Below are 72,089 nucleotides of genomic sequence, written 5' to 3'. Positions count from 1 at the left end.
CATACATACATACATAATATTTTATTTTATTTTATTTTATTTTATTTTATTTTATTTTATTTTATTTTATTTTATTTTATTTTATTTTATTTTATTTTATTTTATTTTATTTCTTAGAAGTATTACAGGAGCTTTAGGAGTTGATGAGGTTGTCCCAGGCATGAAATCCTGTAGACCAACATAATGTAAAAAATGGCTAATTATCAGCCCAAATTTTCTCAATTTTAGGAAGAAAAGCATAAAAGTGGGCATTTGTTCCTCTCCCCTGTAGTTTAAATCATAGAGATGAATTTTAAAAAGCAGCTAAAAATCTCTTATTGTCCTATTGGAGTTATTCTATTCTTGTAATTTGTAATAAAGGAGAAATAAAAATAGAAAATCTCAAGCCGGTGCAAAGTTATTGTCCCTTGAAATTCAGAGATATGATTTAGCTTATTTGTTTACAAATGTACAAGTGGTTAATTAAGACTTATCTCCATTTTAATAACAGCTGTGGTAATGCAGTCTGTATTTATGATTATGTGTGAATGTTCAGCAATCTTAAAAACACAGAATAATTAGGATAGTAGCTTTTGGGCTAGGTTACTGATTTGAAATAGATTGAATATGTTTTGGAAATAATTACCTTCAAAATCTTTGCCTTGATATATACCTGTGCAGTTTTAGAAGCCGGCTGTTAAAATCAAACTACTTGTAAATAGAATTTTTCACATTTTTTTAGAAGATTACCTGTCAGGTTAAATTACTATAATGATTTTTTTTTTTTTTGGAAAATACTGGTTTGATCCTCCTTTTTATTTAGAATGGAATAAATTGAGTRAAACTATTTAATTTAAAATATATAGCGTAACAATATTTCATTTGAAATGTTGAATTTTGGTTTAGAACATTCACATTTTGGATCCAGAAATGCAAAATAAACTATTACATTTTGGATCAGAAATTTGGGTTGAAAATCTCTCTTCCTTCTTAACACATACCTTTTGCAGCTAACTGGGGATGAATAATCTGTTAGTATACTGTAAATGCCCTAATGGAACCACCCATCAAAGAAAAATTCCCAGCTGTCATTGTAGAGGATTTGAGACCTCTTCGTCTTTTGGCAGTGATATTCTCCATGCATTTTCCAAAATAACAAAGAAAAGCAGGAGAGAAGTCTGAACATGTAAAGTTCCTTCATCATATCAGATGGTTGTATCTGTAGCACCTCCCAGGCATTACCACTTGGATACTCAAAGACTCAAGATAGCAAGGATGCTGGGGCAGATTGAGCAAACTGTTAGAGAAAAAGGAGGTTTCCTATCATGCTAGAAAAAGCTGGGCTAAGGCTTGGTGGCAAAGACTTGCCCTTTTCCAGAAGGGGAAGTGTCCCTCTTCTCCTGCTGTCTGTGTGGTCACAATCCCTTGTCCGATCCTTTGTCCTTGTCGGTCCTTTCTGTGACCTCATTCAGCTCACTAAATAACTGTATTAATGTATAATTATTCATGTTATATTATAAGTACATACTAATATATAATTATATAATTAATTATTTATAATTTATATATAGTATTATAATGATATTATAAATAATGTTAATAATGRTATTAATAATGGTTAGCTTCCCCCTCCATCCCACAGCATCTTTTCTATTGGGTTAGTGCCATTATCTGTTCCAATATCCAAGTGACTCAAAGACTGTCAGAGGTAGTTCAAGATGAGAGCAGGAGGGTGAGTGTTGGGATGTGGGAAAAGAGGAAAAGTTAGGATAACCTCACTGTACCTTGATGTCAGCATTGTGTCATGGAGCTGCTCTTTTGAACAGCTGTCCTCAAGTCTTTTTTTCAGACTCTTCTGCTACAGTGTGCAAAACATTTCTCTGTATGGTCCTTTGCAGTGTTGTTAAGAGTAACACCACTCAAAAATACCATCAGGATATGTCATGTGTAGTGGTAAAGCACTAAAATGTCAGAAGGATGACATTAAGATTTTACAAGAATTGAAGAGAGTATTGAAGTTAAAATGTAATTCTCACTCTCTAGGTACACCAGCAATCATCTGACAACACCTGGGATTTCAGCAGCTTGTGTTGGTCTTACACTGGAGGAAACCCAGGGGAGATGGGGTTTCTTGAATTATGAGAAGGGGAAGCTGCGCTTCAGGAACTCTTCAGAATCCTTCTAGATGACTGAGAAGGCATCACCTTTACAGTGAAGGTGGTAGAATGGGATAAGGTCACTGAAGTCCACAAGTTAAACCAGACGGAAAGGCAGATGAAGGCAGATGAAGCTAAAGGAGTGGGTTGGACACTGTGCTGTCTGCTCTGTGGATGCATATTCAGCTCTGTGGTCTTCGCTGTGGTCTTCGCTACTTGCCACTGATAATGGGCAAGTAGACAAACATGGTGACAGTCTCCACAGCTGGGGAGGCAGGATGCAGCAGAACTTGTCTGATTTGACAGAAATGGTCTGTCTTCATCAGCTTGCATAAAAGCTGTAGAGTCTTTTCTTCAGTAGAATTTTGCTTCTTCAATTCAAGGCAGTTATTCAATATACTGCCACAAAGCTCTKCTCCCCAAACAGAATATATATAAATTGCTTCAGACCTTACCTCAGATACAACCAGAAACTGGCAAAGAATCAACACACAGTGGTTTAAGAGGTCATACCGCAACTAAAGATGGCTTTAAAGCAATCTATTTACATTTTGTCGCGATGGTCTATGAACCAGCACTTGGTTAATTACTGAWTCTCATTGGAGGGCTATTGACTTTTAAAACTGCCTTGGCTGATTGACCATATGTTTAGACATAAATAGGTTAATACTAAACAGGTTTAAGTGGTAGGTAAGCATGTGGAAATATCTTATGTGGATATTTTAAAATTGATTTACCTTCTATTTGCATTTGAAGTCAATTTTAGAACATCAGTATAGGGAGTAGAACTGGTTCAGCTAAAAAGGTTTAAACATACTTAGTTAAATGAGTGCAGGTTCAAGTTTAAACTAGATCTTAGATGAAAAGCACAGCAGCAGTGTATGATACTTACAGTAAAAATATTAYAGCACTTGTTTTATTATTCATCTTTAGCACAAATGTAGTTTTACAGTGATAAAGGCAACAAATAACCCTTTCTCCCATATAGTTCTCCTACTATAATAAAGAAGAAAGCAGATTTAGTGTTTCACTAGCAATAAGTCAAATGTTGCTGAAGACATAAGTCAGTGCCATTTGACACAATTGATAGTTTCCACTTGAATAAAATTCATAAATGTTACCAACATGAGTTCTGAATGGATTTTTAATCTCTGGAGTCAYTGGCAGGGCAGTCTGAGGAAAACTAGGGTTATTTTGATAGACTCATATTTGGCTGATGAATAAGAAGGACCTTTTTGAATTCCATGCCTGATAGTTTAGCCTGATATTATCCATCTATCTTTGTCTGTTTTTCCTATACATTCCTATTTTATTCAATTGTGATTTTTTTAAAGGTTGAGTGTATGTGTGAATATCCACACAATATTGTAGCTCTCTTCTTTTGGAGATAGAGATTGTAATTGGTTATTGATGGCCTATTTGTATGCTAATGTTGCTCAATAAAAAAAGCTAAAACATAATTAAGGTTCTTGCTTCACCAAAAAACAAGAAAAAGGGGGAAAAAGGAAAGCTTGGAAAGGTCAATGGATTTCTTATAATAAATTACTAAATAATGGAAGACACAGGAGCTACATCCTAGAATGTAATGCTTTCACTATTTATTAGCTATTATTTATTACAAATGCTGACTATACTCACTTTTTGGTAAGTATTTTCTATATACAATATATTTAGACATTATGACCCTGTGGTTTGTGGTATAATGTACTGCAGCCTGCCAGATTTCAGATGTAGTGGCTTTCAAGAGAGCAGCATCTCTGTTTATTCTCCTATATTTCATTAACCCACAATTCAGTAAAACTAGAGGCGAAATTGGCCAGCTCTTCATTCAGAGACACAAGTCAGAAAACCTCGAGTCAGATCTCACAAACACTTATTCACAGTGCAGTAAGCTCTAGCCCTGGGGGCAACATATGCAACACATTTTACTGCTGAAGTGAATAAGCGCTGGCATAAGAGGCTCTATACATACTTAAAAAGCAAGGGAAACCTAAAGCTCAGACCTTAGCTAATGCCAGTGTTGCAACTGGATCTGCTAGGYTTAGGATGATGCTGTTGGATGCAGCAACCACAAGCACCTGAGCTAGATATCCTGTGGAACGGGCTAGTGCAGCGCTGAGTTGGATGGGTAAGTGCACAGTGTCCTGTTCTTCTGGCCCAGCTGGGAGGCAAGTGAATTTAGGTGCCTTACCTGAGATCCCTCAAAACTTGGATGGAGCAGATATGATGTACCTCTGGCTATCTCAGCTCTGCCAGGAGGGCAATAACAGTAACTTGTTTAAATGCCACATGTATATTCCATTAAGGCATATGRACAGATGGCCAGATGCTGTCTGGATTTTAACGCCAAAATGACACCAAACTTCTAGTTAGAATTAAAAATGAAATGAAAATTGTAATTAGAATAGTGTGACTTTTACATATATCTTTTAAACCATGGTCTTGTAAATAAAGAGATAATGCTAGGATGACAGCAGCTGTGGCTTCCTATTATCATAAAACACCTTTTTAAAATTATCACGCACAAATTAGCTATTGTTTTTTTCCCCAGCACATTTTTTTTTCTGTACTGTCTTTTTACAATTGTAGAACATAGGAGACAGAGTCTCTCAAACTTTGCAACTTTGCCTCTTTGGGTGTATTAGAAAATACAGTTCTTACACTTACTGTTCTTTATGTAGCTCATCTAAAGCAGCTGAATATTCATGGAGTAGCTGTACGGTTTAAAAGCAAATAAAATACTGTTCCAGGAAGAATATTTCATTCCTTAAAAAAACTAAGGATAACAATAAAAAAGCATAAACATATATTCTTTTAGTCCCAAACYAGCAAATATAAGCTCTCTTTATTCAGAATAACAGCAAAGTAAAAGTTTCTTTTAAATATATTTTTTCTTTTATACCATAACTCAGTCACAGAAAACATATTTTGCTGTCCTTCAGGATGATTGCTAGATGATGACTACATGTGGAAATTGAATTTATATACCAAATTCTGCATTAATGTTAATCAAAATATATCTTTTGTAGTTGATGGAGCTATTTAGTACGCTCAGATAGGGATTTTGTCTTCACCATAGTATGCAACCTTTAGTTTGGGGAAAGTGATGATGTTCATCTGTTACTGAACATAATTATGCTCATTTAGTTGAACTTCATATTTCTTTTTCCAGTCACTCCTTAATGAAGGATGAWTGATGAGGTTTAGGATTTTAGCTTAGGCACACAGAACAACTTATGTTGAACTAAGGAATACTTGCATGAAATAATTGACTATGTTTATATCTATCTGCAATTTATCTGCAACAACAACATTGAAAGGTGACATTTATCTTATGAGGTTCTCATTCATTTCTGTACTCTGATCTCATCGTTCATGCAGCTCAAGTGCATGATACATGCAAATGAATATTTATTATAGATGATGAAGTGTCCTTTTGGCAGTCTAATATACTTCGCTATAAAAATAAACAGAGTTGATACCAGGCTGCCTGATTTGAGTGCTGGCATAGATAGTACCTCTTGCTCTTATCTGGTGCTTTTCATCAGTCAATTTCAATGCATTTACTGAAAGGGGCAGTATCATTATCCTTTCTTGGTAATTCCACTCTGTTTATTGGACTGTGAAGGACTTGAAATCCCTGGAACCTCAAGTACTTCTCACAGGGTCCAGAACATTTTAGTCAAAACTAYGTTTTAAATCATTGGTAACACTGTAGTCTTGTATAGGCTGCAGAAGGTCTATATTTTGATATTCTCAGAGGAAAATACAAGTTTCAAGTGAGATTGTATCCAGTTCTTGAATAAATAATGTAATCTCAATAGTCTAAATTAAAGCTCTCTTAAGAACATTCATGTAATCTACTCTTTTATTAGAAGTCGTCTTTGGGATGTTAGTGGAAAGAATTTCCTAAGTTTAGTTTTTACTTTAATTCTAATCTCATGCATGAAGATGAAGTCTCCCAAAATYATACCACACCACATGAGTATATTGAACGACAAAATATTAGCTAGAAAAACAGAACGAAAAATGCAGCTGCACTTCACCCTTAATAAAACAGTAATTTAATTTAAATACGTGTGATTATAGCTAAGCAGCTAAAAAAAAATAATGCTAACTGATATATGTGATTTATCCTTTATCTTTGTTATTTACTAGGGGCAGTATCTTCTTTGGGACACTTACTACATGAATAATATACTGCAAAAATATAACCCATCAATGGGAAAATTCATATTCAGAAAGTCTGGGAATCAGCTTGACTATTTAGTTGTCTATAGAGAGGTTCCTGGCTTTGAAAGCCATTGATGCTAAGCCTGTTCATTCGCTTAAAATTACACAGAAGATGCATGGTGAATGATGTGCCATTTATTAATGTCATTTGTCATGAAGAGCCTTTTCTGATATCTGAAAATGGAATGTGTGAACATAGAAGTATGGAAAGTTAAATTCTGGGTGGGACTTAGAGCAGATGTTCTTGTTAACCAGGGATGGGTAGTGAGGTGGACATGGCACTGAGCTAAGGCCAGTTGCCTGGTGGAGCGAGCTCAGCAAAGTCAGATGAGGATTTTCTTGCAAGAGGGACACTGACTGCTGGTAAATTTACTATGGTYGTCATGCTTCATGGTGTAGGAGAAAATAACTGTAGTCAGAGCCATTGGATATGTTTCTGCTTTTAGACAAAGGAGTATGAGCAAGAGAGACTTCACCAAGACCACAATTAAAATCTGAACTATTGACTCCCTTCAAATCTCTGTGAATTTTCAGTACATGTTCAAAGTAGCCAAACTGCCTAATACTCAGGAAAAAAAGCATGATTAAATGATGGTATCCTCTGTCTCCCTTTGCCCAGAGGACAAAGTTAACCTTTCAGTATGTTCATGTCTGAGCTTTAATAAAAACATTTGGAAACATTTAATAAAAACATTTGGAAAGTTAATTCATTTGAAAAGATTTTATTCAATGACTACTAAGATGTGTGTGTTAGTGGTATGCATGAAATGTCACAGTGGACATGAATGTTTCTTGAGCTGCAGGATCTACGTAGACATCCATTTCTGAGCTCAGAATCTTCTCAGGCTAAAAATCTGATTCCCCTTCCATGCTTTATTTTCTTTTATGCTTTTAAATCTGCATACAAAATACTGCACTGTTGATCCAATTATTTTTGATATGAAATTAAATCCCAACATCTTCATAATTTCTGGCCAACTTAGCCCTTCCCAAAAAATTAAAATGAACGCAATGAAATCAAGAAGCTGCTAATTTAAGTTAGGTTATAGCCTTTATGTGCTAATTTACTTAGTAGGCTATTGTTTTCAGGAAGATTTACTTAGTAGGCTATTGTTTTCAGGAAGATTCACAGCTAAAGATGACAAAATTTAATCTTTCAATGAACTGGTGTATAGAGCATCTTAAAGCACGCATTTTCTTTTTTAAATTCTCTTGTACTCATAGTCAAGTGATTTGATGCCTCAAAGCACAGAAACATCTCTGGAATTTCAATCCRGCTTATTACCATTGCTAGCAAGTTCTGTTAAATTATCAGCTCTTTGGGAACAGATTTTTCTCACTGTACTTTACCAAGCACAATGAGGTCTTTGACCTGGAAAGGGAGATCTTTGGGAAACTATCACAATACAAATAATTATCAGTGATAACATAACGACATTCYGGAATGCAGAACGTGCTGCAAGGTCCCATTTGTACAAACAAGGGCCCTGTAAGAGAGGTTTGGAGAGACTTGTGCACTAAGGTGAATGGCATGATGGCTCAGCCGGCTCAGAGAGAAAAGTTGTCTCCTCTCTGTAACCTTTGTTTCTTCACATGGTCAGTTTTCTGAAGGCATGGAAACGGATAGATAAACATTGTTTTCTATTTTTCTTTTCTATATTTCTTTTTAATTCCTGTGCCTGTCAACTGAAAAGATGGAACTCCTTTTCAGACAGATTTCTGCAAGTTATATGAATGTATTTTCTTTAAGTTCCTATGTCTTCCTGCCAGTTTTGACATCATTAAAAAGCATGCCCTAAAGAACTTATATACATGCTCCTCACTTAAACTGTACGCCGAAATCCACTGCTGCAGGTCTCCTTCTTCCACAGAAGCAAACAGTGTTTTCAAAGATTGAGGTTTTAACTTAAACTCAACAAACTTTCTTCAATGGCAGTGGTAAAACTGAATCTAACAGAGGTACAAAGTTTTCTCTGCTGTTCATAGAAACATTATGCAATGACAACCCCTGCCATATGTGTTTCTCATGATTGCCAGAATTTTATCTTGCTCTTCTATATGATACTCTATTATGCTCTCTCTTTTATACATATCCATAAATATATACATAAGCCTAGCTGCCTTTGAAATTGGAGTGTTTTTTGGTCAGATTTGCTGAGGAGCAAATGGCAAATGACAAACCTATCAGAGGTGGGAAGTAGCTAAGAGAACCATGTCATGCTTGAACATTAATCTGTGATAGGGACAAAAATGCAAGAGCTTTAAGATGTAGTACTAATTCTAATTTTTGACACACATATCAACCCTACATAGGTGTATTTTGTGGAATGAGGTATTAGCATGGCTTCAGACACTTTTATTGTCTGCTGGCCCCTTCAATCTTGGAAACTTATGTGTTGCTACAAGAGCACTACAAATTCTCTCCATGTTCTCTCTTGCAACAGATGTGGGAACCTGCAGAAAATGTGATGTGTAGATGCAGATTTTTTTTTCACTTTCTATCCTCAGGAAGCAATAAAATGTAGAWGTGAAGAAATTAATCTTTTACACCTGTGCTGGGCTTTGCTTGTGCCTACATTGAACTAGCAGCAGGGCAAAGCCCATCTATGTCAATAATACTTTGTGTAGATTTAAGTGAAACTTCACAAGGAGTAAGCACTAACCACCATAAGTGTTAGGTACAGATTTATCCTGTTTGTTTTCAAGGTGTTGCATAGTAGAGAGACTCAAGAAGGGAAATAAAGGGAATTAAATGTGTGCATTRCCTGTTTCCTTCAAAGCTCAGAGAACGACAGTGAGTCGGGAGAGTTGATTCTTTTTTTCCACAGCTCTCCCAGTGATCACAGCTACTTTTTCAGTCTACTAGTCTACTTGTTTCATTGATCAGATTTCTGAGAGACAGATATATGCACATACAGGGCTGAGCAGATAYAGTCCTGAACATGGTGGGGCAGTGCTATTACAATGACAACATGATGGATATATGTAGCCTGCTCTGAACAGTACCTGGTACTCCTTACTCTGGAAGTTTCTGAGACAGAAATCTTGGGACRAAAGATTACTCTGGGGAGGTCTTTTTATATGATCTCCTTCTTCTTCACTTTTTTCCCTCTGCCTGTTCTTCGTCCCTCTGAGGAACAGCATCCAGGACTAGATGGACTTTTGTTCTKATATAGTATGTCTGATCATGTGTTCGTGTGTTTGGTTTTGTTGCTTCTCTCTAGTTTCAAATATACTAGAGAGAAGGAAGTGTTTTAAAGTCCAGTCACTCTTCATAAGTTACAGAATGAGACCAAGAGGAGGGTCAGAGGTTTAACAAATAGAGATTGGCTTAACACAGAAAATGAAGTCAGCAGTATTCTTTACAAGATTGACTTATTAGCWGCATAAACCTTATTATCTTTCAACTAAATGGCTTTATATTTAATTTACTATCTGATAAAGGGATAGCCTGAAAAGCAATGTTCTTTCCAAGTTATGCAGTATGCTGCTTACAATTCCTTGTTTTTATTTATACTGTTCAACATTCAAGCTGGTTGTCACAGCCAAGAATAGGAAGACAGTGTTCTTGCCTCAGCTTTACTGTAGTTTCAAATAAGGTAAGCAGTGGCAGGCATTCTTAACTACTGAGATGCCTGAGAAAAAAGGTCAAATAGGCAGGAGAGGGAGCCTAATAAATAGGCCCTCTCCTGACTTAGTGTGATTCTGATTATGTAATTGAAATATTTGAAGTGCAATAGAGCTCGGTCCATTCCAGAGAGAGGGAATTATTTTTCTGATGTTTCAGACCTTCTTTTGAGGTTAGTGTGGACTCTATATTCTGCTTTTCATAGAATAATGGAATCATAGAATGCTTAAGAATCATAGAATGCTTAGGGTTGGAAGGGACCTCAGAGGTCATCTAGTCCAACCACTCTGCTCACGCAGGGTCACCTAGAGCACGTGGCACAGGGCTGTGTCCAAGCGGGTTTTAAAGATCTCCAAAGAAGGAGACTCCACAAGAGAGGTCTGGGCAGCCTGTTCCAGGGCTCTGTCACCCTCACAGTCAAGAAATGTTTCCTTAAGTTCCTGTGGAACTTTTGGTGCCTCACCTTGTGGCCATTTCCTCTAGTCCTATCGCTGTCCACCACTGATAAGAGGCCGGCCTCCTCCTCCTCACTGCCTCCCCTGAGGTATTGATAGACACTGATCAGGTTCCCCCTCAGCCTTCTCTTCTCCAGGCTGAACAGGCCCAGCTCTCTCAGACTTTCCACATAGGGCCATTGATTATCCTCGTAGTCCTGCATTGGACAGGGACCAAGCTCCACACTGAAGTCCAAACTGCTATCTGAAACTAAACTGCTTTGAATCAAGTCTGCAGTCAGCTGTGGGACATGGGAAAACTGGGTTGCAACCACGGAGGACAAAAAGAGAGGCAGGGAAATGGCTGAAATCCTTGCCATGCTGCAGTGTAGATACCTGGAGTCATATCTGTCAAGGGAACAGCTGTGACACTGCCAGATCAGCTGATCAGCTGACCTGACCATTGCACATCTCAGCATGCCATTCTCCAGTATCATATAGCTGGTGTCAAGYTGGGAAGTGAGTTGACTTCTTCCTCAAATTTCTTGCTGCACACAACAAAGTATTTTGGATTTTGTAGGCAACTTTTTACAGATGTTCTTTAGCTGGCAAAATTAACAAAGAGYGTAGGCTAAGGAACACATCATGCATTAGCTTGTTCACTGATCATACTCCCCTGCCTAAGGTTCCCATCTGAAATGAACATGTTGTCTCATGCTCTATATCTTTTTCAGCTGGGAAACTCAGACAAGATCACGTGTTCTTCTATATGTTCGAGAATTCCTTCTACAGTGGCCTGCTACAAGATTGTCCACAGGCCTGCTACCTGCTCTCCACATCCTCCCACCTTAGCAAGAGTCTTCTGAAGCAAATGAGTACTCAAGTTCTAGACTTTTCTTCTGCAAAGGTTGACATCTTGGCTTAGAGAGGCTTTCATCATGGATGCTATGTTTTACTATGTGAATGCTGTGTGAATTTTTCATCAATTTTTCCCTGTAAGCAGCAAACTAAATCAGAGGAACAGACACTGGAGGTTTGTTATGTCTTGGATTTCCATGGCAGGATTCTTCAGAACTCATTGTGGAGACTAAACTTCCTGGAAAAGGAATGTCCTTTACATGTATATGTGGATGATAAGAGTAGGCATTTACATGACTTAAGTTCTTGTATTTTGTGTCTTTTGAATTGCTGGCTTTGTAATCTTGCTATCTGTAAGACCTGTATTATTTTATTTGCTTAAGAAAAGAGGACATAAGGAGAAAGAAAGGTGCTAATATCTCATGACCTAATTAGGCTGGAGTTGTGCTCTTTCTTTAGCTTAACAACTAGTAAGTCAGTGGGGAATTCCCAGGCCTAGTAATTTGTCAATCCTATATTTAGATTCTCAGTCATCTTTATGTATATGGCACACAACCAGTCTCACACCAGCTTTCACAGCAGTCTGAGTGGAACTGCTCTCTATTCTGTTCAGGTCTTTTATCCCTCAAACAAAAGAAGATCCAGAAAACACTAAACCTCTAATCATTTTGGGTCATTGTTGTTTCACTTCTTTTGACAGTGGCAGGCTGTGCACACTTCTATCATCTTCTTCCTTCAGCAAACTCTCTACAAAMTGAAATATATGAGCTTTTAAGATTATGATTAAGATGAAGAGTGAGAGAAGTCAGTTTTTACTCTTCTTAGTATTGAGCAAGACTTCTACATAGCCCTGAAGCAGAACATTAAGAATCTTGAAAACAACAGCTGTCTGTATGGTGAGGCAGCACTTTTGGAGAYCATGGTGAGACTCAAATTTGAGTGTTTCTTTGTAGGTGGGTCAGAAACTTTTCAAGTCTGCTTTCTCTGTGCTGCAAACCTGAAGCTGAATAAAAGCCAAATTTCATCTAGAAGCTGTGCACCATAGTACTAGTCTGGACTCTAACTGGCTTGTGTCTGTTTGCATAGAACATGAATTGAGCGGAAGTGATATGGTGCCACCCTCAATGTCTGTGTCTTTCTTCACGGTCTTCTGTGTCTGTTGCCCTCAATTGATTTAGCTTCCACTTCCTAGCATGGAGCCCAGCTAACATGAATTGAAGTATTCTAGCTGCAGGAATGCCCTGCCTCATAAACAGATAATCAGAATACTAGTCTCTTCTGCATTTCTGCTTAGTCTATAGTCCGTACTCTAGTGTCTTTTGTATGTAGATGCTCTAGAGTATTTGAGGATACAAGTTGTATCAGATTGTTTCCAAGCTCTCTTGAAGACATCTTTTTAAAAGAGGAATTTTACAATTAATTTTTCAAAAAAAGAAAGCACAATGACTTTTTTTTTTTTTTTTTTTTGTCTTCTGTTGATGTGCTTTCAGTTTGGAGAACCTGAGTCTGCAGGTGGAAAATGTGTTGCATTTGGCTTATGTTCTAGTTAAAAATAGATAAATCATTATATACCAGGTAGTGATTTGACTGGAAGACACTTTACCACACCTAAAAGAAAAGAAATGAGTGGTTATAAATATTCTCTTTAATCATGGAAAAGAGCCTTGAATTCAAATGTATGCAGACTCCCGGCAAAGACATGGACAGATTCTCCTTTCATCATCAACAGATTTGCGTTGTGTCTCTCTGTTGGCTTCCTTTAAGTTGCACCACTGGTTTATGCTAGAGTTATAGAGAGATCTTGCTCCCAGACAGCTGAGGAAATATCTTACTTTTCATCATTTTTTTCATCTTCTCTTATTTCTTATATGAACTSTTATCATTAATATTTAGATGAAAATGGCTAATAGGAAAATTGTGTGGTTTCTAAATTCAATGAGCAATTAAATAAGTTCTAATAATCTCAATAAATGTTTGAGATATTTAATAATGAGAAACAGACATATAGTTAGTTGATTGCTACCAGGCTCTCAGTAAATATTTTCGGTGGTTCATATGCTGCATGTTCCTCAAACACCTTCAAAGTGGGGCCTCTAGAGGTATGGTAGGGTAGGTATGGTAGCTGATTAGCACAATCAGCTAAATTGTGCATAAATAGAATGATGTTGAGGAGAAAGTGACTCATTTTCTCTGGAAATACCGTGAAATATATTTTACCATCCACAGTGGAAGGTTTAGAAGTTTTCCTGCAACTAATTAGAAACTTAATCAGACTTTGCCTTTATGATAATTTGTAATTGCATTGCAAGTGACAACATCATGGATTTCAGTGTTCTTTTTCAGCACTGACACTTTCAGAATGTGAATGTATATTGTACAGAGTCATCTTCTACTTCAATGTAAAACACAGCTCTAATTGACGAGGGAAGATGTTAGTTATTCAAACTATGTAAAAGCACAGAGTCAGAGGAGAAATTTTGATTAGTAGCATCTTTTTCTACAGCCCTACTCTTGGCTAACTATATAGTGATTTTAGGAGGCTGCTTCATTCGTTGTCTGAAAATTAGGTCCAAGTTTGGGCCCTTATATAGACTATATAGAGACTCTGTCTCTATTTGCTCTATGCAGAACAAATAATTAAATATTTGCCAGGCCAGGTGGAGCTGCTCAGAGGTTTACATTGTGTTTTTTTTTACAAAGAGTTCCTAGAACAAATGTGTAGCGAATGAGTTCCCTATCTTGTTCTGTGAGATAAGGGCTAAATTTGTCAAAATGTTTTTGTTGAAGTCTGCTAAAATACTCACTGGATGTTGGCTCTTATGTCTGTCCTCTGAAAAGTGACAGTAAAATAACTCTGACTAAAGAGCCCCCCATGCTGTGCTTTTCTGCAAGGCAGGACCATGCCCGTCCATCTTTACAGCCACTTATTATATTTGATGAGATACATCAGAGCTTCAGGTGGTACAGCTGCAGGAAGCAATAAACTAATTATACATTCTCCTACCTTGTGTTAAATAGATAAGAGGAGCTCATGTGAGCTACGTTGCGTGGCTTTTAAGTTTGCACTGGAGGAAGTGAGAGGGTGGGGAAAGGAGAGATTCTTTATCTGCTCTACACCTTCCTTGCCCTTATCTCCTTGCAAAAATGATAGATGGTGTTACTATGCCTGCAATCCCTGCTGACTGAACAGAAAACAGAATGAACACTGTTTCCAAAACATTTGCAGTGGAGTTGCATAATCTTTCTGCATTTGGTAGAGATGTTGCAGGCTCCACCTGCCCTATTGTTTGTGCAGCTGTAGTTCTTCCTGTAGTTCTGAGTATACCCACCTTGATKTTCTCTGTCTTAACATGTGGTTTTGACCATTAAGAAATATTTTTCCTATTTTCTTGAACTTGTGGATGCAGAGGCCTTCTGTGGGGCTGGACAGTTATTCTTCTGGCGACATCCATGGTTCATGAATTGTTTAGGGTTATGTGGGTGATTTGATAGGTCTCCTATCCACTAGGATCACTATTTGTTTAATTATCTTCTGGTCTTCTCTATCTTCTGCTACATCTTTCTTCTACACTTTTTAAACTTAAAATTACTCTAGCTCTTCAGTGCAGGAGCCAATTTTTGGTAGTTCTTTAAGTGGACTCTGGAACACTCTGGATAATGACGAGATCTTCATTCTGTGGCATGTGTGCAAATGGGTTCCTTATGTTTGGAAAATGCCTTCAAGATCATTGAGTCCAACTTTAAGCCCTTCRACACCATGCCTGCTAAAGCCATATCCTTAAGCACCTCGTCTACATGTTTCTYGAACACTGTCAGAGGTGGTTGCTCCACCACTTCATTGGGCAGCCTGTTYCAAATCTACTCTTTCCATGTAGAAATTCTTCCTAATATCTAACAACCTGAACCTCCTCATGTTCAACTTGAGACCATTTCCTCTTGTCCTATCTGTAGTTATTCTAGAGAAGAGATCGACTCCTACCTCATTACAACCTTATTTCAGGCACTTGTAGAGAGTGATAAGGTCACCCTTGGATCTCCTCCAGACTAAATAATCCCAGCTCCCACAGGCACTCCTCTTAAGGTCTGTGCTCTAGACCCTTCACCAGCTTTATTGTCCTTCTTTAGACACACTTCAGCACCTCAATGTTCTTCKTGTAATGAGGAGCCCAAAACTGAACACAGTATTTGAGATGTGGCCTCACCAGCGCTGAATATAGAGGACAATCACTTCCCTGGTCCTGCTGGCTACACTGTTCCTGATACAAGCCAGGATACTGTTGTCTTTCTTGGCCACCAAGGCGCACTGCTGGCTCATGTTCAGCCAGTTGTCAATCAAAACTCCCAGATGCTTTTCTGCTGCTCAGCTCTCCAATCACTCTTCCTTAAGCCTATAGTGCTACATGRGGTTGATAAGACTGAAGTGCAGGATCATGCACTTGGCTTTATTGAACCTCATAGTGTTGGTCTCAGTCCATTGATTCAGCCTGTCCAGATGYCTCTGCAGAGTCTTCCTACCCTCAAGTAGATCGACTATTTCTCCCAGTTTGGTGTTGTTTGCAAATTTGCTGAGGGTGCACTCAATTCTCTCAAGCAGATTGTTGATAAACATATTAAAGAAGACTGTCCCCAACACCGACCCCTGAGGAACACAGCTTGTGACTAGTTGTGAGCTGGATTTAACTCCAATTGCCACCACTCTTTGGGCCAGATCATACAGCCAGTTTGTCCCAAGCAAAGAGTACTTCTGTTTAAGCCATGAGCTTCCAGTTTCTCCAGGAGAAGGCAGTGGGAGACTGTGTCAAAGGCCCTACTGAAGTCTAAGCAGACCACATCCACASTCTTGCCCTCATCCACCAGGCGAATCACCCGATCATAGAAGGACATCAGCTTGGTGAGGCAAGACCTGCCTTTCATGAACCCATATTGGTGGGCTTGATCCCCTGGTTGTCGCACACATCTTGTGTGAAACACGGACACCCATAGCTAGATGATCAGTTTCAACCAAACAAAAAATGCTAAGCATATTCTGCCCTTGTTTGGACTGATTTAACTCCGATGATGTGGGTGAAAATGCACTGGTGGAAAGAATAACAGAATTAGACTTCATCAGAAATAAAGTCCCTGATACGATGCATTGGTCTTGCAGACAGCTTGGAGTTCTTTACAAACAGTGAGTCCTATGTCAGCATAGACCTTATGCTATGCTCATACCCCTGTCAGGAATCTGCTTTGTGGAGGAAGACTTTCACGCTTGCACAGAAATCCATTACAAACAGCAAGAAACCATTTAGGCAAGARGAGCAACATGGATCCAACTAAAGGATAGTCGCATATATAATAAAAACATTGTTAGTCATCAAAACACCTTTGTTTCTAAGTTGGAGAGAAGCTGCATTTACACATTATGCTGCCGCACTGCAAGATAACTTAAAGGATTTCTTATCCAGCTGATGGCACTGACATAGTTGGGAGGCAGTTGGAATTTATGTGCTTGGACATTCGTCAGAGCCACTAAATCACGCACACTTGTTTTTTTCTAAAAGTGCTTGGGATCTTTAAGGACCATGGGAGCAGGGCATCCCAACTACCTTCTGCCAGGAAAGGTGTAATTTCTGTTAGGTAGGATGGTGGTTATTACTCAAAGCTTGCTATAAGACAAGTGGAAAGTTGTTTGGGGACTTTTTTTTTTTTTTTTTTTTTTTTAATATATCCATGTTATTAGGAATTCAAGTAAGGCAGAAGGTGTTCTTCTGTTCCCCAGTCCCATGCACACTGCAACTGTGATTGAGGGTGTCATGGCTACACTTCTATTTCTTTCAGGAACTGGAATYTAATCAAATCTTTCTGCAACACCTTCTTATAAGAGTCCAATCAAATGGAAGAAAGAGAAGAAAAACCTCTGTCAACAATATCAAAATCCTTAGTGCTAATTAACTGATAAGAAAATTGGTGAGAACTCTCCTTAGCACCTTGCTKTAATTGTTTAGTGGTGTAGATCTGAGATTCTGCTGTATCACAGTAACAAGTGGAAAATGTCATCAAAAGAACAAAAGATWATTTTCTGTGCCAACTTGCAAATGTAGCAGGTTTTGTAAAGATCTGACTTCTTTTCAAAGCCTCCTCCATTGAGGCAGGAATGGGTGAAGTTGAGCTTTTAGTAGTAAGTACAATTATTTGCAGCATGTGTATACCCATGCATGTCTGCACTCCATCATCTGGGCTGCCAAGATCTTTTCCATGTAACGCCTCTTGTTCTCTCGCTATAATAATAGCCTTGTTGCACAGCTTTAGCTGGCACCTAGCTCATGGTTGTTAGGCAGGGCACTGCCTGAAATTAGATACAACAGTCTGACTTTCAAAGAGTGGATGCTGAGCCTGCAATTATGAATTCAAGTGTGCAAACCCACAGATGCAACAAGGGTTAGGGTGGTTACTTGGGGTGCTACTAAAGCACAGAGTGTGGCCAGACATGATGACTGATGTATGGAACAGGTAAACTTGTACCTCTAGCTCTTCATTTTTGGGCTTAGGCTGTGCTCAGACATGTTATTCCAGCTGTAGTTGAGCCAGGGTAAGAGATTATTCTCTGTGGCTGCTTGTCATGACTATCACTGCTTTGGGAACTTGCATCCTCCTGTGGCCTGAAAAAACTGCTTATGTAGTCCCTTCCTACTCTCAAAAGATCTAGTTTTGAACTAATAATTTAAACAAGGATTTTTGCCGGAGTTGAGTGATTCTGGAAGAGGTGAAATAAGCCTGGGTGTACCAGTAGATTGGTGAGATGCGTTATATAAATTTGCTGTCAAACAAGGGAAGCAGTCCTGCTTCTGCCATTCGCCTGGACATACAAACTTGTTTTTTCTCTTGTATCATCTAAGGAAATCATCAGATCTATCCATAAGCTTCTAAGTGAATAAGCTGAATTAGCTCTCCAAAGGAAGATGTCTGTATGTATGTACGCATAGAGAGCACCAGAGCTGGTGGAAGAAGAGACTTGACTATGAAGTTGGGGCAGAAGAGAAAGGCGAAATTATTTGGCAACACATAGTTATAAATGTGAACAGACAAGGAGATGCAGGGAGTTACTGGAAGCAAATATTGCTTAGTTATACTGCTAGATCAGGAGGCATGGGAACCGTGAGGAAGCAGAAAAAAAAAAGTTATGAGCAGTTCAGGGGACAGCTCTTTATTGGAAAAGTTTAGTAAGCTAGAAGGTCTCAAACGCACACTTTTAAGAATCTAGACAGCAGTTTGTGGCTTTACTTCCTGTGACACAAGGTCACACAAGSGACTTGCTCAGTGAAAGCTGCTCTGTTGCTCTGTTGGAGGAGGCCTGGTCAGATGAAGGAACCCAGGTACTGTTGATCATTAACTAGGTCCTCTCTTTGAGCTGAGGCAGAGTGGTTTGGCAGAAAACTGATACAGCAAATTGCAAGTATGATCCATGTGATGAGCATGGAAAGGAGTGACAACAAACTCTGAATCTAATCACAGCAGTTGAGTTTGGTGGGCTTTTTTTATTTTTTATTTTTTATTTTTTATTTTTATTTATTTATTTATTTATTTATTTATTTATTTATTTATTTATTTATTTACCATGCCCAGCTTTTTAGGGCTTCCCAGGCTCCTGTTGGGAAGCAGAGAGCTGCTCTGTGCAGCACACCTCGTAGGGCAGATTTTCTCACGTATACCGTCGAGGGGCAGATAAGCACATTTACTCTTCCAGCGCATGAGTGTGGGCAAATGATAGGACTAAGCTGATTTCCCTAGGTTTTCAACTGAGGCATGTCTTTAACTCAACCTGCTCCTACTTATACAGATAAATGCAAGCTCAGCAGCGATAAACAAAATTTCCCTCTCCTGTGTGCTTAAGCTGGCCCATTTTGCTACAAGTGATTAGGCCATTAACTTGCCAACTCCAAGCAGGAATTAAACTCTGTGGGCAAGGTTTGTTTGGTGGTGTTTTAACTTGCTGTGTTCCTCTGGGCAAGATCCATAAGCCTCTTGGTTGTAGCTGGTGACCTGTTCAAATAAGCTCTGACCCTGAGTGTTTCATTGATGAATGAGTTGTGTAATTTCACCTCTTCTTTGTATCAGTCTTTTCAGCCTTCATTTCCCATATAATTTTGCTCTTCATAGTAGTTGAGCRCTACAGTAGCTCCATAAGGAGTAATGGAGCTTATGCTTGACTGAAATGAATACCTCAGATTATATGTTAGAACTTCCTGTTTTATTAGAGACTATTCCCTCCTACTGTGTTGTTATTGGATAGATTACAACACTGATTTGCAGCTTCCCCAGGTAATAGGGCTTTCTGATGGAGAGACCTGGGCTGGAGAAGAGAGACACCTGAGAAACTTGATATCCCAAATACACCATCTCCCACACAGCGAGGGTGTGTTAGGGCCTGGAGAGCGAGACAATGATATGTGGTCCTATTTCACAGCCCAACATGTGTAACTGTGGCATCATTTCAAGCCTGTTATGCTGGGGTTCTGCTGATCCCTGCCTGAGATCATAACCCATGATCCAGTCTAGTGGGAATGTGTCTTGACCATTGCAAATCCAGTGGCTATACCCAGGCAGTCTGGAGAGAAACGTGTTGATTCCAGCCTGTGGAAAGAGGGAGGAGGCAAAAGCTCAGCAGCAGAGCAATGGATATCCCGAGTTTTCTGCTTTCTCATTTTTCTGGCTTTTCTCTCCCTTGCAAATTGCTGCTGAGCCAGATTTTCTAAAAAGGTCCTGACACTCCTCTCTCAGCTGCTCTCGCCTCCTTCTTCTCCCTCCCTTTTCACCTGGCATGGGGCTCTGCCCCTCCGTGGGAAACCTGCACAGACAACTGCCTGGCAGATAGCCCCTACAAAACCAGATGGATAGAGAAACAGCCCTTGCCTCTGTGAGCTGCATGTATTGGTGTCAGTGGTTATTTGCAACCCCTCTGCAATTAGGATATGTTAATAAGATACACAARCTTGTTGCTTTTTTGTGTATGTGCATAAAAAGATTGCCTTTTTTCTTGGGTTTATGTTGAGAGTTTCATAAAGTAAAGCAGAGGGGAGTCTACTCTGATCTCACACTTGGCTTTTGCTACCTTCTCTCCAGAAAGACCCAACAGATTGCCTGCAGAGGCTTTACAAGGGCTTGAGGGTCTGTGAAAATGCCTTCTGCTCTAGGAAACAGGAAGCAGGGAGGGGTGACCCAGGAGCTCCCAGCTTCTGATCTGAATTCTGCAGGTGATCCCCAGAGTGATGTTTCTCCTAGGAAGGTCTGCAGGTGGCTGCTGCTAACTTGGCTGGTGCCTGTGACCATCGCTTGGCTGGCCGGAGGCCATAGGACAGCTCTCCTCTCCGCACAAGCAAAGGCTGCCTCCATTCTGTATGTCACTGGAGGTGGGAAGGCAACCTCCAGCAGAGCAGTGTGGTCTTCAGTTGGTACAGGAAAAACCAAAGTCTCGCCATGGCACCCCATTTTGTTTCCTTGCTGTTTCTCTGCAGTGTTGAGGCCATAGCTGGTGGGACCCTTGCAAACCAGTTTTATTTCTTGTCCTGAATAAATTCACTAGGGAACCACTAGATWATGAAGTCTACACAGTCTCCATGGYGTATATGGGTAGGTGAGGAAGAGACCACTGTGTTTCTTCATGTTGTGGTCAGTGCCATTCAGGGCACTTTAATGAGGGATACAGAGTTGGGAGTAAAATGAGGGAAAAGGACTCCTTGCACTCCTGTGCAAGTGGAGTGTAAAACAGCCCCCTGTATCTAGATACTCGGGAATGGAAAAGAAAATGGCCTCACCCATAATTTATGACTCACTGTACAGCCACAGAAGCGTTGCCACTTGCAAATAAGACCCTTAGCGGGTTATTAACCTGTGTCTCAAGAGGCTCACGTTAACACATCCATCCTCCTGTTAATTAATTAGCTGAAATATGCATGCCTTCCTCCAATGTGGGCTTGCAAAGGGTAACATGAATTTTGATTATACTTAATCCCATGTGAAATACAACAGACGTTYGCACTATGTAAATACTGACGGGCAGTGTGTGATCCAACGGAATCTGATCACAAGAGCTGGTGTCTGGCAATCTGCAAAAATATTTTGACACTGAACTGATGTGGTGTTAAAAATAAAGGATTTTTTTTTTCCAACAAGAGTTTTGTTTCCAGAAAGAATGGAAGTAGCTTTAATACTAGCGCTAGTCGTGAAGTCGTTTTACCAACGCACTATCAATATGCTTTTCGACCCTTTGTTGTAAAATAGATAAACATTTATTTGCACTCACAAGACAGCCATCTACAAAGCTGACTATAAAGCTTTGGCGATGAATAGCTGACTTCGAATGTCCTGCTACACACCTTTCCCAAACAGTTGATATGCGGCAGGTGAAGGCGAAAAGCTTATCAGTCCAACCCAGTGTTATTTCCCGTCATAACTTTACACAACAAAGGAAGTTTCTGTCTTTGACGAGCTTTGGCGTTGCGACATGTATTGAGGCTCCTTCGGAGAAACCGCTTTAATCCTTGGGAAGCTGAAATCACAGTGATGGGGACAAGAATAACGCTGCTGCTAACTGCAGCTTTATCAGCTCCCGACTGGTGATATCAAACAGGTTGGGTATGACATGGGAAGGAGTTCTGGATCATGGAGGGATGCTCACACAGTCTTCTGCTTCAGCAGAGGGAAAATAGGGACTGGGCCATGTTTCCACTGCTACATCTCAGTATGTCCAGAGTCTATAAATCAGGAAACAAAATACAAGACTCCCGCCCAGCAGAATTAAAACAGCTGAGGAGACAATCCTGCCCTCAGCCTGTTCACACATCAACAGCCAGCCAAGAGCAGCCCCTGGGAGCTCAGGCAGGACAGTTCTTTGTCAGGTCTGCTAGTTACTTCATCGGCAGTGAAAGAGCAGAAATGAGAAAAGACGAGAAAACAGATCCTTGGACTAACCCTTAAATGTGAAGTGTGATCCAAAATAAAAGCACTTTGAGTTTATGAGCATAGGCATAAATTTAAACGAATATAGCTCTTAAAATATTGAGGGATAGGACTGGGGTGAGTCACTTTTGTTGGGTAATAGGCAAAATGTAGAAGAATTTTTTATAGACTGAGCAGTTTATAAGAAATTAGTGGGTTGAGAGTATATATGCATGTATTTATACATATGCACACACATTTTCAAGCACTGCCACACCTTTAAGAGAAAACTGCCTTATGCAAGGATGGAAGGAAGGGTGATCTGCAAAGAGGTTTTACTCTTACAAATGAAGTTAGTGAGAGCGTGTGCACCAAATGGAGGTTTGTCTACATTCCCAAATTGTTCTAATTTAACTAAATTGGTTTCTAAATTAATTTAGTTAAATCAGTGCAACCCCTTTAGTAGCTATCATTGATTCAGTTTAATTGAGTTTGTTCCCAAATTAAGCTAAATCAGCATAAAGTGCTCATCAGCCATTTTSAGTATTCCCATTAAGGGGTGGCAATTGCTACATAAATGCTAGGCCTGGCTGGGCTAGGAGGAAATAACCTGATCTCCACAAGATCCTGCTGTGCTTGGGACTGACAGGGATGGGACATGGGAACATTGCTCTGTGACCTCCCTGGAGGTGACACAGGGTAAGGCCACCTTGAGAAAGATGGCATCAATCCCTTGGCATGCTTTTGTCTCTAAACAATGCTTATTTGGGAGACTTGTGTCAAATGAAATGACAAATCACAGATTTCACTTGTGAGTTTCTTTCATGATGATTATGCATGACAAAAGATTTTATTGCAAGCCATCAGCAATGATTTCAATCAGACCAACAGGCAAACTTCAAATACTCATAAAACATTTTTGTTTTCCCAAGGAAAAAGAACTGAAAAATCCCTTCTTTCTTTTTTGATTTAGAAAGTCAACCTCTTAAAATTATGGGCTGACAATATCTCCTTTATGTTGAAGGACATAYAACGYATTGCTTAAAAAAATAGATGCAAAGTGCAGACAGAACTGGCTTTTTACTGTGTTATTTCCTCTAGAAGTTTTTCTTGGATGTTGCTTTAGTATATATTAATAATGGAACAATATTTCTTTACAGGGTGTATAATTGAATTAAACATATTAACGAGACAGTCACTTTAAAATAAACATATTTTTCACATCCACTGTCAGAAAAGAAAATGTTTTGCTTTGCAGATGAATCTGATACAAATTACCCGAAAGTTGACTGTTAACCAGGATAACATAAAAGCTACTGTAAATGGTACTGGAAAACTAAGAAGAAAATCCTTCCGTGTTCACTTAGAAATATTGATTCATTATGTTGACTTTTAGACAGATTACTATAATTCAGCAGATAGGGTAAGCCGATGAGTCTATAATAGGTTACATTTCAAACAAGTATTCCCATTTCTATCTTTTTTTTTTTTTTTTTTGTTAAGTAAAATAGGATTTCTGCCTGACAAGTCAGACTGGAAGCTAAGCAAGGGATCAGTGAAGAGGAACTCAGTTCTGCTTTTGCTCAAGGGCAGGAAAGTCTTCAAGATTKTGAGGACCTCGAGAGATCCTGAAGGCAGGACAGCAGCAGAGCTGCCTCTTCAAGGGCCCCCTAAAAGCTTTTGCTCCAGGCACATGTTGTGGACAACAGAAGATCCTTGTTTAGTAATGAATAAAGGACCAGCAGTTTTTGCGTCTCCGCGGCCAGATTTTTAAGCCATAATTGGATCTTGTAACACTGCCAAGGTAAAGGCAGGGGGCCACGATAGGGAAGCCTGACATTGCAAGTGAACTGAAACTAAATATAGTTCTCATGAAGTTTAAAAAAAACACACATCAAAGCCCAGGGCACCCAGCCCTTTCCTAGCATCTTGCAATGGAACAGAATGAGAAAATGACTATGATAACGTGTGTATTTTACTGCAGAGTTGCAGGCAGGTGAATAAAATAACCTGTGAGCTGCTTTGCCTGCTTGCAATTAGAGTCTGTTGTATTCCCAATGATTCGAGGACGGGATCCAAAATCTGAAGACTGTGACTGCCCACAAGTGATGTGATGCTCGTCAGGAAGCTTGTGTGTGTGTGCACGCTCAGAAATCAGAGCTGGTGCTCTGCTCTGAGCTGATATCAGTGTGCTGATACCAACAGTGCAGGAACAGATCTGCTCCATGCAGACTGTTTTCATTGCTGGGTGCTGCTTTCCTTCCCCAATGGCTGTGCTGCCTGATGCACCACAGGAGCCCCATCAAGGGCTGGAGTGTAAGCCCTGAGACCACGTGGATCTCATACGGCTGCAGATGGCTTGTTTGGGTGTGGAGGGTATTTGGTAATCACAGGAAACAAGAACATCCAGCAGATTCCAGCAATATTTGCAAAAGGCAGAGTGCCATTTTTCACTTCTTTTTTTTTTKTTSTTGTTGTTTTTCCCCACAAAAAGCATGCTATAACAATCTGAGATTCCAGATAGAAATTAYTGATGGGGCAGTTGTCTGAGTAAAGCTTGTGTTTTTTTACTGTAGGTTAAGGGGCTTCACTGAATAAGCGTAGGATACTCTTTCCAGTCCTACATGCTACACAAGTTGGATGTTGATTTTGATCCTTTAATGCCATGTTTCTTCAGAACAGGGAATTTTGTGCGCACCATAATTGAGGCAGAAGCTACCTAGCACTTTGGAGACTGGACTGAGGCTCGGATATGCCTTCCCTTGCTCACATTTCTCACTTTGACATTCACCGCGAAAGTGGAAAGAAAAGGAAAATGGAAATGAACATCCTAGATATTTTCCAGCGTGGGAAAGCAAAATCATTAAAAGTGGGAAGCTTTCAGTGTTTTGCATTCAAATTGCACCTTTTATCCTAAAAGATCAAGCACTTCACACACAACTACAGTCAACATCCCACTCAGTGCAACCGTCTCTGGGGTGGAGCACAGCCATGGAAAATTAAAGCATCTAAAGACACAGGGGCAAAAATGCTTACAGGAAAAGTGAACATTCATAAACATCTTTAAAAAGAATTATATCTAGAAAGTTTCTAGGGGCCAACCTGTGTAGATAATCTTAATCTGTTGAAGTGTGAAACAGAAGTGAATTTAACCCAGTGGGAACTGGTGTACGTTTGTTGCTATTAAGGCTTAGAAACACTTCCAAGAGATTTTACATCTACGGCATGCAAAATGTCTGTCTGGCCAGAAGGAATTGCACGCTTGATTTCTGAAGGGAAACACTAAGGAAAATAGAGTTTTCATGAAGAGAGCATCTGTTGGCTTTCATTCTTCCCTTTCATGGGAAAAAATGTGTTACGAAAAAATGAAGTTTTCCTCATATGGTCAATGAGGAGCTACTGTCCTTTAGCACAGTTCTTTCTAATGAACAAAGGGATTTCATGCTGCCATTAAATCATCTGGTGTTTAACCCAAGATAAAGCCTGTATGTGGGGTGAGTCCAAGAGATTATATAGCCATTTTATCTGTTTGTTGCAATATAGGATTCTCAGCTTTTCATTAACCTGTGTGCCAAACCTAAGCCCTTTTCTTTGTTTTTGTAATCATTTGTCCCACTTGTAACTCTTTGGAGAGCAATACATTCTTAAATCGCTTTATGTCATATGAAATACACTTATTTTTTGGATCATTTATATCTACTAAGCATTTATTCTTTTGAATCCTAAAAGAAAATAATATGTCACTGCAGACCTATAAGTCTTAATGGTGGTCTAGTAGGGCAAACTATAGTACTCAAACAGTGGAATAAGGATGTAATCTATCTAGGTGGTTCAAGGAAGGAGAAGGAAAGCAATGGGTGCTTGTGTTCAGGAAGGAGCAGGAGAAARACTATTTGAAAATTTCTGGTGAAGATAATACAAAAAAAATATGGAGTTTGAATCTGCTGTTCAACAGCTGGTTGGGAGAGGCTTTTCTGAGCAACTGGAGGGCACATCTGCAGGACAACTCCTTCTGGTACCAAGAAACAGTAGCTGCTTTGATACCTCTACAGAGAGTGAATACAGTCAGATATAGATGGGCCTTTACGTTCTTGAATACAATGAAAGCAATGGTGTTTCAGAAATTGGGAGGAAATGAGTAGTGGAAYAGCGCTTTAAATTTGTTTCTGACTCACAGAGAAGAACAGCTTGAGAATGTAAAGGTTGGATGGTAATTTGGGTGAAAGTGAGCATGAAATGATAAAGTTCCTTATTCCAAGGGAAAAAGTGAGACTAGCAGAATATGGATAATGATTCCAAAAAAATAGACTTCAGTAAACTTGGGAAACTGGTAAGTAAGGTCTCTGAGGAAAATAATCTCAGGGATAAAGGAATGCAGGAAAGCTGGCAGTTACTTACTAAGCCTATTTTAAAGGCAAATTCCTCTGATGCAGAAGACAGATTGGAAACAGAGTGAAAGACTTGTATAATTACCTCAGGAGCTCTTCGAAGACCTGAAAATGAAAAAGGTTTGACAAATGGAGAATGCAGAGACCCCAAGTGGAGTTTCCATTCAATTTCTTCGCCTGCCACAAAGTGAAACTGCAAAGGGAGAAAGCCAGAGACCAGCTTGGAATAGTCTCTTTTAAATGCTGAAGCAGATGGGGCTATCATGGGATATTGTATAATGTATGGGAGATTATATTGTGTGGGCAGAGTGGGTGGAAGTACCAACGACACCAAAGCACGGACTCCAGACAATGTCCAGAGGCTGCAATGAGTATCTTGAAAGACTGACAGACCACTGGAGTTCTTGTAAGTCTAGCAAGACTGAAAACTCTGTTTTATTCTGTGTCCAATATACCACAGATTTTGTCCTTCAGGGAGACAGTACACTAAAACAGTATATTTCTCATCARTTTTGCAGATTACATGAAACTGGGAGGAATGGCTGATACAGTAATTGTGCTGATATTCAGAGGGACATCAACARGATGTAGCCTTATGAAGTTCAGCAAGGAGAAATGCAAAGTCCTGACCCTGGGCAGGAGTAACCCCATACACCAGTGTAGGCTAGGGGCTGATATGCTGAGTGTAGATTTGCAGAGAAGCCCGTAGGGGTGCTGGTAAACAAGTTGATCATGATCCAGCAACGTGTCCTTGTGCCAATATACCAATGTGTCCTTGAGACCATTCTATCTTGGGTTGCAAAAGGCAAAACATTACCATCAGGTTGAGGGACGTGATCTTTCCCCTCTACTCTGTGCTGATGAGACACATCTGGAGTGCTGTCTCCAGTGCTGGGCTCCCAGTACAAGCAAAGCATGTACTGGGCTGAGTTCAGTGAAGGATGACAAAGATTATTAATGGACTGGAGCTGGGTAAGTAACAGCTGGGACTGTTCAGCCTGGAGAAGAGAACTCTCAGGAGGGGATCTTATCAATGTGTATAAATATTTGAGGTGAGGATATAAAGAAGACAAAGCCAGTCTCTTCTAAGAAGTGCCCAGTGAAAGGATGAGAGGCAACAGACACAAACAGAAATATAGAAAGTTTTGCTTCAACACACAAAAATACTTCTTTACTGTGAGATGAGTTGGAAAGCTGGAGTAAGTTTCCCAGAATTATTGTAGCCTCTCCATCCTTGGAGAAGTTCAAAACCCAACTAGTCATGGTGCCAGGCAACCCACTGTAGTTGATCCTGCTTGAGCATGGGGTTTGGTCCAGATTATCTTCAGAGGTCCCTTTCAACTTCATCTATTCTCTGATTTTGTGAAGGGTATCTTAAATGAATATTGAAAACAGAAAGGCAGTTTCTTCTGTGTTCTGGAGTTATGAGAGCTGGGGCAGTGGAAGAGACTGATTTCCAGGGTCTATTTGAAAGATTAGTCTTCTGGAGAGAGAAGCAGCACTGCACACCAGGACAAACCATGAGCATTTCTCACTGTATTTCTCTATGACAGTGTCCCTATGAAGCACATAACTCTGTAGAGGCCTGCGCCCTGGAAGTACCACAGGATCACTGCAGCTGCAGGATGAACATAACTGAGGCGTTTCAATGGGAGATCTTGCAGCTAGCCAAGACACTTCTTTCTCTGATCACAGCACAGAGCAAAATGGCTTTCCCTCTGCCCTCCCCTTGCCTTCCTTGGGCACAAGGAGTTAGAGGAGCCTCATCAGCACAGGAGGACACACTCTTAGTCCTTATCCTTCATCCGAGCACACCACAGAGCGCCTCATGCCCCAGCAGCACAGCGGGGAACTCCAGCATGGCACACCCACCGTACAGCACTGGGTGGGTCTGTCTGCACTTTAATTAAAAGCTATTATTAGTGCTGTTATGCTCAAGGCTGGCCTCAAAGCAGAGGGGAGAGCTGCGCAGCCGCAGCTGCCTGTGCTGCATTAGGGGCCCTCCCAACTGGCGAGAATGTACAGGGCTGCGGGGTTATCCTGCAGGGATAGAGGAGATACCGCCGGGATCTAAGGGAGCGCGACCTCCCCCTTTCCCTACCGCAGGCATGTATTTAAAGCTGGTATTTTACATTCCAGTGTCAACTGCTTAATTGCTAATGACTTTGTCTGATGGAGTAGAGATGGGGTAGGGAAGAGAAGCCATTGCTGTATGTTTGAACATGGGTAATTTGAGGCGTCGGATGAGGTGCAAAAGGGAATGAAGTAGGAGGAAGAAGAGGCTAAGGGGAGGATGAGTAAGAGGCCAAAGCTAGTGCTGGCCTTCAGAGGGAGGGTGGAGTGGGTTATGCGGCTGACTAGGGCTCATGTTGCATCCAGGATTTACAGGCAGACAGCCATGCTATCTTTCCATACATTAGGTCTCCAGGTCTGGCATGGCAGAACCTTTTTTTTTATTATTTTTTTTCTTTTTTCCCTCCAGGCCATAGTCCTCAAGAATTAATTGAGAAATTCTCAGATATTTTGGCACAAGGATTTACATCAGGAAATTTACTGGCTTATACCGCAGAGCTATAAGCATAGTCATCCTACTACTGTAATTTTCCTTCTGGATATCTTATGGTGCAGTCAAATTGCCTCCATTTCTAATGCTTTGAATGTTGCATGTAACATTATACCACTGAATAAACAAGCATTAAATGATAATGGGCAGTTTATTTACTGCATTCTTAGCTGATTCCTATCATGCAATCAGCAGAGCTCTAAATTGTTTGGAAGTTCTATGCTATACTACTTTTATAACACAGGTCACCCATTTTGAGGACCATGGACCTCAGAGTTCTTTGAAACTGAGACTAATATTCTTGACATTAAGGTGTTAAAAATACAATTATTTCCTCTTGGTGATATTCCTTAGTCTGCAAGCAAGCTAAGAATCTAAGTCTGTAGACTGTAAATAATCATAGGAAACTTAAAACAACTGCAGTCTGTCTTTTGTGGATATTAATTTCCTAAATGTATTAGCTATTGGGAAATAAATTTCTGGCAATAACTTTAGGAGAAAAATACTTGAAACATTAAACCCTGAAGGTCGTGACCTAAATAGGCAAAAACAGAGAATCTCTTTAAGCAAGTATAATATGACGTATATGTGCAAGAATAAATGTATATCAGAAGTTCCTGCTGACCATCTACTAGTCTATCATTATCTGGTGTGTAGATGAAGGAAGCAGGCAAAACTGTAAGTCCCAAGTCCCATTAGGCTCCCAGCAGCACCAATTAAACTAGGTGCTTCAGGCAAGATTTTGGGTTCTTATCCAAGAATAAACTGGTAACGAGTTTGAAAAATATCCTTATTGAATCATTTTGAAAGCTTGTGAAAGGCCAAACCAAAGTTGCCAGGATGGTTCAGGGCAGGAACTCTGAGACACTTTGCAGGATATCATTACAGTGCAAAGTGCATTGTGTGGCTCGATGGCAGCAAAACTGAGATTTTTGATAAAACTAAAATCAAAAGCCAGCATTAATTTGCATTGTTGTTTTCTCTGCCTAGTGGTATGCCTGATGTTTCCTATTTGTTTTCCTCCATCAGCTACTGTTAATGAGAATCGAATTCAGATGGTCAGACTTCTGTTATTGAATTTTAATTTAAATCTTTTAGGCAGACATAAGAACTTGTCAGTGTGGGTTAAACAGTTTTACTTGTTATGGTTTCAAATGGAGTAAAGTGTTGGCACAGACCCCTCAAGCTGCTAAAATACATGACTTCCACATCAAAGAAAGACAAGGTTTTTTCAGTGTCTTCGTGAATGCATAACTCCTCCTTGAGCCAAAGGCCATCTGCACAGAGGAACCTGAAGTGTAGTGATGGCAGCATGTTGGCAGTAGACATACAGATAAAATGTTTGCTAGAAGCACAAAACTCAGTAAGTGATAATTTGCTGCACACATTGAATAATGAATATACGAAGTCTGAAATGCTMCGTGGTTTTTTTTTCTCTCTTTCCTGGAGAGTTGGCTGTAGGGGATGTCTATTTGTCTATTGTCCTTTCCTTGAGTCACAAAAAAAAAGACTGGAAATGAAGGTTTTTTTTTTTTTTTTTTAAAGATCATGAGTTCTTATAGCATGAGTTAGCTGCTACCTGCTAACTCATTACCTGCTTTAGCATATAACTATGAAAGATTCTTAATGTTTTGTGGACTACACAATTAAGAGAAACTGTGTCTCATGCTCCTAGTGCTGACTTCATYTGTATTCTGTGATTCCCATAGCCATTCAAGTAAGAGGTTAAGAGGTAGGACTTTGCATCTCTCCAGGGAGCACCTCTAAGACCCTCCCTTAGCTAAGAGAGCAGAGACTTTGTGACTGAAAAATACTGGCTGGGAATCCAACACTAGGGTCATAACGTTCAAACTTCTGCAATTACAGGTAATGCTAAATCGTTTGTGTTTAATCCAATGTCAGGAGTCATTCAAATTCAAAATGCTTCCTGACACTATGATAAACTACAGGTGTTGAGTACAAAAGGTCAAAGTCTCTTTTATTTTATTTCTGTGAACCTGTGCAAGTCCATGTTACTGCAATGTTGCTACACTTGGGCAATGCCTGTTCGTGAAGAGTGCTCCAGGCCTTAGAGGGTGTGAGAGGGAGGAGAAAAACACCTCTTGTAGGGTACATATAGTAATGGGAAATGAGATGCTTAATATTTTAAGAAGTGTGGCTATTAGTACTTTTACCAAGAATTAAAATGCCACACCTTTGTCTGGACTGTGTAAGACATACTAGAGGATTTAAGGTAGATTTGGCTTTCAAAGGGAGAGACTGGAAGAATGACAAGTGGTGTAGAACACATGCACAGATAAGAATGCCAAAAAATAAAAAGCTTCTACATCTTTATAGGTGCTCAGTGTTTTTTTTTTTTTTTTTTCTCTTATCTGTGATGCTGAAAGAGTGTGAACATACCAAGACCATGTGCACACCTATGCATTGCTGCTTGTCCAAGGGAAGTTTCAGAAATCCAGCCATGAGCCAGGGGATCATCTGGTTGGAGTGTTTTTTGTGAACTGCTGGGATTATTTCTGATGTGGCAGATACAAAAAAGTCATTGAGAAATGACTTTCTCAATGTCAGTTCTTTCATGACACTGGGGCAGTTTGCTGTTGCAAACTTTTCAGAGTGGTAGCTCTGAAAAGAGTTACAGAACATTAAGTCAGTCCTTACAATGGCCTAAATTTCTCTTTTGCCTGGTTTTCCTCCTGTTGTCAGGTCTCTAAGCTCTGCCAGTATTGATGCCTCCACAATGTGGAGGGGAAAGACAGACCTCTTCCTGGAGAGCTCTGCCAGTGGCCTGTGCTGGAGTTAGATGCAGTGAATRCATTCAGGACTCCTGCTACAGAGTTGGCCAGCATTTACAAGAAGAAAATTTCATGCCAGGCAAGAGTTTTGTCTAATTTAGGAACCTTAGCCTGTTGTGCAACAACACCAGCTAAATTACTATAATCTCTCTCTTGTAATAGCCATTGCTTGGCATGGTAAGCCAGTGGTTCCAGCAGAATTTAACCACTTACCAAATAACACAGCTAAACACACCAGACCTCTCTGCTCTGAGGGCTAATTTGTGTTCAACCTCAGGTTGGCTTTTCAGAACTCCTAAGGGTCACACTTTGGTCACACCCTTGTGTCTCTTCTTTGCTCTGTTACTTATGAAACATTTGATGGTGGAAAAGTTCCCCAGTGTTGCAAAAATGCTGCTCATCTTTCTGTCTATTTTTATTCCTTAGTCTTCTGTTACTAGCCAGCCAGTCATAGGCTGTAAACTCTCTGGAGAAAGCCCATTCTTTTGTAAAAGTTCCAGTTTTCACAATAGGATCATCCTGTTGCAAAAGATCTTTTAGAAGGTCTCATGGCTTCAGTCTCTTGGATATGATAATGTTAACAATTAATGTATGATTTTGTGTGCTTTAAACTAGCCTTTTGCTGGGACTTAGTCTGCTGTTTCAGTATTTAGACCTGTTCTAAATAGCTGTTTGTTTTTATAATGTATACAGTGAACTGATGTCTTTTTGCCTGTATTTGGACTTGCATTTCTCTTCCTCATATTGAATTGTTCTAGACTTTATTCTGGGTCTGGTGAACCTTCAGAGACTGAGACAATATCTAGTCTAGTCAACAAGACTAGAACATCCCAGTAGGAGAAATATAACCTTTGAACTCTGTACTACTCTGAACTATGGGGCTTTATACTCATGACCTTCACAGGCAAGTTAGTAAAAGCCATTTTTAGAGTTTGATTTTTTTTTTTCTTGTCCTCTGATCATCAGGCAATTAAATAATGTAGCTTAGCTTTACACTTCTCAGCTAGGGTAAATTCTGCAGAGATCTGATCCTGCTTGTGCTTTTGGCAATGCAAGTCAGGAACAATTTTGTTGAAGCTTGTGGAGTTCCACCAGTATTGAAACTGTGTGACCAATAAGAAAACTAGATCCAGAGAATGGAGACTTTTGCTCAGGATAACTAAAGCTTTGTCTAGACTGAGGATTTGTCCTGATTACTGCAATTGGCTGCCAGCCATTGGTATCACTGCGCCAGAGCAACCCCTTGCATTGACAGGTCACTGTTCTAGTAGCGCCATACCTGTTTGCATAATCCTGTTAGTTTTGGACATGGATAATAGCCTCTGCTTGATGTGCTGGCTTTACCCATTTATACCATGTCAGATCTGTTTGTATCTGCCAACTCTTCTKTATATATGAAGCTGATGGATACAGAGACAGGGAAAATGTTAAATCCCTCCAGATATTTCCAGAAATTCTTAAAGCTTTTCTAAATTAGTTTTGCTGTCCCATATGAATAAAATGGAGAACRCATCAAGGTGTTGGTGGGGACAAACAGTGAATAACAGCATGAGAAAAAGGTTAGTTCTTCTTTTCAAGAGACTGAATAGTTATAGAACAAGAAATTTTAAAACGCCAAGTTTATCAGCCCATTTAGCCCCTATCCCAACAATATATTAAGTCATCTTGCTATACAGTTTGCATTGCTTTGTCTAGTCTAGTTCTTAATGACTCRACTTATGGAGTCTGCACCACTTCCCCAGAGAGAGAGTTTTCCACACTCTGAACTATTACAATATTTTTCCTGATATTCAGCCTACGATTTCATTTCATCCCATTATTCTTAGCCCCCTCCTTCCTTTCAAACCCACCTAAACAGTCCTCTTACTCTTTTGGCATTTACACCTTTCAAAGTCTCATAGGTGTTTCCATTCCTCTTAGCTATCCCTTGTCTATATGTTCTCATATTTAGCCCATTGATGCTTTCCAATGATATGTTCTGGATTGTATAAATAAGGAACATGTCATATGTAAAACAAGCAGGGTCACTTTTCTGCTCCACTTGGCACTGGTAAAAGCCTCAGCTGGCGTAGTGAATTCATTTTTGGACGCTGCACTTTGAGAAAAGACACTGACAAATTGGAGAAAGCTCAAAGGAGTATAACAAAAATGATAAAAGATTTAGAAAATCAGACTTATGACAAGCAGCTGAGAAAGACAGGCATGTTCATTCTGCACAGAAGACTGAAAGAAGACATAATAGCTGTCTGCAAATACATGAAATGATTTGATAAAGGGAAAAAGGGCCAGTTATTCTCATTAGTCAGGGAGGAAAGCAGAAGCAGAAACTGATTTAAGCTGCAGAAAGGAAAATTCTGGCTACATATGTGGGAGATGTGAGATGTGTTTCAGCCACTCAAACAATTAGGCAATGGAACAAGCTGCTGTGAAAGGTTACAGAGTTAAAATGGCTAGAGATATTCCAGGCTAGACTCAACATGAAACTCCTGTAACTAATCAAAAATAAAGTACCACRCTGGTTTTGGAAAGGGAATCAGGTGGCCTGCTGATGACTACTTAATGCTTGAGACTGTCTCTCTCAAGCAAATATCATTGTGCATTAGGGATATCATGTGGTCTAATTAATGTTAGGGCCCCAAAGAGATGGATATGTACTAAAAGAATTGTTGAAGTTGTCCATCTTCAGTGAAGCAAAGATGAAAATATTGTAGTCTTACAGAGATGTTGATAAAACATGGAGATGGAAGATACGACTAACTATCTGGGTGTAGTAGACAGGTGCAAGAAAGTTTTGTTTTGCTGAGTGAATTTATCCAGCTGAAAGGTTCCAGAAGAGACCAGGCTAGGGCATGGGCAGAGCAAGTCTTGGTATGCATTTATATGGATCGGGTTTTACCAATGGACTTGGCCAAAGTCATTGGGAAAATCTATGGAGGAGCTGGGAGTTGGATCCAGATGTCTGAATCCTCAAACCAGCACTTTGCTGCAAGCCAACCCTTCCCTTCCTTTGTTGTACTGCTTTCTTCCCACCTCCTTAGAAACTCAACAGCCAGCTGTCTGATCCTGCCTGGCTCATACACCTTGAGTTCTTGAATACTTTTGTGAGGAATTTTCTGTGCAATAAAAACAATAACACCAACAACAGCAGAAAGGAATGGAGAGAGAGTGCTTTAAAAGTCCTGAGGTTCTTCACCAGTGAAAATATGCCACTAGAAGCTGGCATGTCTATGGCCTGCACATGAAAAGATCAACATCCCATGGTGTGGTAGCTGATGACTGGCAACACTAAAAATGGAAAACTTGGACTATTGTTTTAATCAAAGTCTTCAGTGAAAGTCTTTTCCCTTGGAGCCGCACCAGTGCCATAAGCCTCCTGCCAGCTGAGCAGCACTGATGCCAGCAGTGGAGAATAAATAAGGTTCTTTGCTTGCTATTGTAGGGTGATTCTTGTAATTGATGGCTGTGGCTTTGATCCTCAGAAGTCTGTGGGGCTTACTCCTCCTTCAAAGTGAGAGCATTGTATTTGCATTGTTTGTGGTATGTTTAACATATTAGGGGTGTTACTTTCTGGCATTTGGTATTGAACTTAAAACAGCATTGCATAATTCGTCAAGATTACATTACTACGAATTGGCTGGACATTCCAACAAGCCAGGATAATGCACAATCTGAAGATGATTTTAGCAGTCAAATTGCGAAAGTGGAAGCTGGGCAGCATCCAGCCTGGATGTTCTGCCTGAATTATTGTCACTTGTCAGCTGGTAAGTCTTTATTCTGGTCAGCTACCGAAGTGGAATTAAAATTCTTCCCTCCCCTTAGTCGTCAGCATTACGTAAACTTTATTTGGAGGAAAAAGGTCATGGCAAGGACTCTGAGCTATCCTGGCTCTAGCTCAGGGTAATGAGAAAAAGTAACCAGGCAATTCCCTGGAGTAAAATCAGAGACAGGGAATGCAGCTCTAACTTATTCTTGGCTGTCTGTGGGGCACATGGTCTGGTAGGTGGAATCTGAACCCTCCTCTCCTCAGCTGGTGTGAAAGTTGTGGCTTCCAGCAGCACACTGGCACCATGCCACCCAGGAGTAAAAGGGGAATTCCTAAATAGGCATTCTGGTTAGCTTTYTCCAGATGCTTTTGAGCAGTTGGAATTGATTTTACAATTGTCTTTTTGCAGCTGTGCTTTTGTCTTCCTTGTGGTTTTCCACATAATAAGCTAGAAACCAATGTCCTCTCTGAAGCTATGAAGAGGCATGATATATCTAAATTTTCTAAAATGCRTGAAGGAGAATCCCTGTCTTGCTTGTTGTATAGAGCCATGTGCCTCAGTTATTTGTAAACGSAGAGTCACAACTTTGAGAATGAATTTTGAGAGGTCTCAAGTCACAAAAAGGAGGCCATGCAGAGAGCCTCTWACTGAGTTGTGCAGTGCCTGAGCTCACAGATGAGAGTTATAGTTTTGGTCCATCTGGCTTGGAGAAAGCCTTCAGGAAATCAGCTCAAACATATCTAGGTGAATTTTCTCTCCTCCTTGACTTTCTCTGAGAAGACCAATATAGTCCATAGCCTCTCCTTCCTTTCATCATTGCAGGCTCTTTTGAACTCTTGAATTACTTGAATTATACTCTTGAATTTAGTATTTCTGATTAAATCTTGAATAATCATCTAATTTGATCTTCAATAAGACCATCTCCAGGGGGAGATTGTTTGATTATAGTTTTTGGAATTCGTCTCCTATACTTGATGCCTCCTTCACATGAAGAGAATAACTTCTGGGTGATGATGCCTTCATTTTGGGTAAGTGAGACAGTGCACTGAACTGTTGCTCCTCAAGGAACTTAGATCAGAGAAAATGAAATTGCCTCTTCCAGTACTTCATTGGAAAAGATTTTCCAGGAAAGTTGCCTAGCAGGCAGACTGCACTGTATTCTTAGAAAGCAATAGATCTATTTCAGAGTGCTGTATCTCTTTGGAAATTACTGTACCAAAAAAAAAAAAAAAAAAAAAAAAACTTTTGGCAGGAGATGATGTTTAGTGCTGCCTTCAAATTGGAGCTTCTGAATGACACAGTAATCCTTGCCATTCTTTATTAGAAACTACTTATTATCAAGTCCTGTTTCTATTACATTTGAATTCAGGAGAATTAGGTCAGAATGAGGAGTGAAGCAGGCATATTTCTGAGATTTCTGAGTGCACACATGCACTCACACACAGACACACACATGCAAATACATCTGGGGCCATGTGCATGTTGCTTGTGTTCTACAAAGTAAATGTGTTCCAGTTTGCTACTAATGCCTCTCTACTGCGAGTACAGATAAACTGAGTAATTTGTTGCCTTGTATTTATTTAAAAGAGTTGAAATAATGTGTAAATATGTGTAAGTGGCATAAGCTCCATTAAAAACATCTGGCATAAGCTCCATTAAAAGCATCTGCTCTTGCTCCTGTCTTTTCATAGGACCTTCATACTCAACTCCACAGAGGCATATGATTGAGATCTGTGAGATCTCAATCTCAATCTCATTCTGCACCCAAACAATGAGATTCTTCAGTATGAGTCTTCTCTCTGCTCCAAAGGTAAATGTAATGTCAGTGGCCCAGACTAAAGAACCCTTAGACCTTTTCAAAAGACTCCCAGGAGACTGTGACCTTTTCAGCTGATGAGTAATAGGGGAATATACTCTTCATAGTCTTCTTAGCATGGTAGTGAAACGTGGTCTCCTGGAAATTTGCAGCTGGCATTCTGCAGTTCTTGCTGGAGTGATGCTATGTTCTCGTTTCATGAGACTGTTGGCTGTGGTCATAGCTCAGCCTTGGACTGACCATTAACTTTGTTAATATATGTTCAGAGATAGAATGGACTATTTGATACAACTTACTACATAGGTGTGGATGATGATATATCATTTTAAGGCACATTTTCTAATCTTGCTTTGTAGACATTGAAGTAGGAAGTCACTGCCCTTCTTGTGGAAAGATGCCTGGTAGCCCTTTGGTACTGAGCTATGTCAAGTTCTTGAGAATAAGAAATCATAGTAAGCAAATAGTAAGGAAAATAGTAAGCAAAGTAATCTGGAAGTAAAAATGGGCAGATGGTACAGCAGATCTACACAGAGTTCTCAGCCATTAGACTGAAAACCCTTTASAGCAATAGTGCTTGTAAATTCTTCAGTGTGTTTATAAAGTTCCAGTACTGTGATACCTGTACCTTCTTGTGACCTTTGGTTTTTGCATGAAGGGATGTTAAACTACTATAATAGTGTAAGAAATAAAAGTCACAGTTGGAAAGTCAATCTCTGAAATTTGGGTTAGCTTTGGAATCTGGCAAAATAATTTTTCTTTGCATCCAGCCTTATAAAACATAAAAGCTTTTTTGTCCAGTAGCTGAATGAGAAAGTATGAGCAATCAGTGTCCCACAGAGAAATGCATTCAGTGGCTTAAGAATCACCCCACTCTGTGTTTCTGTCACTTTTACAATTGCCAGTTTGGAAATTTAATGGCAATGTGGCCAATGAAAACCCTGAATAATTTTCCCCCTGTGAATATGGCCAAAATGTATGCTTTTGAAGTCAAAAAGGAATATTATCAAAGTTGTAAAAATCTTGTGWTATAAGCATTTTAAAATGTGAGACACAATTCATAACTAATACTTGAATATTATCCTGTGGAAATGTTTGAATCAAATATTCCCTTTACTTAAAATATTTCAGAATGATTTTTGCTTAAATTTTAAATATAAAGAGAGATATTGTTCTTCTCTTTTTTTTTTTAAATACAATTCTTATTGTATTTAAAACATTCCCAACAGAATTACTTGTCATTTACRTGTGCAAATCCTACTGTAGCACGAAGAATCAAGGGAAAAAGCAATAAAGGGGTCTTGTACACCTTTGTGAAAGGGTATAAAGGGATTTTGTACACCAGTGAATCAAGAATGACCACAGATGTGAACATGAAGAACTTTAGTGTGAATTAAATTCTTCAGCAGGACAGCAAGGACAAGGTCATATGCTGCATGGGCTGATTGCATAGGAAAAGTAGACAGTGGTGTTGGTAGGTAGTATTAGTGTGAGAATGGAGTGGAGACGCTTGTCTTCTACCATAAGTATAAAATGAAGAAAGAGTACAAACTACAGGACTGTTTTCATGTTCCACCTCTTCATAATGGAAGGACTCCTCTCTTCCCCATCCAGGATGCTCCAGAAGCACAAGGCTGCTGGAGAAAGTGACTCAACAAAGAAAATCTTTGTCCAGATTTGCCTCTTTATGTTGCCCATGCCTGGATCTTCTTGGAAAAAGCGTTTTTCTTAAGGAGAAATGAAAGAAACTGAGCACTCATTGTGGATGACCCTAGTGTACTTCCTCTCCAGAGCAAACTCTTTCAGCCTGAGCACCTCTAATGCTTCAAACACTTGGTTTTCGTGAAAGTGACCATAAAAGCTAAGCACATCCCAGATCCTTTGAGTAGTGCTCTGTGCTACTGTCATCTGTAGCATGTTTTTGATGRCAGGTGAAAGAAAAAAAGTCCTTTCTTGTGATGGAGTAATTCAGCAGTAGGCAACACTATGACCAAGACACAAAATGTCTGACAGGARCCAAACTTGGAGATTTGACTGTAGTGCTAAATATCATCAATGGCTTCATTTACTCTGGGATTCAAGCCATTTGGAACTGTCTAGAAGAGCTCGGGCAGACTCAAAGTGCTTGGCTGGAAAAAGATCATTTTCCCCTGCTATTTAACAGGCTCATGAACCTTTATTTTGACAGTAGTTCCTATTTCTGAGAAAACACCTCATTTCAGTGCTGATCTGGCAGCTTTAGGTCTGCTCCCAGCTGGAAGCTTGGCTGCAGGGAGATAAAGACCTGGGATGCTTTTCTAAGCACACAGCTTCTTAGGGGCATTAGTATGGTTATGACAGTGGAGAATTGTCAGGGAACACAGATCCTCTTCTTCACTCTGTCATAAGGCTTTCCCATCTCAATTCCTCTGCCTATATTTCCTCATAAATGAACTAAACCTAACAAGTAGACATTAGTTCTCTTCTCCGAGTGACGTGAAGCTGATTTAGTGGTATTTATATAGCTCTTTGCAATACTACATCGCCTACAGTGTAGGCATCATGGGTTGTTACCAGCTGAGGAGAGTGATGGAGTTAATGAGATTTTTATTCAGGACACTGCCTTTTGAACTACCAGGAGATGTGCTCCAGGACTCAGTGTAATGAGAGGCGAATCCTACAAGGTGTTGAACACCTCCTGTGAGGTACTGAGAACTCCCAGTGCCCAGTGGAAGACTGTCACAGGAATCTGGCTTTATAATCATAAATATGAAATTTTAAATGTAATTTTGCAGAGGATGTGTGTGAAGGATGACGAAGACAGAGAAACCTTTCTGGTGCTTAAAAGTTCTTGAGAGAGAGGTAAAAAAAAAATCCACTCTTCTGTTGCTGAACCTTTAAAAAGAAAAAAAAAAAACCCAAAAAGCTGGGAGGGGGATGAATGAAATATGTTTTATCTATTTTACCTACTCTGGCAATTAAGATTGTAATCTAGATGATTACCAGAGCCTGTAATGAGATTATACCCTCCATTAAAAAGAATGCTGCAATGTTGCACTGAAGAACGCTTCAGATCTGTTTAGTATGCTGTCTGTCTTAGCAGAAAGCAGCAAAATGCATTAAACACTCTAGGAAAAGATCTTGTAGACASAGATTCCTAGCTCAAGTTTCAAAAGAGTGAACTGGCATAGAGTTTGTAGTTCTTGTCCTACTATTGCCTCTAAGCAGATCCCCTTAAAAAATAGTTTCCACAATTCTCAATTTTTCTGTAAGTACTATTTGGAAATAAGTTCTTTCCCCACTTTTTTTTTTTTTTCTTTTTAAGAACAGAACTTTTCTAAAAATTTGCAGACTACCATTTCATCAGAAAGAAATTCAATAAAGATGTAATTCTGAAAACAAAAAGTAAAGAAAAGAAAAAGAGATTTAGTTTTCTGTTCTTCTGTAGGTTCTACCATCCTTAGTTTGCAGAGTGATACTAGTAATCCAGTGTCTGGTTTGTACAGAGAGCGTGAAAAGGAAAAGTAAAAATATCTGTTTGATGGTGGGTGTTGGAGGTTTATAAAAGATTCCAAGCTACTCTAGAAGGCAAAAGTCTTTCTGTAACTCTATCTTTTCCTGAACAACAATCTGTAGGGTTTTTTTTTATAATAGCAAATATCAATGGCACGGTGAATAGTGCCTAAGAAATTGTGAATATGCGAGGAGATGAAGRGTGATCTGGCTTTTCTTCCTTTACAGTGTGGGTGGAAATGTGCCATCCATTTTCAACTTCAGAGATGAGCATAGTGTGTGTAGTTCACCATATAACTACTTCCTCTGCTTCTCCCAAATATGCCAGAATTTACTCATCTAGACGTCCTGTTACCCTCTTCAGTAATGTAATACAATTCTATAAGATTTCCATGTTTCTACTATGCAGTTTATTCACAGTTAACTTAAGTACCAGTACTGCTCATTATAAATGAATCTATTTGTATGTTAGGAGCTGTAATGTATGCAACCTCTTGACAGCTATGTGTATTTTTGGTCCTCCCATCACTAAAACATCATAGCAGAGCTGGAAAGTAAGAAGAGGAAGGACATAAGGGTGAACGAAGTTATGGTGTGGCTTTCATTTAATCAGCMACTAAAAGGCCTCATGACACAGGCAGTTGTGAAGGTCAAGTGTTTATACAGGCTTAAGAAAAAATTAGATAAATGCATAAAAGATGCATTAAAAGTTTTTAGATTCAAAGATAATTCCACTGTACAGGAAGTCCATGAGCAATAGATTGCTAGAAGCTGAACTATATCCAGGTAAATGTTGTTTATGTGCTTTCATAGTTCTTACATCTTTTCCCTGGACCTCTGACCACTGTTGGAAGCAGGATACTGGATTAGATAAACCTTTAGTTTGACTTGGTAACAACACCCCAATTGACTTGAAGCTTTCAGATGTCGAACTGGGATGGAGTTTAGGCTGATGGGATCTTGGTTTCAGTTTGTTGCCTGAGGTCAGTGAGGCATCAGGAGCAAAGCTGGGTGGGGAACATTAAAAATCCTTCCCTCACTTCTAAGCCTTATAATTATTTCATTTTTTAAATTATATTGCAGATCTAGGTTTGTAATCAGCCTTGGAGAGAAGCCAGAGTACATACCTTTGTTTGGTCTAGTAAAACAGTTTAAGGAGAATTCTTTTTTTTTTTTTTTTTTTAAATTTGCAATAAAATGTCAAAGACAAAATTTCCAGTTGATTTGGCCTGCAGTTCTCACAGAAGCTTGTGATGCCTCTCTATTACAGCAGCCTGAGGTGCTCATCATTATGACAGCTCTTCAACCCCTCTCTTGATCCTACATCCTCTGAAGAGAGGATGTAGTAGCACACTTGATTTGGAATTGAGGCACCAGGCAATGAAGTGTATCCTGCTAGATTATATGGAGAGCCTATGACAAACAAGAAATGGAGGTCCCCTGAGCTCATGCTATGGCCCTGGATCGTTCTTCTTTCACCTATAATGCTTTGCTTTGCTGCAGAGTATAAACTCTTTTGGCTATGCAAAGCTGAGACAGAGAAGCAGCAGTACAGGACGTCAAATTCCTCTACATAGACCTTTTCTTGGTCCTGCAACTCAACAGCCTGGGGAGAAGCCCTGTAATGGTCTTTTGAGTGCCCTCTACCGAACCTGGCCACAGTGAGGTCCACAGCCAGGGCAGGGTGGTTGGGGAAGCTGAGAAATGAGGCCAGGTTAAAGMAAGGCTTTTGGAGATATGCTTCTGTAGTGGCCTAGAGACGTTGCCCTGGCCTGGATGTCCTCCCTGCAGACCTGCCTCAGGCCTCTGAGGTTGCTCTAATTGGAGGGTACAAATGTGGCTCAAAGTCACCTTGCCTTCTTCTCTCCTGGGCTGCAGGTCCTGTGCTGCAGCTCTCAGAGACCTTTGCCTGGGGAGGGTTTCCTTCTTTTCCACCACTGACTTTAGTGAGACACAGTGCAGGCACTCTTTGATTTCTTATACACTGTATTGATTGTTGCTTCACCTCAGCTAGTGATTAAGAGGCAAGGGATGTGCGGTAGCCATGAACTGCCCCAAGCAAAAGTAATTTTTCCTCTTCTTTCTTTTTTGAAATAATTGTGAATTTCTCGCTAAGCCTGGGAATAAATCTGTCTAGATCAATTCTGTCTTGTTGTCATCTGTGGCAATCCTCCCTTTGTGCTATTCCCATGAATACAGAGGTTGTTGTTTACTGGAGATTTTTAATAGAGAAAGAATAAATGAACATACATAGTWTGGAGGGGATCCAGCACATCCATAAAACTATTGTTTTTATTTTTTTCATTTTRGACTCCATTTCTCCAAGTGCTTTTTGCTCCAAGTATGAAAGGAAAAGTTGGTACTGCTCTTCTCTGTTATCATTTACCTAGTAAAATATGCATATTCAAAATATTTATCCATTACCTGACAACTTTTTATGACCTTTGTAGTCTGATTCTTCTCTCTGCATGCTTTACCCCTGAATTACTCCATTGGCTTGAAGTCAGTAACTGAGAGTTATACATACATAAATGATAGAAAATTCAAGTCCAGGAATTTTATTTTCAGAGTTTATACATATCTAATAGTAGTAAAAGTAATAGTAATAGTAATAGTAATAGTAATAGTAATAGTAATAGTAATAGTAATAGTAAAAGTAAAAATAAAAGTAATAGTAACAGTAACAGTAACAGTTATAGTAATAAAATCTATACAGCACCACAACATACTTTCGTGTGTTTAGTTTGGCATACATGGGATTAAACCTGTTAATATATAATTGTTTTTGAAACTGCTCTATTGCACTGCTTTTAAAGTTGTTATCAACTTGCAAATTGAAATGCTGTTTCAAGTACAAAGGTGATTAGGACTTGGTATGAAGGGTATTGAGAAATAAATTCCAAAATAATTACATGGTCTCAGTCTCCAAACATGGTGTAGATTGGTGGCAGAATTCTCACTGCCCTCTCAGCATTCAGCTTTACTGGGTTCTTCTCTTGTGGACGTACTTCAGAGAGTAGCTCAGWGCTCTGGAGGTAGGCTTAGGCTCTGCTTTGTCCTCTGAGGAAACCCTCCTTCTCCTCTCCCTCACAGAAGGAACCCACTGAGGCTTTCAGCACTGAGAGTGGTGGAGTGTTTTCTTTGAATCATGAAATTGGTTCCTGAAGAGATGAACCCAGATTTGGGAAAGGATGCTGGTAAATGAGGAGGGAACGAACACCAGCTGCTGCAGCCTCCGTGCTGTACATTGCAGCTCTACCACTGGGTAGGGATTAAAGAGAAATCCGTGGGGTGCTCCAAGAGGCAGATGGCAAATGTCCGGCTGTGAGGGATCCACAAAGAATACATGGAGTCCTGGGATCATGGAATAACCCCTGTCATTCTGCTTTTCATTCTGCTTCTTTACTAGTAGAGGTTGGCTTGAAATTTGGAGCAGAGCTTCTCATATATTTCTGGATTAGACTGACATTTTTTCTGAGGAGGGGTGGGGTTGGGGACCAAAGGGCTTTATTTTAGCATCTGGGACAAATATTGTCAAATATTAATATATATTGACTAGGACATTTCTGAACTGTTCTAGCATAATAGTAACCCTGGGAAAAACTGAAAATCTCAGTCTACTTTCTCTAGACTGCTCATTATTCTATATGCTTTTATCATGTCCCCTCTAATTTACTCTCTTAAAGATAAGCAATCCTTCTTTTTATCAAATCTGTATTTTGTTATCCTCCTTTGATCCCTACAATTTCACAGTGCCCTTTTGAAGTGTTATAAGAAATTCTGCATACCTTGTTCCAGGAAAGGCTACGCAATTGGTTTATTATTTGTATTCRACACTATTCTCTATGTAGTTCTACATCTCTGTAATTCCTGGTCAGCTTCTTTATTTCCCTTTATTCCCTCTATATCTAAACATCAAACTGAAATCTTCACTAGACTGCCTATAAAGAAAGGAATATTTAATTGAAATGAATAATTTTGAAACTTTTGAAGTGTATGATTAGTTCATGCAGTGTGCCTTGCACTGTTTGTAGGTACATTGTTCCCTAGCAAAAACAAACAAACCCCCAAATTCGCTATGTTTAAACACCATAGTGGTGTAAACTGTCATAAGGGCAGAACACTGACAGCACTGCTTGATGTCTGAGGACCTCAGCTCTCTATCATATAGTAATACTGACTTGTTTTACTGACACAAGATAATGGCTACGCACCCTTGCTTTTAGGGCAGTTTTTCCTCTGATAAATGATGAATTACTATGTGCAAGCTGTCAGAGTGCAGTGCAGGAAATTTCTCATTCCATCAAAGAAGTGAGGTATGTCATTAGGGTCCTGATTCATAAAATAAAGAGTCATTTGTATTTTAAATAGTGTAGTGATACAATAGCTATTGAAAAAAAAAAAGAATTCCATTGTTGAAGAATATCTGAAAAATGGTGATAATTCTATGGCTAGGATTTAAATGTCACTGGAAAAGTTCAGATTCTGACCTGTCTTGGAATGTCGTTCCTTAAACCATCTTTGAATATCAAGCAGATGATAGGAATAAATTTATTTAAAATGAAAGAACAGAAATCTGAAGGGCTTCCAGAGAAAAATGCTTTATTTACTGGCCAAAAAAATCTTGCTCAGCATTTAGAAGAACAAATGTCCTTTCTAATAATCTATAATAATAAGCTTTCTTCCATGTTTCAATAGAAATGATTTTGCAGGTATGATAGTCCAAATACATGAGAGTAAGTAAGTGCAAGTAATATTCTCCTTATTGTTACATTAGGGGACATGCTTTTCAAACATATCAGGGGGAATATATCTCAGTGTGTAGGCACACAGATTGTTCCTCAGACCTCTGCTGCATTGAGCTGAGGTTATTCCAGACAGCTATTTCAGTTGAATAATTTGTTAATTGCTTGTTGCTTTCTGTTGGAAATAAATTAATTCAAGGAACATGAAAAGGGGATTTGTACCCCATCTATCTCTGTTGCATTTTGCTTCTATAATTTTATTACTTGGTCTAGTAAGTTACCATACAAAATTGATTTTGTTAAAGACTGAAGACAAATAACTGTATCTTGGAATATATTTTGGAGCAGTTAAGATGGCAAAAACATCCAGAAACRACACCAGAATTACTGTGTACCTGCTCTTACTGAGCTGGTGTTTGGTCCTGGCTTTTTGAAAGTGGCAAGTTAGCTTTCCTTCTCCATACTTCCCCTTCTCTAAAGCAAGCATAATTGCACTCGTACCTCATTTGCTCGAGTTCTYCAAGGTACTGTGTATCTGGTTTGCAGAGATGTGCAGTACTGGTGGGCTAAAACAGTACAACTGGGTGCTTGCAAGAGTCCCAACCTTGTGGGATATGTGGTATCTAAGAGCATAATGTCTGTAAGAAAATAGTGAAAACAAGAGCTGGCTGATGGTAGATAGCTAAAGACCAAAAAATCTTTTTGATCATTGATGCCTTTTTAACAACATTCATTAGTCCTGATCTGGAGGGACATGTCCACAGTTTTGATGCATCATTGAGTCTCCATTTCTTTGGTTTCTCTGGTCAAGGCACCTAAAAACAGCTACAAGATTGTTGTTTTGTATGGGATTTTGGAGTGTTTGTTTATTTATGACTTTCTTGTTGTTGAAAGCTGATCTGATGCCTAACACATTTAGCCCAACTTCATCAACACCAGACTAAGAATGGATTTTGTAATGCCAAGATAATTAAAAAAAAAMCAAAAAACAGACAAACTAAAATATTGTTCTTTGCAGACAGGTAGTCCCACTGAACATGAGCTGATAAAAAAGAAACAATTTGGCATTTCCATTTCTGAGTTGTGGGAATATTCAAAGCCAGCTTCAAACTGTCACTGRCAGAGCTTTTCCTATAGATTTCACTTCACTGAAGAGCCACTGCTGACATTACATAACCTCTAGAAATATCATCTAAATTCATGTTGATGGGGGAGGTGGAAGGCTGGGGTCCAGTTGCTCCTTTTGACTTTAAAAATGTCAATAAACAGGACAAATTTAGTTTCTGGGAGCAAAAGCTGCCCTGTGAGGGGGAATCCTTCTCCGTTTATCTGCGCAAGCTGCTCTTTTGGCTTCACTGTGTATCACCCAACGTCGCCTTGCCGTGTTTATGATGCTGTGAAGGGACAAATGCAACAACAGTAAAGCTRTCCCCTCCCTTTGAAGGATGCTGAATGGTCCGATTCAGTGAATGGAAAAATCTTGGCATTTCCATAGGTCTGAGATTTCCCCTGGTTTCCTGGCCATGTGGCTTTTATCCTAGAGCAATTGCTCTGCTTTCTTTGTAATCACTTTATCCTCAAGGCTCAGTGAGGCACACAGGGAGGAAATGTGGGAAGCCACTGTTGCTCCTGAAATGAATTTTATCTCTGTTGTTTTGTTCTGCTATGTACAATTTGATCTTTCCTATCAAAGTTATATCCTGCAGGACTTACAGTACCATGCTTCATAGTTCATGCTGAGAGAGGTTGCAGGCTTCAAGTGTCATGGATTATAGCACAACAAAGGTCTCTCTAATTCTGTGCTTACAGGAGAAAAACAGATGAAGATATTTGCTTTGACTGACCCAAGAGAAGAATGATCATAGTCATGGACGTGGAGATTTTTCCAGCTAGTTGAGTCTGGAGCAAGCACAAAATGACTTTTTAATTATAATTTTATTTTTACCTTTACTTTGACATTTAGTCCATGAGAAAAAATACTCTGGCTGTGGTTATTCATTCCAATTTAAGGAATGACTTTGTGGAAACCACATCTAAAAATTATTCACAAGATACAGAGCAGGAGAAAGTAAAATGCTATTTATCTGAAGTGAGGAAAATATAATTAAACTGTTTGCTGGATTAAAGTAAACAAATGCCTCTATAAAAATGCCTTTTGATGGTATTTAGTGCTTGTAAATTCATTCTTATAAGACTAATTGGAAATCCAAAGCATCTTCCTTTTGTTGCTTTATGAGCTGTTTTTGGTTTGTCCCTTGGTCAGGCATTAGTCTGAGGGCAAGAGGACTTTCGTTCTGTTGCTGGTTTAGCTATTCCCTTGCTGGGAAAGCTGGGAATGCTGATTTTTCCCTCTTGTGTTTACCCCTCTCTCTGTCTTGTGCATGCAGACAGTACCTCATCAAGGCAATGATTGTATTTCAGTGCCTAGCACAAGGGTATTAAGTGATGTCAGGCATCTTAGTCATGGCAATCAGATGGCTCCATCTTAGACCTGTCAGAGGTAAAACATCTCATAGGGAAGCCTAAGAGAAAGCTGGTAGAGCAGAAAATTCAGGAGGAGTGAAATGAAAGTGTATGTGCATAGACACTATATGTGTGAAATCAGGGTCCCAAATGATGTAGTGGTGGGAGAAGCTGTGGCTCCCCATTGCGTGACGTGGAGTGTGTAGGGTACCAGTTGGCACTGCTGGGTCAAGGTAAGGACGAGGTAGGACTTGCCTAGGGCTTTCCTCTTGCCATATATTCCCTTTAGACACATCAGTACAATACATGTAGGGAAGTAGCCTTAGTTGCTGGAGCTTTTGTAGAAAAGGGGTGCAGTAGATAGAATAAAACAATACCATACAGTTAATGGACATATTTTATCCCAAATTTTCTGCTGGTGCTCAGTGTCAGTACAAAGGAAGCTGGCTAAGCACTTCTTCCCTGACATATAATATGGAGAGCAGACAAAAGGCCTTGGGAGAAAGTTGAAAGAACCAAAAATGTAATTTCAATATAGTAATAGAGATGTTATAGTGCAGAGAGGAATATTTTATTGCTGCTGAATGTAGATAAAAAATAGCTAGGACTTAAAGTATATGCAACTCTTAATAAACAAATTATCCAGCTAATGAGCAATGTGATCAAGCATCATGCTGTGAGCTCCACGGAGAGGTCTGGAATTGAAGCTAATAGAACAGTTTCCTCTCCTCTTGTTTCATTTCCAAGGGCTGCTAGGATTAAGAAACACTTCAAACAATAAAACTAAAAACACAGAGATCCATTTTATCTGTATAAAGTACAATCCTACCTTCTACTGGGATTTTTAACATCAGTTTTTAAGCATCTGGGGCCATTCGTTCTCACAAGAGTTGGAGACTATGAGATGGAAAAGTGCGGCAATATGTATATTTTCTTTTGTTTCCAACAAAAGGGGCTGCAATTCCATCCCTGAGAATGGAAGCAAACCAAATGCTGAGACTCCAGGATCATTATGGTCCAATTGTCTGTAATCTGTTCTTATCTCTTGCGGTTAGTCTAATAAAAGATATTACCTCAATTTACAGCCTGTGTCTCACAAGTACTTATCTGGCCTTTATTGCTGAGGTACCCAGGCACCAAACCACCTAAAGCATTAATCTTCATAATGCCCAAGTGAGATAGAAAAATGGATTTTGTCCAGAATGAAGAAGGACAGTGTAGATGTCACCTTCTGATTGCTACATCACAGTTCATTCCTAGAGCTACAGTGAGAAATCACCACACACAAGGAGGATGGACCTCCTTATTGCTGCCAACTGTGATCATGGCTAACTAAAGTGGGTAGTGTGACTTCTCTCAGTCATTTAGGGAGTACTGATTACAAAACAGGTGATCTGAATTGCTTGAACTTAGACATCATGGGATTCATGATGCCTAATTATAGGTCCTTCTGGTTGGTGGCCTGAACCTGTCCCTAGGTCATACAGCCTAGGTCATACAGGAAATCACGTCTTGTTTTCAAGCTTCCCGGATGGATTTCCTAAACATTGTGCAATATATTTTTCATTGTTATTGAATTGTTAGTTATGGGGTGTCAGAAGGTAGGATTGCATTTACTGCCTTTCTTTCCTTTTCAGCTTCCTTTTTGTCTCTTAATCTTTCGGCACTATATTAACTGCTTAATAAAACTACAAACATGTTCTTTCTATTCACAGGAGAAAATCTAGGTCTTAGATTCAAGCATGGAGAGGATTATTTTCTTAAAACTTCAGGTCATCAAAGGCAAGGAAAAAGAGAAAAAATAATCTAGGTTCATTTCTAATATATTCTATCAAAATATTTTGTATTTGATATTTTGATGCAAAACCCCAGACCATTGAAAAACAGCTATTTATGACTGGAAAACATACTGGAAAAACATAAAAGTTTGAAAGGTTAAAAACAATCAATTAGCACTATTTAGGCAGTCGTGAGCTACCCAACCACTATTTCATCATTTTATATACCTTATTGTTTATGCAGCACTGCAGAAAGGAAATCATTAGCTTGATATCCACTGATTTTAAAATCTTTTCCTGTCAAGCTGAGGTTTATTGTTACCCAAAGTACATTGTCTTCATGGCTGAAAATCTGATCCAAATGACAAAAAAAATTTTACTATTCTCCTGAGTGACCATACTAACAGAAAATAGAGACTCTCTTAACATTTTTAATTTAAGTTCACAAGTAATAGCTCATTACTTCTGAGGCTCTCTCTCTTAACATTTTTAATTTAAGTTCACAAGTAATAGCTCATAACTTCTGAGGCTCTTCTAAATGTTCAGCACGAGCTGAGAACCTCATACTAGATCTCTTGATCCAGTACCACATTTCACTATGAGCTTTTTTTTTCCCTTTTCTAAAGAACTCATACCTTTATCCAAGTAGATCAACAATTTTTGTGTTTCTTACCAAGCTGTGTATAGGGTGAATCTGGGGAAGAAGCCATCACATTTTCAAAGTTATTTGGGATTAACTGCCTCTAAGATATCTTGAATAGCTTCAGTACACTCCTTTCACATCAATAACAGTCTCTAATGATTTCTTCTCTGGTACCTGTCTTGATGAGCGTTCAAGAAGATATGTGCTCCTTCAGTGATCAGCTGCTCAGAGCATCAGTCCATCTTGCTTGGATATGTTTTATCCTCTCTTTTTACTGAGAGCATGCTGACCTACTACTATTGACTCTGACTATTAATGTTTTCCCAGCCAGAACCTCCGGAGATGCCCTTCCTCTTTCTCTGTTATATCTGGAAGGGTACAGCACAAACACTCATGCTGTACTTCACAGTCCATCAGCTGATTACTTCTCTAGGAGTCAAAACTGATCTCTCTTTCCTCAGTTGGCTCTGAGGTTAGGTAGGAGGTAGCATCCAGATGGATAGAAGTTTGGAGAAGGAGAACTGAGATGATCATGACCTAACTCCCTTGGTTTCTCAACTCACGTGGAAAACAAAGTACTGTGAGGGAAAGAGAATTTGTCTTGTCTCATCTTTCAACTCTGAACTTCCAGGTTTGCTGAATAGCCTCAAAGAGCCAAACAGACAAAATCTGAAGGTAATAGTTAGCAGGTCTGATCATGGCCATAACCTTTATGTCAGGGTTAAGTAACAGTACCATGAAAGGAGTGGTGAATTCAGATGGTGCTGAAAGATTGGTCAATGAGGCCTTAACAGTAATAAACAAACTCAGATGAGGTAAAAAGTATTTTTTATCTCTCTTCTGTGAAGTGCAGAGGATGTTTTGCAATAACTTACTACAAATTATTCTTAAGCAGCATAGATACCTCTGCTTAAACACAAGCCTCAAAACACATGGTTGAGATGTAGTTAGAGTGCTGGCTGGGGTTTAGCAGACAGCTTCAATGTCTTGGCCAGCTGCAGAAACACCTTGGGGGAACAGTATAAGACCAGATCCTCATAAAGATTAAGGTACTTAAGTTTCACTGAGCCAATAGCGAGAGACCCGTTTTTAAACAGCTTTGTGGACTTGAGCCTCATATCTGTTCACCTGAGCACTCCAATAATTGTATTTTGTTTCCTCCTTGGGGAGAAGAAATGAGGATTAAAGCTAACTGGCATGAAGTGTCCTGATGCTGTCGTGGCAGTGACAGTGTTGATGCCAGACGTACAGTAAGACAAACACATTCACAAAACATGTTCTTGGAGGTATAAACCAAAATGAGGTATAAACCAAAATGAGCTTAAAGGAAAGTCATTGGCATGACTCTCTGAATGGAGTGAGAATTCATTTCTGCACTACTCTGATGCTTCTGTATCTAATCTGGTCACTACTTATTCCCTACATGGACTCCATGTTAATTATCCTTCATAGGCAAAGCTCCACTTCAGGAGTCATTTTGCATTTATAAAAGTTCTTCTTGTCGCTCTTCTTGCTTTCTTCCTAAGCGTACATATTCATATTATCAGTGCGAATTCTTAGAGTGCCTTACTCATGTAAATCCATCATGGAAGTCAATGAGAGTTTTATCTGACTTAAAGGAGATGGAAAATGCCCRTGATAATTTTATAGTGTTAGAGGAAGATCTTCATCCTAACCGGCACTACTCAAAGAAATGCAGTTCCTGGGCTGTGAAATGACACAGGAGTTCCCAACCTTTAGCCAGTTCTCGACAAGCAAAAGCACTTTCAAAATACCAGTGTGTTTTCTTCAATTTATTTAGTTCGAAGTAACTGAAATCCTTCATAAAGATTAGTCTGGTTCCTTGTGTACAATATTGAGCACAAAGAGACCTGGGCTCAGGAATTCTAGGCATTTCAAGACTACAATTAATAGTCAAACTAGAGTGATGAAGCATATTAACTAGCTGAGTTTTAAGCAGATGTCAGGGCTTTTCAATCCTTTTGTGATAACTTAATTAAGCTAAGAGGTTGGGAAAGAAATCACTTTATTTGCCCATCAAGACAAGACTCTAAATGTAATTCAGATCCACCTGATTACAATAGCCACTGAAATTTGTTTAAGTATCTTAGGAGGAAAAAAATGTCTGCTTTATTTTAAAGTGTTTGATTCCAAGTGATGCATTCTTYTACAAACAGGCATCACTAAAACTGCAAACAATCAGACTACAGATATTGGAAATTTTGGCTGACATCGGATGAGTGTATGAGCTAATAATTAAAGGAAAAAGCATATGCAGATTATGAAAAAGCACTGCTGCATTAGCAGTTTTTTTTTTTTTTTTTTGGCAGGCTGTCATGGATCATTCAACATATTTTTGTGTATTTACTGTATCCTAACACACACTTTGAAATTACATAGCACAAATATCTGAATCACTGAATATTACTGTAAAAGAGAGGGAGTGGAGATCAATCACTGTGTACCTCTTAATATGGGTGAGGGGAAGCAGCTGCTAAGCTGGTTGTTTCTTTGGTGGTTTTTGATCTACAGCTTGCTTTCTTTGATACATAAATATAGTTACATATCAAACCATGCCAAGGTGGTTTCTTTGTCTTTTTTTTTTTCCCCACGCTTTCTTTAGACAGTGCATTTATTTTTTACCCCTAAGTGGGCTAAATTGGTGGGCAGAGAGTTAAGAGGCACAGAGCTTTGCTAAGCGGTATATGGTGCTTTTAGTTTGTGGTTTAACGTAGATGGTACAAGAAACACAGGTTAATAATAAAGGCATTAAGTGGATACCAATGTACTGTGCTGATTGCTAAGAACAAATCTCGCAGTCATAAAACAGTTTAGAGCCTGAAGCACTTGGGCCAGAGCACTAATTATTCACATTTTAGGTCTATTGTCTTGGCTCAGGAAAAGTATGATTTTTAGCAGTTTTCATTACGTGTTGAATGTAAAAATAGACTAAATTACAGCCAGTCGTTGTTCTGCTGGGATGAATTATAGTTTGTTGAGGCAACTGCTTATTTTGTCTTGTCCCATGGCATTATGTGAAGCCAGACAATAAAAAAAGGAAATATGAGTGGCATTAACCTTTTGAAGTAGAAGAAAAAAGAGCCTTAATGAAATAGAGCAAATCAGGCAATTATATTGCAGCTCTTAGTTATCATAAAAAAAGGAATCTGTGGCCTGTATCATTTAACCCATTATCTCCCAATGAGGAGAAAACTTATATGCATTTGAAAGTCTGTTACTGCGAAATGATTGGTACTAATTAACAGTGCTGGAAAGAGATATCTTATTTAGTGATATACAAAGGAATAGGTTTTAGGTGACAYTGAGTGTCTAATTCCTGCAGTTCTTATATCAAGCAGCTGTGAGCTATATAAACCATTTTTTCCACAGATTTTCCTGCACACCCCTTCCCTTTTTTCTTTCCTCTCTGCCTTGAGGAAGGTAACAGCACTGTTAATGGGAATGGTACTGCTTTCTGTCCACAGTTATTTGATTTTGAGACTTTTTAAGTCTGGCTGGGTGGTATTTTCAAGACACAAGTGGGTTTTTTTGAGCATGTTAAGAACATAAATTCTCAACTAACTCCCACATGCATTAAAAAAAAAAAAAGCCTCCCACCTCTTTTGCTGAGGGCATGATCAGACGAAATGCACTGAAAAGTGCTGAGCCAAATGAAGTTATCTCCCTGCTGGGTCTTCCCACCCTGATCTTTGGTGGAGGTTGTCTCCCATTACATTTTACAGGTTTAACCATTTGTCTGATTACTTCTCACTGAGTTCAGTAAAGAATCTGTGTTAAAAAGCAAAAACATCCTCTTTTTCTTTAGATTGCTTTATGGGGTTATTATTTTGGCTAGACTTTTCCAAAATACCCTTAGTGGAGAAGAACACCTAAACACCTATGGACACCTCTGATATGCTCTTTAACTGTTAATTTGCAATGTATTTAGAGACTGTATGTTGAAGTTTCTTATCTGTTTATGTTTCGGTAAAACACCATTTTCTGCTTAACTGCCATCAAATTCATAACCACTAAGCAAATGGCAAGTCAATACTGAAGCAAAAATCTTTTTTATTTCTATCGGTTTTGATCTGTCTTACTCTGACTACATGTAATTTCTGCTGAACCAAAGTTATCTTAACCTCATGGTGGTGTGACATGCTGCTGAGAGACCATACCCTTCTCCAGGATGCTATCCCAGTAGTGCAGATGTCCTGTTAGGGTTACAGACTAGCAGAAAATAATGTAATAATCCTGTATATCTCCCCAAACTTCCTCTTTCAAAAGCATCACTTAACTATAGTTGTCATCATGGTTAATTTCAATAACTAATATATACCCATTTCATGTAGAAGAAGGCACAATGGCAAAGGAACATACTCTTGAGATGTGGAGAGAAAGAGGACCARTCTCTGGTCTGAAAAATCTTTTATGTCAGCTGCTCTGAACTGAGCTTCTTTAGTGTAGGATGAAAGTCCAGCTCTCAGCTTAGCATGAATTTGACCTCTCAGGTTATTCCTCAGGCTAGCCACCAATGAAATTCTGCTCAGTAGAGAAAAGTATCTTGATTTAAGTTATTGGCCTGGCATTTTTTTTTTTTTTTTTTAATGAATGATCCTGCTTCAAGAATCAGCTCCTCTGTTTGGCCCAGGCATCAGTTTTATGCCAGGAAAGTGARATGGTGATAATTTCCTTTGTCTATCTTGTAAACTGTTCATTGTGAGGACCCCTGTTAACACAGTGCTTGGCAGAGGGGATTGCTAATCTCCAATGGGACCTTTCAGCACTACTGTGATTCAACTGGTAATGTATAATTAGGCRTTTTTTAAGTTGGATGCATAAAATTAGGTCACCAGATATATAAAATTAGATCCCCTGAGTCTCCTTTTAGATATCTTTGACAGATATAAGTGGTTTGGTTTCACAAACACGTGAATGCTCATCTATAGTTCCTACAACAAGGGTCCTCTTGACTCATTTGAGGTGAGTGGACAGAGAAATAGTTTCATCTGCAGAGACTCTGCCTACAGCAAACTCTTCTTATTGGACAAGATAATGCATCTTCCAAGACCTGCATCTGTGTATTGATGTTTGTTTCATGYGTGCTGCTTCTGGATTTGTTCCAAAGCAAAGGTTTTTAAAATGTAAATGTAGATGCAAACTGTGAAAGATGAAAATGGCAAACATAGCTGAGGAAAGATCAAAATAAATTTCATATTTGGTATTTCTCTTTCYCATCCTCTCCTTTCATTTTACCAGGCAATAATTTCCCCAACCAATGATACTGAAGACTTCGTCATAACAAAAGTGGCAATCAAGTGTTTGTACTGGTGCCCCTCTCATAAAAATTCCCTATCTGGAGCACAATTTAGCACGAAAGCATTTGTATCTAAGAGCCTGGTTTACTGTGAGGGTAGAGAGGGGTTAGTTGGGAGTATGGGGTACCTTTCACAGTTAGCTCACATCTGGACCAGTGTGCTATCTGTACTTGTATTACCTGTGTTTAAAGAATGAGTTACTTCATCTTGTCTCACTTTGATAAGATATTGGAAATTAATACTTGCTGAATAATTAAGTTATATCATTTTTATAGTGTCAGAATAGTTGCTGTGTTTATCAGCATACATACATACCTGAAAAGGAAGTGCCTGTCTATCTCTAAGCAGACACTCCAAGGGAAAAAAGTAGAAAGGGTGAACTTACCTGGTTTACACAGGTCTTAAATGTAATGCCCTACTTCCTACTTTTCAGCTTCTCCTCTCCCTTCCAGACTGCTCTATCATTGCATCTTTGAGGATGTACTGTGATGCGAGAAGACAGTAAGAATACTGAGAGAGTCGCTGTGTTTTGCAGATAGACCTCACATGATATTACTTAGGGGATAAGGAAATCTGACCCTTTCCTGATGGGAATCATCAATAAGAGCTTTTATGAATACATGTTSTTGGTCAGGCCTGTAGGTCTTTCCATAAATGGTGGCCACTGAAGGCCATTTATGACCTAGCTACCCAAATGCTGTAAATCTCTGTTTTTCTTTAGATCGCTTTATGGGGTTATTATTTTTGTTAGATTTTTCAACATTCTGAAATTCTGCTTAGATCTGCAGCATTCAGGCAAAAAGAATGCCCAGAGAGAAAACATTGGTTCATCTGACCCATCTGTATTTGAATGATCTCAGAGACTAAATACTTTGGGAAATTCTTCATGTTTGTATATTCCTTAGGGTAGTGCTGTTCTTTTTCTTTTCTTTTTTTTTTTTTTTTTTTTCAATTGAGATTTATTTTGGATTGAAGACCTGGCCAGAGATTTTCCTAAGCAAGTTGGAATCAAAACTTTGGGATGTTGAAACTGGAGGCAAGAAGTTAAAAGGAATCTGTCTGCCGTTTAAGTATCTTTCAGGTGCCTGAAAAATCACCCTAAAAAAACAGTCTTAGATAATTTCCTTTGTAAATCACTTTAGGAATAAGGTGGAATTTTAAAATATGAACTTGTTTTTGCCACTTATTATTTCTTTGAGGATCACAGAACCTTTCTTTTGTCAGACTTTCTACCTGAGGCTCATAAAAGTGAATGTAATTGCTTGTTCCTGATGCTACCTCAGTCTCAAAGCTGCCTCAGTATTTGGCAAAAGAACACTTGGATCTTAAGTTGTTATAGTAGGATGAATCAAGATGAGACACTATTATCTCCAAAATCAAAAAGAGACAGTCTTCAGCCTTCTGAACCTGTAAGAATGGCAGCTTTTTTTCTGTTTTCTGGAACACAGTAATAAATTTAACCTTTTATTAAAASTTTGATTATAGACAGAGACAGGCAAACAACTATTTTAGTATCTACTACGTAGAGATACATAAGCCACACTGTGCTAATTATACAAATCATTGACTGGTTGAAGGACAGTTAATTGGTTTTCAGAATATCTCAATCAACACAGACAGAAAGACATATGTCCAAGGATTTGAAGAGTCAGCAGTAATGGATGTCTGTGAATTCTCTGTTGCAAAGTAAACCTTTATTTTCACTGCAGCGTGTTTTATAGTGCAATAAAAAAGAAGGAAGTCAATAGCTATATCTAATATAACTGTAGCTGAAAAGATACTTTACTGATTCAATATTGCTTGAAGGGCAGTGTAATATAGGTATTTGACCTTAACCAAGGGCTCACATGCAGGTATTGAGTTCAGGCTGAATTGCTGAAAAAAGAAACAGCTCAACTGGGACTAGGAAACATGTTAAATTGAGTTATTTTTTACTTTACTTTTTACTAAATAAGTTGTCTATTAATTTTCTTTTGCCTTTAGTCCTGATTAGGTCCACCTACTCCTAAAAACTTGGTTTCAGATGTGTATTATTTTACATTGGAAAATTAGTTGCTCTTTGGTGAAATTCAGCGTTATGTGTTCTTGGTCTTTAAGTTTTGCTGTGTAGTTATTGTACTTATTAGTAAAACTTTGATTTTCCACTGTTTGCTTATGATAAACATCTTTTCTCATCTTCCATATACAGCATGGAAGACAGTAACAATAAAAAAGGCAAGCATGACACTACTGTAAACCCTTTTCTTCTGAGTTCTAAAGCACAGATATATTTATTTGGCAAACACAGTGAAATTACTATCGGAATTGCTAGGAACACTCATGAAGCATAAACACATGCATTTGTTTGAGGGATTTATACTCAATGTCTGAGTCTTGTACCATCAGTTATAAGTACTGCTGTAGGGGAGACATGGGAGCTGTTTGCATACTGGGAGCTGTACTGATCTCGCTCTGCTAATCAAGGGTACTTGMGGGGCTGTGGCTTTCATCAGTACCTCTATGGTGTCAAACCAGGTTTTCACTTTTTTGCTACTATAGCTACATTTTTTTTCAGRGAGAAAGAAGTGAGTCACTGAAGGTTTGCAGGTGTAGTTGCATCCTCTTGAGAAGTATTCCTGTAGTATTTGCTGACAAGTGTAAGCTTGCTCTAACTGTRCTGTTAGAAAACTGGAGGCCATAGAGCTCTAGTCATCATATTTCTGAAACTGAGTTAATAAGTTTGAGAGGCTACATATACTGACTCCGCACTGAGCTAATACAACAAAGACTTGTACCTTTGGAAGGGCAAGTTCATGTTTGCTTGCAAAAGGATGTAAACTTATCCTTTAAATGTTTTGCTGAATGTTGCTACTGTAGACAACAACCTGAGACATTTTAAAGAGGTCTGTGGTGCTCTCACTGATACAAAGTTAGGCCAATACTTAGTTCTAGGTTAAATGGTTTCTCCATGCTTAAGAGTGAACCAATTCCAGAACTGCAAATGCAGTTTGTGCTTCCAGTCTGAGTTCACCTTCAAAACAACTAATGATGGGTTTTTGCAAGTGTACTCAAGATCTCAGGCAGTGATTAAACAAATCATTTTGGCTTGTGTGTAAAAGCTTAGCTAAACAAAGGTCTTAGGCTGATTCTTACCCATGCAAAAGATCTGTCACCTCASAGAAGTAGAAAGCAGACGGGTTGAATGGTGCTAATGGAGAGAAATGACCTTTAAAGCAGTCTCAGCAAAGATTCCAGAGTATTTATTATAGAGTCCAGTTCATCAAAGCCTTGGGATTTTTTTTGCTCAGTTTTGTTTTGTTGGTTAGTGTCTTCCATTTGAGTGAATGAAGTTCTACAGATTACTGAGTGTCACCTTCGTGGTGCCTGATATTCTTCAGATTTTTTTAAATGAAAGAATTTTGAACAATTTAAGAAATAACTTTTGTAAAATTTGGTAGACTGATTTAATTTTTAAAAGAATCATAGAAGTTAGATTTTTAAAGGCTAGAATTGGAGGATAACAAGCTGTTTTGAAGAGTCTGGCTATTGCCTCTCATTTGGAACAGAGAAGATGATGATAGTTATGTTTCCATAGSCTCAATTACCTCCTATCTCTAAACTGTTTTTAAACTTTAGCGTCAATGACCTAATTATCAAGCCAGCAAGGAGGTTCCTGCTGTTTCTAACAAAACACAGCACTTTTTCCTTTTTTTTCAGTCTAGTCCTTGTCCATTCAATACTGCCATTCCTTTACAGAAATCTGCAGAAATAGTGATGGCACATTTTCCTGAAGAACTTTTTGCCACATGGATAGTCTGCTTTTGGAAGTAGCAGTAATTTCCTGTTTTCCCCATAAMATGATTCTTAGTATTTAGGGATAGAATTTAGGGATAATTAGTCAGAACATAGGTCTTCTGGAAAAAGGTGCTGGCTGGACTTTTTAGAGAAGGGAGTCTGAGACTTAGCATATATAKAGAGATAAATGCATATATTTCACCCCATATGGAACCTCATTCAACTGTCTGAGAGGATTTCTGTACATTTATGCAGATACTGTATTGTATACATTGATGTCTTTGCCTTAATGTGACTTAGTCACTCTCTGTGTGGGATCAAAATTGAAAAGCAGCGTGGAGCTTAGTATGAGAGCAAGAAGGTCATGAAGGCAAGCAGTACCATGAATGAGAAATTGCAGTAGTGAAAGAGTTAAATTTTCAAGGAGAATAGATTAAAGAAAGAACAATGAGTCTTTTCCAAGAGTCTGTGATATGAGTGGAGTGTGACAGCAAAATGAAGTATTGAGACTCAAAAAATGGAGAGAGAAACAAAAATAGAGACTCACCACCTCATCTAGGAAAACAGGAGGCTCTTGGCTACAGATCAGCTTGGACTGAAGATCAAAAATCCTTTAGCTTTGCTTTGCTTTGCTTTGCTTGTATAGGTGACTGTGGAGTCCTTGCCTCTTGATATTCTTTCCTCGGGCTCTGCCTTAAAGGGTTCACAGCCTGAAACACTGGTTCCTTTTGAATTTTCCACAGAAGGGTGTAAAGGCAGAAATGCAATTGGCAATTACATTATAAGCTTATGTGTTTTAAAATAACAAGATGTAACAATATTATTTATCCAGTGGGCCAAATTATTTTTTTGCATAATTATTTGGCGATTGTGTTTTATATGATGGTTCAACATAGAGTTACTAATTACCCTGAAAGAGAACAGACCTGTCTCAGACTAGGGTAATGCATTAGAACGGATAATTCCAGCAGAGGGTTATATCCGCCTTTTAAAATGTATTTCTCCGACTGGATATTCACCTGCACTGTAGGACTATCTCATAATAATATAGAATGAAGTACAGTGTTTGCAGGCTCTGTGAAGTGATGCCTCCTTTTTGAAGGAGGTCCCAAAGTCAGACATTCCCCACCTGTTACTTGTGGGCATATGACTAGAGAGATACCTGATTGTCACCTGTGTTGCTTCCTTTTCTAAAATGATTAATCATGTGTTTAGTCCTTGGAGGCTGTGACTAGGACATCCTGTAAAGTGTAACGTAAAATACAGAATAGGCTTTGAAATCTTGGAGGTCTCAGAAATGAAATGCTTCAGATAGAGAGAGAAACTGCTGCCCAAATAGAAAGAGAAACTGAAGCTCCAGGTTTTCTGTAGGTACTCCTGCTAACAGATGGGAAATTAAACACCAGGCTATCTGGAAGGACTCTTGATGGGACATATGATGATGATTGAGCAATATATGTTCATTTTACATACATGAACTCAAATTTTCTATGGTTTTGTGGTTACTTTGGATGTAAATATCTCAGTGCACATGGTGATAGGACTTAGTTTTAATATTTAAAAAAGAYTTTCTGCTTCAGGGGCTTATATTGAGGGTTTCTGATATTGTTTAAACTATCTGTCTCCTAGTGTAATCTGCTCTTTTCAATTTATGGTCTTCTGAAAACTTCACCATAGTAGGGGATGTTCAGAAACACTTGTGCATTTTAGAAACTGAATATACAGAGGGAATTTTAGTCTTCACAGTTATTTTTGCAAAGCTCTGCAAAATATATAGAATAAAGACAATGCTGTCATTTTCAGAGAACAAGAACAAATCTCAAGCACATAGCACAAAAATATTTGTGATGACTTTGTCCAAATATCTGGGAATAAATTTCAAACTGACCAGGAAAATGCTCTTCTGGGTGTAAATCTCTTCTGTATGTGACAGATTAATCCTCGTCCAACCCTGTGTGTAGACAGTCTGTCCTGTAGAAGGCTCTGACCCAGGATTAGGTTGAGAAGTAATCTGTTTATTCTGAGTATGTTGTGACCATCCTAAGAGTAAAGGAGGATTACATAAGCAAGGTTTTTTCACTATTTTGTGAAGTGTGTGGCCCGTGTCTTATTCCAGCACTCTCAAAATGAAATGTTGCCAAAATATTCTGGACTAAAACAGACTAAATCCTTGTGGACCTTATGTAAGAGACATCAACCAGGTTGCTGTTATTGCTGCTTGATTTGTACAGGGAAAAACACAAAGGGTTCTCCTTGTCTTTCATGTCTTGCATCTCATGGGTACATCTGTAAACCAAGTGGGATCTGTGGTAATTTGGATAGACTGACTCTTCTAAATGTGAAAATGCTTGAAAAATGTGAGCTTTTTTTCCAGCTAACAACATATAATATTTATCCTTTTTATTAACCACACTTTATTGGTGAAATCATTGGTGAAATCATTACTTCGCAATTTTGAAGTCAAATAAATGTTTAATTACCATTTRGAGTTTCTTCTTGTAAAAGTACAGCAAATCAACCCACAGTAGATTAGTGTCTTGGTTCTGTTTATAAATATACATTGTATATAGATATTTATATAAATATATGTACACTCCCCCCCCCCATATATATATATATAAAAAATATTCAATTCCTTTTCAGAAAAACTGTAGGGGTTAGAGAGCAAGAATTTTCCAGGAAAGTCTGATGGAGTGTGAGTACATATGAAACATGCTGATACACTAGCCCTCATTCAGCTCTTTCTCTCTATACTGTGAAACATTTATGTACATGACTCATGGTTTTTACCATATTGCTTACAAGTTTTGCATTCCTGGTGCCTGAAGCTAAATCCTCTTTTCTTTTTTTTTTTTCCCCAGTGGTTTTCATTGTCTTTATTTTAATGTGTTCACAAAAGAAAATGAGGCAGTAGGGTGCCAAGACAGTCTTTGTATTCATTTAATATATCCTAGATACTAAAACCTGAGTGGGCATTCAGTTGCAGCACTAAGGGCTCTGCACAGCCACTTGTTTTCAGGCTTGTACCAGCCAACTTCTAGCAAGAATACAGAGACAATGGGGCAAGAAGAGCAGAAGAAAGTATGTTGTTGKTGGTGGTTTTCTTTTCTTTTCACTGATATATTTTCCATGAGGATCAATACCCTGAGCTGTTTCTCTGAAGTGCTGCACACACAGACTTGCTTTGTGAGAAGGTGGAGGGCAACTTTTGGATAAGACTGAACATTTGTGGAAGTTAAGGATGCTTTAAAAAAAAAAGAAAAAAAAAAAAACACCTTCCAGAAGAAGCACAATTATATCTTATAGTTTAAACATTTGCTCATCACTATCCTTTTATGTCTGTGCTGACTGAATTTATTTTCTGGTTATTAGAGAATGCCCTCCTGGTATTTCTGTTCTTTTTCTGTGTGTGTGCAGAAGATCATGTAATTAGATATAATTTTTAATGTTTAAAAACCTTATATGGACATAACTTAATTATAACATAATTATTTCTTTTCTTCTTGTGTTTGCCAGCTTTTACACCCAGCTCCTAGACTGCGACTCCCCAGTCAGTTAAACTCATTTTGATGGATTGAATTGACACAGATACCCATTTACCTCCATTTTTACTCCAGCTTCGTTTTAGAAAACAATTATGGAGCAGCAAGAGCTTCCTGCTGGGCAGACAAATTCATTCTGTCCTTCTTTAACACAGCAATGCATTTTTCCCAGTGATGAATGCAGTAGAACCAAATCATATGAATCTGTGATCTRTTCCAGCTGCTATTGAAAAGAAATGATTAAAACAGCAGCAACAAAGTGGGAAGAAAACTCCCCCTCCCTTTTCTTCTTTTTTTAATGCATGCTAGCAAGCACACTATCATTGAACATAAGCAATAAAATGCATTTTGAGACTCAAGAACCAGATGTGCATATAAGCAATCAGAGGCTAAATGAATAATAGAGCAGAATGGCATGACACCATATCACAGACCTCAAGTAGTAAGTAGCACAGTTCAACCTCAAAAGCTACTGAGTAAGAAGAAAATGTCTCTTTAACAGTATTAGGGGACAATTTATTATGTGTATCCTTCGAGTGCAGCACAATGTCACTGCAGGCCCATTGCATTTGCATTATTTCCAGACAACGGCAGCAGCAGAAAAGGACACTGATTTATTTCAGAGCAGGCACAGGTGATTTTTATGTCTGTTGGGACTCAGCCAGATATGGCTTAACCCATTCAAGTCTTTTTTGCTTACAAGATGATCTGTCTTTTTGTAATATCCTTATCTTCTAGCTCAGATTTCATTTAAGTTACTTGAAGAGAACACAAAGGATTTTGAAGACTTTTGCTTTTTAGCCAGTTACTAAAGCTTTGTTTGATTCAGAGAGAATGAGTGATCAGCAATTGTTTAATCTGTTTGAAAATAATCCCGGTGATCGTTTTCCTTAGCAGCTTTTAACACAGCATGTGATTTCCACACCCATCAGTAGCCCAAAATGGCTGATGTTCTGATAACATTATTCCCTACTGCATGTAAGCTAGTTTGCCAGGTTTAAAAGATAGCATAACAGAAAAAAAAAAGTCACTGTCTAAAAAAAAAGTCAAAGCCTGGCTGTTGTGCTCCAATCAAAACATGCAAGCTTTGTTTCTGCTCTATTGGAGAGCCCTGAGGACTGCTTGCATGCCATTTTTCCAATATTTTACAACGGAAATTTGGTATTCTTGCTGCAGGTGCCACCTTACTGAGATATGAACATTTGGGGATAGGATCTAGTACAATCTGCAATGGTGTTCAGAGAAAAGGCAGAGAGGTGTTAATCCAAAGCAATTATAATTGTCTCCTAGCAGCCCATCAATTATGTCTCTTACATATTTAAGCAGAGTATTTATTTTTTATCTTTTGCACAACTTACGTGTGGCTATAATTCTGCTGATGACTGAAAGAGATGGAGACAGCCCAAGGGTGAGTTCACGTCCTGTGCAAAGAGGCTGCTGTGTAGCTTGAATGATGCAGACCATGCTCTGCAGCACAGCTTTGCCATGGAAGGATGCATAGATGGAAGATCTAGAGGGATCTAGGGGAACAGATCCAGATCCTATTCTAGATAGGACTGAAAACTGAACATTTTGACATTTGCTCAGGAGGATTTCAAAAAATTTAGGTGCAGTAAATTTTTTTTTCTTTTTTTCTTTTTGGTTGAAAATTGGTCTTTGAAAATCTGACTGAGAGCATCAGAACAAAGAAAAAACGTCTCCACACTAATGATTCAGACAAAAGCATTGAAGATGTTTTCTTTCAATGTTGGAAAAGGACATGTCAACATTTTGGTAATGAATTCTTTCATAGTCTACCCAAATGAAGTTCTGGCAAATAGGGGCAGTTTTGCAGGGAGTTTTCAATTTCATTGTTCCAAAAACAACTGCTGGAGCCCAGTTTTGTTCAGTGCCCCCTCACTGGTCCTCTGCAATTGTCTTTTTGCACACCTATCTGTAGCAGGAATGAAAAGTTGGTTCAGGGCACAAATACTTGCACACAGTTCAGGGATTGCAGTACCTGTAATTAGAAGCTTTATTATTTTATTTTATTTTATTTTATTTTATTTTATTTTATTTTATTTTATTTTATTTTATTTTATTTTATTTTATTTTATTCAGCATATTTTGATGCCTGGGATGAGACAGGGTTACTTTTAGGAGTGCAGAGGTGCTCTTGAACAGTACTACCCATAACAGCAGTGATGTGTAGCAGTCACTGAAGCAAATCACCTTGTTAGTGATGGTACTCGCTAGAGAGGGATTCTTGTACTCTCAGTATATTCAACATGAATTGTTTCTCTTATATGTTTTTAATAGATCTTAATAGATACTGCACATTGAAGAAGCAATGCATTGTAACTCCGACATTATCACTGTCCTGCTAAGCAATCTGTGGCATCTTTCTGTGGCTTATTTCGGGCTTATTTCCCCTCATAATAGCATAATTTGTTCCTTTCAAAAGCAGTTTGAAACCTTTTAATAACATATACTACTTAAGTGGTAGGGGGTGGTACTACAATTACACAATTTTGGTAACATCTGTTAGACTTACAGAGAATCTGTGTTTTGATGGGTCTGGCTTTATGTTAACTAGTAGGAAGATTTGAGGCCTGCATTAAGGAGCTTACAGCAAGAAAAAGGGCAAGTCACAAAAAAAGAAAAAAATAATAAAGGCAATAAATAAAAAGGGCAAGATATGGAATAAAATGGTTCCTGGGACACACAGTCCAATAAACTAACAATCTGCACAGCCTGATGGGTTTAGTTTGGCTTCTCCTTAGTACAACAGACTGTCAGATCTCCTAGCTATAAATCACTTTTTCTAAATAGGAATTACCTGGTGTTACTGTGAATCATAACATTTATCTGCTCTCTGCAGAGATGTTTAAAACTGGCAGCTGAAACCTGTGTAATTAAAAAAAAAGTTATTGGATTTTGACAAAAAAAAATGCTGATTTCTAAAGAGAATAKTCTTATTATTCAGCATAGTACATGAAGGTGATGAATCAGGTGGAGTGAGGAAGAGATACAGCTCCAAAGGAGCAAGATATGGTTTCTTTTTGCCTTTCTTTTTCCATTGACACCCCACATACCCTTGAAGTACTAGAGGACTTGAACATTGCCTTTCTTGACCATAGAATTCCAATGTAGCTGAGCTGAGGATTGAATTTTGTACTGTAATGGAGAAAATCTAGTAACAAAGAGTTTGTATTTCCTCACCTCAATTCTAATTGACACTGAAGAGAATAAATAAATATTTTACTTATATAAAATAAATATGCCAAGTACTGCATAAGTAGCTTGTATCAATTTTCAGAGAAGGACATACTTTATGGCTGATGGGTTAGACATGACCACACACATCCACTGCAGGAATGYTGCATTTGCAAACTGGCATTGGACGCCCTCTGCCAAAACAACTGTTCTTGGGGAGGGTAGTGCCACCATCCAGCTTCTCATCAGAGCTTTCATGGTCCACTCAGCAGAGCTGCAGGATAGGAACCGGAACTTCCATTAGCTTTGATCAAGCCATCAGCTGGGTTTTGTTCTCCAGGTCTTAAATCAAACTTGCTGAAAGGTGTTAAGAGATTTTTGTTGCTGGTCCTGATGGTTTTCACTAGGGAGATGATTACAAACAAGACAGAAAAAAAAGGAGAATGGGTTTTACACTGATAGAGTTATTTAAGTCATGGCTGCCTCTACACAATTTACAAATTAATATTTTTAAATAAATTGGCACTTTGTTTAGCTGAAATGAAATATAAAAGGGTACTGATGAAGAGCTGATAAATTTCCAGCTTCAACCATAACCCTGTGAATTGGAATTAGTTATGCACATTTGGTCTGCCTCTATTTGTCCTTCCCAAAACCAGTGGCAGACATTGATTTTCTACCCTAGAAAAAAATAATGCACTAATCCAGTATATAGGATATTCCACACTGATAGGAGTGAAGGAAAAACCTCAGCAGAAGTAAAGTGACCTCTCACTCCCCACTGCTAGTCTGTTTCTGTTTTAGTCCCTTCAACATCTTTTTTTGGCTAAGGAAGCTAAAATTTTTTTTCTTCTGTGCCCATGCTCTGATGCTCTGCAAGGAGGACAGGTGGGGCTTTATGAGCTAACCCTCAGCCTGGCCCAATCTATCTGGCCCCCGGTTAATAAATGGCAAGCAAGTTTAGACACAACAACACAGCAGTGCTTTTGTTGCCACAGAAGAGGCTGTTAGTGGCCTTAACAACCTGTATTTTATGTAACAAAAGTAAAGAAATAAGGAGAAAGGAACAAAGCATGTGTGCATATTAAACATTGGATGGTGTTAGCAGCTGAATTTATCCACCAGCATCCTTACWGTTCTGCAAAAGAAACAGCTCCCATTGTACATCATGCTTTTCCAGTACATTAATTCCATCATAAACCTCTTTTTTTATCACACAAATTAGCTGTGATCTGGTGACAGCAGCCAAGTGCTTCTTCCAAATAACAAAGCAGAAGTTCAGTTGCATAACTGCTTTTTGTAGAACAGTAAAAACATCGCACATCCGTATTTACTGTAACCCATGCCTCGGGGCTGGTTTTGAAATGGGGGAAGCGATGCTATCAGTAGGTGCCTTAATCCATTTTCAAGCAGTCATTAAGACATCCTTTTCAGGCACAGGGGAAGGATGTTGGGCACAGCCTGATGTCCCCTTGGGCCTGCAGCTGGTGTGGCTTGAGATACCTGCTGCTTTCTGTGCCCAGTCCCTGCTCATAAGTGCACTGGCTGTGGTGAGAGTCTACTCTGTTGGCTAAGGGCACCATCCATCCCAGCCCATCCTGGTGCCTCTGCTGTAGAGAGGCAGCATGGACAGCTGGGGATTCTCACACCTCCAGGAGATCCATCTGTTTCCAGAGTTGTGGTCACAAAGGCAAATTTTCAAAAAGCAAATTTGGAAATTGAAACCTTAATTCTCATAGATTTTTAGGTGTGATTCCAAAAATGTCCTTCCTCACTTCAATAATGCTGCTGTTCTGTTATAAAGGTATATAAAAATAGYTAGGTCTCTAAATGCATAAGTGGTGGAAGCTATACTGCGTGTATTAAACCTTTAGCTCTGTATTTATATTTAACAGTATATTCTGTTGTATATAACAGAACAGTATATTCAACACACATTGAATATAGCTTTATTATTGSAATGTGCTAAAGTTGTTTATGTTCAGAGAATTATACTGATTATTTACTGATTATTTATACTTATCTGCAAAACAGCGAGAGAGCAGACAAAGATATATATGATTTACATACATATTTTATGATTTTTTTTAAGAAAGGAAGCTGGGAAAAAATAACCTGCAGCTGCAATTTTTTCAAATTGTTACATTTTTATTCACTAGATGTCAAGAACTCTCCTAATGGTATTTAAGACCATTCCTGCTTGCCTCAAAGGACTTGCAATGAAAACAGATTGCAAAATGGAAGGGGAAGACTCTGCTGGCATCAAGCAAGTCTTCATTAGCCCAATGCATGCTAAGCCTGTTCCATTCCCTTCACTTGCACCTTGCTTCCCATTGGCACCTCAGTGCTGCTAAGAGACCTCAACCACAGGGATGTGTTTCTTTAGGTGTCGTTCTGTGACATCTACCAAGGCAATCACAACACTGACAGGTTAAAAAGATAAGACAGACAGAAAGAGTCCTTTCCTCCATCGGTGGCAATATGCTTCAAATGCTTTGTTAGGCAGCAAGGAGACCCATCTGCGCAAATAGAAAAAGTGCCACTTACACACTGGGAATGAATAATGTGAACAATTTTAATCAAAGAACAGTGGTGGAAACCAGTCTTTGCACATGTGACAGGTATCAGCTAATCATTTCAAACTAGTTTTTGCCTAGTTTCTAAAGGCAAGGTATACATATATGTATGTAGGTATATATAGGTTCAAAAAATCTACCTTAAGGTTATGCAGTGCAAATCCATGTTTTACAGAATGCTTTCACTATAGCTATGCAATGATCTGTTAAAAAATAAAAACATCTTCCTGAAGTTATAGGATCTGTATGTGCTAATCTGCAACAACCCAATCAGCATCTCCAGCTCTGTCTAGAGAGGCTGGACATGACACAGGCAAATTACGTCTTTTGCGGATTACAGTGACAGTAATCTAGTCTTTAAATATGCTATATAGTAGAAAAAATTTGGCTTGGAAGTCAAATTGAAAAACAATATGGCTTCAGTTACGGCTTCAGAAATGCTAGTGAACCAGAAAAAAAGAAAAAAAAAAGTTTGCACAAAGGCAATGGTCGGCCGCAAATCCTTTAGATTCAAACACGCTATGAAAATCCCTTGCAATAGTCAGATATGAAATAATTTTCTTTCTCATCTCTTGCTAAGCAAATGAAGACATAAAGAACTTCTTTACTCTTAAATTATATATTGATTTCATCTCAACATCATTTAATATTCTTTCCAAAATTTGTTAGTCTTAAATATTGTGTAATACCATACAAATGTCCAGTTAAATTGAGTTTCTGAGTTTTTGATCTCAGAAATATCATGTAAGCTTGCATCCTGTGGCTTAGCTCCATGTGGTATGAAAAGGCATATTTGCATGCGTAGTTTTGCATAGTGGTTTAATGTAGTTGAATGCCCTTTAGTTTTCTCTCATATATGTGATCATTTCAATCTCTTTTCATATGAAAGGTTTCCTATGACCTGCTTTTTTATCATCTCTTTTTCTTGAAAGTAGACTTCTCTCCATCAGAGTTTGCAGTTTATCACAGTCAAAGATTATTTTTTCCATGTACTATCCTTGTTTTGACTGCTGTTTTTCAAGAGAGTTATTTTATTCCAAGACTACTTTCTTATGCATAGAATCCTTAGGCAAAGCAGAGCCTTGCTCGTAAATGCCATATCTCCTCTGCATTCCTTCAAGAATTGTGACTGCTTCTGGCAGGAATTGTTTTGGCTTCTTTCTCCCTTGGGTGTGGGACTTCCTCAAGGAAACCTGCCCTTTTCTCACTGGGGTAAATCTGTCTTTCATGAAAGCAGTTGTCACCTTGTGCAAAAGCAATACACAAAACTGAAATCTTTCCGGCCACAAGCTCGCTGTCCTATGGGCATTGCAGCAAGCCAAGTTTGTTGAAAGTACTTCAATGAAAGCCATAAGCACAACTTGTCTCTATTTGCTCAGTGCTTGTGGAGTGCTTGGCACTGAACTGGGCATGGAGCAATGGCAAACTCTGCTCCAGCAAGCTAACAGCCCAGAAAAAACTCCACAGGAATTGGGACTGCTGTGTGTTGTGCTCCTGGGCAGTCAGCCTCTCAGTGCCAAATATAAAACAATATGAATATAATTTGAAGATACACTTTTACAGTGAATGTTTGACTAATTCCTACAAATCAAAACCAAAAACAAACAAAAAAACCCCAAAAATTGCTTTATTGATTTGTTTACTAGAAGTGCAAGATTGTGTGACTCTTTGTTTTAATGTTGGTATTACACATCCTTTATTTACACAGGAAAGTGCCTAAATACCATGATTAGAGAATCCAAAGTAAACCTGAAGACAGACAGATGGTTTCCGTGGGCAGTTTGTTTCTGAAGAAAGATATGGCCACTTCCAGGGCTGTTTGCCTGGGTAACATTATCATGATATTTTCTCAGCTGTGCTTAAGCAAAAGGAAGCCAGTGGCCTTTGCCTTATGGACATTAATTTCCTTCATTAGCCTATCTCCTGATTTTTATTGATGATGAATAATGTCACCAGTTGTTTTAAATATAGCTCATCTCATAGAAAGAGGCCAGTAATTTTACATGTGCATTTCCTTTCATTCTTTATTCTGGAACCCCTTTCTTGTGTGTTTTTGTATTTCTCCTGATAATAAATAATGATCTTAATAATATAATAATGATTTTAAGTAGAAACTAATTAATTAAAATTAATTAAATAAAAATTAAGTAGAATTAAGTRAAAATTCTCAAAAGCAAAGGTAAGAGCATATTGTGTTTTAAGGATCTCATAATCAGTGATGGAATCTCAGATAAATTAACAGCCCTCCAAAGCAAATGCACAGGTCCGAGAAAGTTGTATTAGAAATTTTAAGACCGTTAAAGTATCAGGGCTGCATTGATGCAAGTAATGTCCTGAAAAAACAAGTGTATATGTAAGAAGATATCCCTGCTAGGCTGTGTGATCCCCAGTGTACTATCAGATAATGATTTGCCAGCAGCAGAGTAACATAGCTACTAGAAATTTCAGCCTCAGAGCTACCTTGTTAATGTTAGGAATTCAAGGACAAATTAACACCAAGTCAGACTTCTCATTTTGCAAGAGGAAAGGAAGGAGGCAGAAGGTTTATTTGACTAATAGTGCAATTTTGCATGAACACATTTTAGCTGTCACTTAGGCATTCACTAGCTTAATAAAGCTTTTCTTAAGCGTCATATGTACTGCTTACTGGAAAGCCCCAAAAGGATGTCTAGTTATATGGTGTTTGCTTCACTGACTCACGTATTCTGAAGGAGGAACACTTCACATACCATCCCGTTTTCTCTGTTAATTCATTCCTTTCCTTTTGCTATATAAGAGAACAATGGAAGTTATTAATGCGATTGGTAACAGGAAAATGGCCTTCGGGTTTACAGATCTTGGAAATATTAGTCTTCAATTGGATTGGTACAAGGCCAACACTGGATACTTTTATGAACAGTATTTGTAGTGATGCAATTTGTCTCTCAGCTAGCTGGACAGAGGACACTGGACACAAGACAGACACTGGACTTCCCCTATTTTTCCCTTTTGATATTCAACAACTGTTCCGAAGCAGAAGAAGGAGCTAACCTGCTGAA

Source organism: Nothoprocta perdicaria, unplaced genomic scaffold (assembly GCF_003342845.1).
Source record: "Nothoprocta perdicaria isolate Ctin4 unplaced genomic scaffold, notPer1 scaffold_115, whole genome shotgun sequence".
Lineage (NCBI taxonomy): Eukaryota > Metazoa > Chordata > Aves > Tinamiformes > Tinamidae > Nothoprocta > Nothoprocta perdicaria.
This window is presented reverse-complemented; position numbering follows the sequence as displayed.